Source organism: Podarcis filfolensis (genome assembly GCF_964270895.1).
Source record: "Podarcis filfolensis genome assembly, chromosome: 7".
Taxonomy (NCBI): Eukaryota; Metazoa; Chordata; class Lepidosauria; order Squamata; family Lacertidae; genus Podarcis; species Podarcis filfolensis.
In genome coordinates, this window is record NC_139603.1 from 18,933,528 (window position 1) to 19,005,616 (window position 72,089).

Here is a 72,089-nt window from a genome sequence, read left to right on the forward strand (position 1 = left end):
GGCAGAAGTTTTCTGATGTTTGGGTTATTCCTTCCAGGAAGCTGAGTACAGCTGGTTAAAACTGGTTCTGTTATCTTTTCTGTCAAGGTCATGCTGACAATAATAGTCAGGCGAGGAGGAGCCTGGGTTTCACTCACTTTCTCTTTCTAGCTCTTTGTTCTCGTGTGGTGCTCTGTATGCTATAGTGTTAAGCTTTAGTCTTATTATAAGTCATTGTTAAGTTTAAGGTTAAGTCTGCTGTACCTGGATTTCTTATGGACTGTGCTAATCTTGAATGTATTGGATTTGTGACCATTATGCTCATTTGTCTTCAGTAGCAGTAAAGCTCTGCTGGATGAAGTACAATTGTCTCTGGTCTATTTTTGAGAACTCTGCTGCAACGTGTTTAAGTTTTTCCTCCTCTGGACGACACACTCTCCCCAAGAAGGCTTGCATGATGCCCTTATTTCTCCCTCACAAGCATATACTCTTGAGACATTGGATATATATGTGCTAAATAGCTTATCTTCCACCATTTACAAGTATCTTACAAACATAGCTGTCAACTTTTCCCTTTTCTTGCAAGGAATCCTATTCGGAATAAGGGAATTTCCCTTTAAAAAAGGGAAAAGTTGAAAGCTATGCTTATAAATGCAGCGGGCCACCTGGGCACTTAGATCAAGGACAGAGAGGTGGGTCTATCATATGCTATTTGTAGCTTTTAATTTGAGATGCAAGGGATTGAGTTTGGGATCTTTTGTATCACTGAGCTATGGTACAGAAAAGGAGCTGTCCATTGTTAACAATGGGCTTGGAATATCTAACTTTAACAATGTACAGCAACTCATAAACAAGAAAGGGAGTGGGTGGCACTGTGGTCTAAACCACTGAGCCTCTTGGGCTTGCTGATTGGAAGGTTGGCGGTTTGAATCCCAGCAAAGGGGTGAGCTCCCATTGCTCTGTCCCAGCTCCTGCCAACCTAGCAGTTCAAAGACATACCAGTGCAAGTAGATAAATCGGTACCACTGTGGAGGGAAGGTAAATGGCATTTCCGTACGCTCTGGCTTCTGTCATGGTGTTCTGTTGCGCCAGAAGCTGTTTAGTCATGCTGGCCAAATGACCCAGAAAGCTGTCTGTAGACGAACGTCCGAGTCCCTCGGCCTGAAAGCAAGATGAGCGCCACAACAATGAGTGCCGACACGACCTTACAAGGGGCCGCTCGGGACTTCGTGGAAAGCATGGCCTCCATGGGGCTGTCTCTGAATAAGTTTGGCCCAACTCATAGCCACGGACATGCCTTAGACTTGGTGTTTACCTCTACGGATGTTGGTGATCTGACATTAACTAAAAGCGAAACAAAAGAAGTGCCATGGTCAGATCACTTCCTGGTGCAACTGGACTTCTCCGCGACCCTTCCCCTCTGCAGGGAGGTGGGACCGATTTGGATGGTCCGCCCCCACCACTTAATGGATCCAATTGGCTTCCAGAGAGTGGTAGGGGATGTTTTATCCCAAGTTGATGGCCTTTCAGCTGATTCCCTGGTGGCCCGCTGGAATGCGGAGTTAACCAGGGCTATTGACTGTCTGGCTCTGAAGCGCCCTCTCTGATTGCATGGAGCCCGGACAGCCCCGTGGTTTTCCCCGGAGCTGAGGGTGATGAAACAATCGTTGAGACGGCTAGAGCGCCGGTGGCGGAAAACTCATTCTGAATCAGACCGGACACGGGCTAGAGCTCAACGTCGAGCCTACCAAGTGGCAATGGCGACGGCGAAGAGGGCCTTCTTCACCGCCTCCATTGCATCTGCAGAAAACAGCAGCAGGAGACTTTTCCAGGTGGTTCACAATCTATCGGAACCACCTGCACCACCAGGGCCTGGTAGGGACCCCAAGATCTCCTGCAATGCTTTTGCAAAGTTTTTTTGCAGATAAAGTCGCTCAGATTCAGAAGGAGGTAGACTCCACCATGGGAGCAGGGCCAGGGTGGGAGAGTGCTAGAGTTCTGTCTAGTCCTGTTACATGGGATCAATTCCAATCTGTTACCTCCGAGGATGTGGACAGGCTGCTTGGACAAGTGAAACCGACCACCTGTCTCCTTGATCCTTGCCCATCCTGGCTGATAAAAGCGAGCCGGGAAGGGCTGGGTGATGGGCTCTGCGGGGTGGTGAATGCTTCCCTCTGTGAGGGAGCCTTCCCAGACCCGCTGAAAGAGGCGGTCATTAAACCGCTTCTTAAAAAAAATATCTTTAGACCCAGCCAATTTGGCCAACTATCGCCCAGTCTCAAATTTACCATTCTTTGGCAAGGTGATTAAGCGGGTGGTTGCCAAACAACTCCAAGCACACCTGGAGGATGCGGACCATTTGGATCCCTTCCAATCGGGATTCAGGCCTCACCATGGGACTGAAACTGCCTTGGTCGCGCTGGTTGATGATCTCCGGCAGGCTAGGGACAAAGGTGAGAGCTGTTTCTGCTGGATCTCTCAGCGGCCTTTGACACCATTGACCATAACATCCTTCTGGACCGTCTAGAGGGGCTGGGAGCTGGGGGCACTGTTATACGGTGGTTCCGCTCCTTTTTCCTGGGCCGTGTCCAGAAAGTGGGGGGGGATGAGTGTTCAGACCCCTGGGCTCTCACTTGTGGGGTGCCTCAGGGTTCCGTCCTCTCCCCCATGCTTTTTAATATCTATATGAAGCCGCTGGGAGAGATCATCAGGGGGTTTGGGCTGGGTGTTCATCAGTATGCAGATGACACCCAGCTCTACCTCTCCTTTAAATCAGAACCAGTGAAGGTCCTGTGTGAGTGCCTGGAGGCTGTTGGAGGACGGATGGCGACTAACAGATTGAGGTTGAATCCTGACAAGACAGAAGTACTGTTTTTGGGGGACAGGGGGCAGGCAGGTGTGGGGGATTCCCTGGTCCTGAATGGGGTAACTGTGCCCCTGAAGGAGCAGGTGCGCAGCCTGGGAGTCATTTTGGACTCACAGCTGTCCATGGAGGCACAGGTTAATTCTGTGTCCAGGGCAGCTGTCTACCAGCTCCACCTGGTACGCAGGCTAAGACCCTACCTGCCCGCGGCCTGTCTTGCCAGAGTGGTGCATGCTCTGGTTATCTCCCGCTTGGACTACTGCAACGCGCTCTACGTGGGGCTACCTTTGAAGGTGACCCAGAAACTGCAATTAATCCAGAATGCAGCAGCTAGACTGGTGACTGGGAGTGGCCGCCAGGACCACATAACACTGGTTCTGAGAGATCTGCATTGGCTCCCAGTACGTTTCCGAGCACAATTCAAAGTGTTGGTGCTGACCTTTAAAGCCCTAAACGGCCTCGGTCCTGTATACCTGAAGGAGCGTCTCCACCCCCATCGTTCAGCCCGGACACTGAGATCCAGCGGCGAGGGCCTTCTGGCGCTTCCCTCATTGTGAGAAGTAAGGTTACAGGGAACCAGGCAGAGGGCCTTCTCGGTAGTGGCGCCTGCCCTGTGGAACGCCCTCCCAGCAGATGTCAAAGCAATAAACAACTATTTTACTTTTAAAAGACAACTGAAGGCAGCCCTCTTTAGGGAAGTTTTTAATGTTTGATGCTGTACTGTTTTTAATATTCAGTTGGAAGCCGCCCAGAGTGGCTGGGGAAACCCAGCCAGATGGGCGGGGTATAAATAATAAATTATTATTATTATTATTATTATTATTATTATTATTATTATTATTATTATTACCCCATAGTCACATTTGACTGGGCTAAACTATCCAGGGGTCCTTTACCTTTTTTACCTTTAAACAAGAAATGAGCTAGTTCCAGAGGGTGGTAAAGTAAGGCATGCTCTTGGGTCCCAAGTCCAATAAAGATTCCACTGTCTCAAAAACAACACCATACTAACTTTGCAAAGAACATCTATGAAGTTCAGAGACAACATGAAGGAATTTCCAGCTTCTCTGCCTTACCTTTTCTAATTTAGAGGTGACTATCCAAGGTACAAGGGACGCGGGTGGCGCTGTGGGTTAAACCACAGAGCCTAGGACTTGTAGGTAAAGCTGAGGAAGAGTGACTGGCCATCCCATGTGCTTTATGGCTGAGGGAATATTTGAAACTTGGTCTCCCAGATCCTAATGCAGTGCTATAACCGCTACACGAACTAGGAGAGGATGTTTATTATGATGGGATTTGGGGCCCAATTGGGGTGTCCTAAGCTATTGGCGCTGTGGGTTAAACCACAGAGCCTAGGACTTGCCAGTCAGAAGGTCGGCAGTTCGAATCCCCACGACGGGGTGAGCTCCCGTTGCTTGGTCCCTGCTCCTGCCAACCTAGCAGTTTGAAAGCACGTCAAAGTGCAAGTAGATAAATAGGTATCACTCTGGCGGGAAGGTAAAAGGCGTTTCCGTGCGCTGCTCTGGTTCGCCAGAAGTGGCTTAGTCATGCTGGCCACATGACCTGGAAGCTGTACGCTGGCTCCCTTGGCCAATAAAGCGAGATGAGCACTGCAACCCCAGAGTCGGCCACGACTGGACCTAATGGTCAGGGGTCCCTTTACCTTTTATCCAAGGTACCTTGCCCAAGATGCACACCTGCATTTCTGCAGCCACATCTCTTGTTCTTGCGAAAACCTGCTTCCATTTGTGGGTCCCTCTTGCAGCATCAAGGCATTTATTTTCTACTGATCAAGGTTACGCATAGTTCTGTCTCCAGGAGTGATGTGGGGTGGAAAATGTCAACACAAGAAATAACATTTCAAATATAAGCCTTAATATGATGTTCTTTCCGAAATAAAATTTAAAGACTGGAATGATATTTTTTTTAACTTCTTGGCAAGCATCTGTGTCCAGACTTCACAAGTACATCTAAAATACCTGCTGTGATACAGGCAGTGACATTCTGATTTTAAGAAACCTTTTAAGTTTGTTTGTTTCGCTGTGTGATTTCTCAGTTTTATATGTTGTATATCACTTCTGGCTTATTCACACTAATCCTCTAGGCACACAGACAAGATTGTTAAGGTGACAGATTAGTTTGGCATAACCATGTACTAGTCAGAAAAAATGTCTTTAAAAAAATAATCAAGTTGAGAGGATCTCCTGGGATACTGTTTGAGATATTGGTTTTGCTCATTCTTCTCCCTACACCTTCCCATTACTTACACTGAGTAATGCATTCCACTCATTTTAGTGGGCAATTATGTTAAAACTATAAATCACAACTTAATAGCGTTCATTGTTCCTATGCAATAAAAATGCCTTAACTAGATTTCACAGTGTTTTAAGAAAGAAATTCTCTGTTGGCATATTTCATTTCAAGCTAGTCTGGCTCTTATGGCAACAAAAAAACTTTTCCACATAATACAATGCCTTATAAATCTTCAATGACAAACTAATTATATTAAATAAAACACTGTGCATGGAGGTTATTCAAGTGATTTCCCCACCTCCCAACTACTTCATAAATTCAAAGCTTCCAGAATATGGCCTAATAAAGAATGCAAAAATCACAAGAAACCTACGGCAATTATTAAAATTGCTCAGACCCCACCGCACCCACCAATTTGATTGAAAACATAAGATTGTAACTAAGATTAGCCATATTTTACAGCTCCCCATGAGGAAAGAACTGAAGAAACAGCTAAAGGAAAGCAGTTTAATGTGGTAACAGAATGCAATCAGAGTTTTGTTAGTTCCTACAAATACTTCACACTTGGTGGGGAGGGATGCAGAAGACCATTTATCATGGACAGATGGAAATTTACCACATTGTACATGAAACTATGGTTACTGCAAAAACTTGTCAAGTAGTGTAGGAACGTTTACCCACATGTTTTTAATTGATATATTTACTGAAATATGAACACATAAATGGGAGAAAATAGTATTTAACATATAAGCAAAAACACACATACACATCTGGTGTAATCAACATAAATAGTGAAAAAAATATTTTTAATATTATACAGAGAAAGAGAGGAATAAAAAAAGGGTGGGGGGAGAGAACAGCACACAAGTACTTCCTCGATCTCAGCTCAGTGCACAGTTTGTCTCCAGTGAAATTTCCCCGAATAGCAAGCTGGAAAACATATGTTCCAGGAGCAAGGGTCAAAGACATTACCTGCTTTAATAATTAGTCTTGGCTTTCAGCCACGGCGAGTAGGGTTTAATCAGTAGCCTGACAGACATTTCGAGAACAAGTTAATGTGATGGTCCTTCGCCTGATTGGATTGACAATCATCCATCTCCCCATGCAGCACTGGGGGGATTCAAACAGGATGACCTGCTACCAGATGTTCTCCTAGTCCTTCATATATCTCCTGTAATATGCAGAATGATGCATTTGCCACCGCTGCATAGGACCGGCAATAAGATGGATCAACTGCTGCCTTTTTGTACCGTGCTGCTCCTTGGGAAGATCCAGGCTCTCTTTTGGAAACTGGAGATGGTATCTCCATTTTCAAGGGGTTCATACTCTCAGCATCAAGTGTCTGGCAAAGTCTTCAAGTTGGAGGGCATGGGATTCTTATTGGGGGTTGCTGAGACACCTAGTCTTACAAACAATACCACTCCTGAAAAAAACATGAAAGCAGAGCCCATGAAGCTCAGTGGAGTGTGCCGAGAATTTGGGCATATCAGCTCCTTGGAGGAAAAGTCCCACAGATAAGCGTACAGTGGTACCTCGGTTACGAACTTAATCCGTTTTGGAGGTCCGTTCTTAAACCAAAGCATTCTTAAACTGAGGTGCATGCTGTCCCTAATGAGGCCTTCTGCTGATGGTGTCCAGCTTCCATTCATCTTCTGGGGCAAAGTTCGCTGGTCGGAACACCTACTTCCAGTTTTGTGGAGTTCGTTGTCCCAAGCACTTGTTAACAAGGCTTTTCGTAGACTGAGGTACCACTATAGAGTGGTACCTCGGTTACGAACTTATTTCGTTCCGGAGGTCCGTTTGTAACCCAAAACCGTTCTTAACATGAGGCGCACATTCACTAATGGTGCTGTAGGAATGATCGCTGGGTTGTGGAGCACACTCCCCCTCACAGATAAAGCCACAGCTGTCTGAACATCTTTCCCTCTAACCTTTTTGCTCAGTCCTCGTGCCGAAGTTCATTTTAATTCTCTCCATATGAAGGGGAGGCAGATGGTAACTTCAGCAACCCCTGTGCACATTCTGGTTGGTTGGAGCATGTGTTTACAGGTTGGTTGGAAAGTGTGGGCATAGCAGTGGCATAGAAAATGAATGTTTGCACAGGGCTACACTCGGATGGTTTCGCCCATTAAATACATTAAGATTCTAGGATTGGAAAACCCACCATTTAAAAGAAGAGTTAAATGCTTCTTCATGTGCTCCAAAGCATGAAAATTGTAAGACACCTGGGCTTAACTTCCATATCATGCAATCAGGAAAATCATTCTGCGGTCTCACTTACAATTTAGCCTCCGTGCATCTCTGCTTTCCCTTGGTCTTTCATCTCTATCCTCTTCTTCTGCAAATAGGAATCACTGCACATCCCCAAATGTGTTCATATCAGCGGTACTACAGTGGTACCTTGGTTCTCAAATTTAATCCATTCCGGAAGTCCATTCCAAAATCAAAGCGTTCCAAATCCAAGGTGCACTTTCCCATAGAAAGTAATGCAAAATGGATTAATCTGTTCCAGACTTTTAAAAACAACCCCAAAACAGGAATTTAACATGAATTTTACTATCTAACGAGACCACTGATCCACAAAATGAAAGCAATAATCAATGTTCTGTACTATAAAATAAAGAAGACAGTATTGTAGATGATTAAAAATTAAAATTATTATTTTTTTCTTATCTGCACTGATGATAGTCATTGTTTGGGTGGGGGCTTTTATCCATTTCCACAGTCACACAATCAATCAATCAATCATAAAACGAAAAACAAGCCACGGTCACAAAAATGAAAAAGCCAAAAACCGCAAAAAATAGCAAAAACAAAAGCACCAAATATCATCTCAGAACACTGCAATCAGAAATGGAAGGCTTTAATTACAATGGGGGGCTTAAATTAGCTGCTCAAGGGTACAAACAGGATGAAAAAAGCCTTAATTATGATGGGGGCGGGAGTTAAATTTGCTGTGCAAGGGTATAACAGAAGGAAGAAAGCCTTAATTACTATGCAGGGGACTCAAATTTGCTGCGCAACAGTAAAAACAGAAGCTCAGGAGCACATTCGGCTTCCGAGGCAAAGTTAGAAAACCAGAACACCTACTTCAAACACCGGTTTGCAGCATTTGGGTTCCAAGTTGTTCAGGAACTAAGCTGTTCGAAAATTTAGGTACCACTGCATATGTATGTCTGTGTTTGCAGGGATAAGTGCCAGGGTGTTTGTTTCGTTGAAGGAAGGACTCTCTATAGGCATAGCACAGAATATCTTTACTAATTTGTGTCCTTTCATGCCCCCATTTTTTTTAAGGATTCCACCCTCAAGCTTAAGAAAGTATTCTTTAAATAAAGTAAGACAGTGTTGGCTCAGTTTAGACAAACAGGACTAACATTTCCTGAAACATAGTTGAAAATAAAGTCACACAGCTCAGTGCATTATGTAATCTCTTCATGTTTTATACCACCATGTGTTTATCAACTGCAATTTTATTTAACAGTAGCAGCCCACCCCCCAAAAAAGAGAGAGTTTTAGATATAATACAGAGCTGACAGAAATGAAAATTTGTGTTGCGTGATCATAAAATAATGATCACAAATAAAGCCTACAGAGCTGACAGTGCGGTGGCTTAAATTACCATGTTCCAATTCACATTTCCTTTTCTGACATATTTATATTTTATTTTACAATATAAAACAATGATTCATGAGTGCAAATGCTTGGGAAATTGGGCATAGTTGACTAAGCATCACTTCACAGTCTATTTTCTGCAACAGCCACAGATTCAAAAAATGAACCTTGCAATTTACCAAATGGCTTTAAATATTTTCTTTCTTCTATTACACATTCCTTCAGTGTGAAGTTGTCATCTCTTTACTGTCGCATTTTGTCCTCTTAAAATGAGGAAAAAAATTATTAAAGCCCGACAGATGGAAATTTACTTGTCATAGAGATCTTACATTCTGCCCTTGGCACATGAGTTTCCAATCAACAAGGAAATAGATTTTTCTGGAAAATGTTAAAACTCTTTAGGTTAACACTGGAATCCTAAGCCTGATTTCTGGGATATAGGTTCTACTGAAATGTATGAGTCTAACTTATGAGTCAAAGTGTTTTACACTGAGGTGTTTATCTCAGACAGAAATGGGGGAGCTTTTTAAATCATGGTTATAGATCCATAACTCTGGTGTATTTCAGAGAAGTAATGGATCATTAAGTTCACATGGCCCCTTTAGGTTCATCTTTGAGTTATGAAGGCTTAGCATTTAAAGTTTAGGGCCAGGTTACCTGAAGGATCACCTTCTCAGGAAACCCAAGTAACAATAGCAGTATCTGACCTGTTGCATAAACACTGTGCTCAGGTAGTTGGAGTGGCATTAGCCAAGCTACCAGCTAACTAAACCTGAAGTTTAGTTAATGAAGGTCATATTTCTACATCATCCGACAGATACTGGTGTAGTTAAATTCAGGTGGTTTCAGCATCTGACTCTGTTTGTGTTCGTTCTTCCTTTCCATCTTCTTAATTTAAAAACAATAGAGCATGAAATGGCATAAATAATCCTAAATATTAGGGGCTACACATACACATTTTTTGATGAAGGCAACATCAAGTGGTGATCACTGGCATGTGTAAATGTCCATCACAGATACAAAACTGATGAAAAAACCTGTACGCACGTCAGACACAATACTTTTTCAGTATAGGTACTTCACACATTCAGTTGCCAACCAGAAAGGTACAGAAATCAAGCCATGAGACACATGTATGTGTGAACCTGCCCTTTGATACTAGGCTAAAAAGTAAACTGTTGAGAGGTTGTGTGGGTGTACTAACACCTTGCGATTTGTCACACCTCTGGTTATCATTGAGAGATCCTAATATTAATAAGAGAGAGCAGGTGGTGTTTGGTTGTGCTTGGTTTTTTTTTACCTCCTGGCAACTCTCAATAAACTCCACATTGAATATTTTTTCATGCTGTGTTAAATCACACTTTTAATGACAGACTAGGCTATGGTCTGTGCAATAACAGCAAGACATTCAGGCATCCAGAAGTGGGGAAATCCATTTTCAACAATAATGGTTTCAAGGACGAAGACTGGTGCTGATGAGAGGGAGGATGTTTGAGATATTGCAAGACGGTTCATTCAGAAACTATTGGTTCCTTTAAAGATCTGGTGTGCTAAGATATCTGACCCCAGTCCCCTAAAAAGAAGATACTGTAAGAAAAGACAGATAAAAGAAAATTTCAGAAGTTTGTAGGTCACACTCCCCTCCCCGCAAAAAAGGATTATAGGCTAGTGAGAATTGCAGCATGATTCGTTGTTGAATTCAGAGTTGTAGCAACCAAGCTATAATAGCCCCTCAACAAATAGCTCTATTTGGCATGCATTAGAGGGGGATATTTCAAGGTCTAACGGCTTATATTTCTACACTTTACTTTTTTTATTTTATATGTCTGCTAGGGTTCTCTCATCAAACCTGGATCTTTGTCACCCAGGAATTCTACTAATATTCTCTTTTGCTTTTAACCAAAATCCAAACAACATAGGAGGACAGGACCTGGTCACAGCAACACTCTCCCCACTTGTCCTCTCCAGCAAGAGAGGTCTCCAGCACTGGAGGCTGAACATAGTCTTTATGGCTAGTTTCCACTGATAGCCATATCATCCATGAATAAGGACATAGGGAGAACCCAAAGCAGATGTAGCTGTGTCTTTCCAATTCTGAGAGTGAAGGTTGACGTATGATGAGAACATACCCTCCAACATTTCTTGGTTGAAAATAGGGACGTCCCATTCCATAATGATAATTTTACTATTTATACCCCACACATCTTGCTGGGTTGCCTCGGCCACTCTAGGCAGCTTCCAACGTTTGTAAAAACATAATACAGTGGTACCTCAGGTTACAGACGCTTCAGGTTACAGACTCTGCTAACCCAGAAATAGTACCTCAAGTAAAGAACTTTGCTTCAGGATGAGAATAGAAATCGTGTAGCGGTGGCGGGGCAGCAGCAGAAGGCCCCATTAGCTAAAGTGGTACCTCAGGTTAAGAACGGATTTCTGGAATGAATTAAGTTCTTAACCCGAGGTACCACTGTAAAACATTAAACATTTTTATTAAAAAAACTTCCCAAACAGGATTGCCTTCTGATGGCTTGGGAGTCGGAGAACGCCATACCCTCCAACATTTCTCCAATGAAAACAGGGACATCCTAAGGAAAAGTAGGACATTCCAGGATCAAATCAGAAACCAGAACAGCTTGTCTAAATCAGGACTGTCCCTGGAAAATAGGGACACTTGGAGGGTATGTGAGAAGAGTTTCAGGCCTCCTTAGCAAAAGAGTAAGAGTGTCACCAAGTCATGTTTACAAACTTAGGTACATGTGGGCTCTGTAGGAATTCTAGTATTCTGCTGCATCCTTCAGAGTCTATAGCCTAGGGCACTGTCCTATTTGTTCACTCAGATTTCAGCCACAGTACATTACGTTCTCATATAGCACAGATTAAATTCTTGATCTAATAACTTCACTCATCCAAAGCAGGTTTCCCCCCCTCCAGTCTGGATCAGGAACAGGAAGCACACCAACTTCCTGCTCCAACTAATGGCAGGAATGCACTGAAAGATAGAGGGAGAAAGCAGTATTTTACTAGGCCCTGTGGTGAAATTTCAGTTATAGCCATTAAAAAATAAATAAATGTGTATAACTTTTTTAAAAAATATAGTGACACAAACAATGCATCATCGGAGGCAATGGCCCTTGTTCAATTTTCTTTCCCTCAAGGTTCCTCTCTGCCTTTTTAGCGGCTATTTTGAGCACAGTGCATCTTCAATTCAATTTAGCATTAAAGAATTCTACATGAAATCTAGCCCAAATGTTAGCATTTCTGCCAAGCCTTAAAATGAATCTCCTGCCAAAGGCATAATATTGTTTAACCAGATCAAATCATTATAATTAGATTCAATGATTCTTTGGAACTCTCCTACATTCAGCTGTATACGAACCAAATCTCATGAAAATGTGGATTTTTTACAATTAAAAAAAAATCAACAGCTGTAGAATGCTTTGGGTTCAAAACAATTAGTGTTTTCCAAATTACATTTTATATCTTCTATACCAAAGGCAAATGTATACCCTCTAAAAATTGTAGGGATTGATTTTAAAAGAGGAACATTTCTTCTTACCAGAATCAGAATTGGGTCTAAGTATGTCATACACAACACTTGGTTGGGGGAGAACTAAAAACTCGAAGAAATTCCTCTGAATAAAAACAAATGGTGAATCCCCACTTTTTTCTTCATTGCTGCTCTGCTAAATTTCCTATAAAAGTGATGAGAAGAGTGATATTGCTCTTGTTCCTTCTAAGAGGCTTTTCTTTGCTAGCTCTTCGATTACGTTTTCTCTGAGGAGAATTGCTGCCCTATCCTTAATGATGAGTTTCACTCCATTTTGCAGAATGTAGCTATACTTGGAAAAGAAGAGAGTTTATAACTTTCGGTTGAAATTCCTGCTCCAGGTAGCCATATCATTTAATGCTCAGGGGTTTTATTTCCCTCATTTTAAAGCAAACCAATATGATTTACATTCCCTGGACTTATATGCGGATTGGTATACTGTGATCCTTCAATTTGCATATTTCTACGGATCTTGTGATACAGCTCATGGCTGAAGAATCAGCATCAAATTTTATAGGAAAATGTGTATTTTTAGGTTAAAATGCATACAGACATGCAAATTTTAGGATCTTGAATTGTACTCACACCTACTTCAGTGTTACCTGTGATTTTCTTTCAGCATGCCACAGGTTACTGTTTCATTTTGGGGTGTGTTTTTTACATCTAATACATGGGTAGCATGTACTTGTCATTATACAAAAATAAATTAAGAGCTCTACCCAGTTCCTAAAATTTCCCATGTGCAAGAAGAACACTTTATTCTGGATTTGGAGAATTTGGAACCCACCAAATATATGTCATCATCCATTTATGTTGGATTTCTATGTTTTATGATGACATGCACAGACCCTTCAAGTGTCTTTATTTTCCAGGGTCAGTCCCACGTTTACAGAAGTCATCCTGGTTTCTGATTTGATCCCGGAATGCCCCACTTTTTCTTAGGACATCTTTATTCTCATCGGAGAAATGCTGGAGGGTATGGAGTTACTTGAGCCATCTGTAGGCAGTCCTGTATAGGGAATTATTTTTAATGTTTAATGTTTTATTTGGTTTTTATGTATGTTGGAAGACACCCAGAGTGGCTGTGGCAGGGTATAAATAAAATCATCATAATGGAATAGGACATCCTTAGTTGGAGGGGTATGCATGCATGATTTAGCAAGCTCAACATCAAAAAAATGAAGATCATGGCCACTGGTCCCATCACCTCCTGGCAAATAGAAGGGGAAGAAATGGAGTCAGTGAGAGATTTTACTTTCTTGGGCTCCATGATCACTGCAGATGGTGACAGCAGCCACAAAATTAAAAGACGCCTGCTTCTTGGGAGAAAAGCAATGACAAACCTAGACAGCATCTTAAAAAGCAGAGACATCACCTTGCCAACAAAGGTCCATATAGTTAAAGCTGTGGTTTTCCCAGTAATGATGTATGGAAGTGAGAGCTGGACCATAAAGAAGGCTGATCGCCAAAGAATTGATGCTTTTGAATTATGGTGCTGGAGGAGACTCTTGAGAGTCCCATGGACTGCAAGAAGATCAAACCTATCCCTTCTTAAGGAAATCAGCCCTGAGTGCTCACTGGAAGGACAGATCGTGAAGCTGAGGCTCCAATACTTTGGCCACCTCATGAGAAGAGAAGACTCCCTGGAAAAGACCCTGATGTTGGGAAAGATGGAGGGCACAAGGAGAAGGGGACGAGAGAGGACGAGATTGTTGGATAGTGTTCTCAAAGCTACCAGCATGAGTTTGACCAAACTGCGGGAGGCAGTGGAAGAAATGAGTGCCTGGCGTGCTCTGGTCCATGGGGTCACGAAGTGTCAGACACGACTAAATGACTAAACAACAAAAAGTATGTGTTTGTGGAAAGCTGAAAGTAGGGGTCAAGAGGAAGAAACACATTAATTTTTTATGCTCAATATCCCCCAACCCTAGCAGTCTACAAAAGTGGACTACGAAAGTCTGTTGGGATAGAGGGACAACTGTCATTTACTTGGCAGGTTGCATACATAACAGGTGAACTACTTTTGACTTAGTGGGTCACACCAGCCTGCACTATATAACTGTTGCATACAGACTCATAGACTAGAATTTGCATTTTAATTACATACTTAGCTTTTCAGGGCAGGAACAGTCTATTGCCTTTATATTATGTGAGCCACTTAATGATAAGTGCTGAACAAACACAGAACTAGACATGTCTTTCTCTAAAGAGATTAGAGCCTTTCACTGTGAAGTGGCATCTCCCATTCATTTCAATGACTCATGTGCCGATGCAACATTTAGCAAATGGATTGGACTTAGTCTTTTGCTTTTCCCGCAATAAATAAGTCTACCCTCTAATTATGAAGTACTGCAGATGGCCTCTGAAGTAAGTTGGGCTTACAATGACGTGATCTACATGACTGTAAGCATCCGGTGTAATACAGGATTTGTGTCTTCATCACTTGTGCATACAGAATGCCCCTGTAACATTTTGACAATTAGCATATTGGCTTTGATCACTTACAGTGCATCAATACAAATTGATTGCAAAGACCCAATAAAAGCCCTCTGCATCTTAGGAAGGATTAATGGTTTATCCAGCACTTTCTATTTTGAAAGAACAAGGGTAAATCAGCAGACTGAGATGGGCATTTTCAACCAAAGCAGATATTCTTGCGGGCAAGAGCTTTGTGGTCACAGCTCTATCTGAGCAGAGTTCCTCATCTATCATTATCAAGGCCCTTTTCTTTTCTCCATTCATCAAATTTTGTTAGATGCTCACAATATACTATGCTCACAGTAATGCACCTTGGATGAAAGGCCCATCTGTATCTTCTGCAGAAGAATCCAGCAGCCCAGATGATTTCTGACTCTCCAAGATGAAAGCTCCCCTTGCTAAGGTAATCTGCAACAGAATACAAGCCCATAGCCGAAATAGGGAGAGACCTGAACTCTGATAAGGACTCTTGCTTGCCAGGATGATTGATTCTCTTTGACTGGGTCTTTGTGCAGTTCAGCTGAGCCATTTTGTGTTCAAGTACCTGGTCTTTAGTAGCTCAGATGCTGATTCATACTAGTATATGCAGGTTATCCCAGCATATGGTACAATAGGTAGTCATCTCTACTGCCTGAGCCACAACATCCTATAAGGTTCCATCCTCTGAAAATAAAATACAGTGGTACCTTGGTTCTTGAACAGCTTAGTTGTCAAACAAATCAGCTCCCAAACACCGCAAACCCGGAAGTAAGTGTTCTGGTTTGTGGACATTTTTCAGAAGCCGGACATCTGACGCGACTTCCGCTTGAGTGCAGGAAGCTCCTGCAGCCAATCGGAAGCCACGTCTTGGTTTTCGAATGGTTTCAAGAGTTGAATGGACTCCCAGAATGGATTAAATTCAAAAACAAAGGTACCACTGTAGTTGCTATTTAAATTATAACAGTCTGATGCTATCAGATAATGGTATCAAAAAACAGCTATTCGTGCCTTTCCAGTTTGATTTTGAAACCGAAAATTTGTTGCTTTGATGGATGACCCTTACTAGTCAATGGAGGAAAATATTGCCTGGTCCCTTAGCAGCCTTTGATATTATTCACAACCATAAAAGCCAGCTCATGGTTTGGGGATATCCTCTGGCTGAGACAAGGATGAGGGAGCTAAGGTGGTATAGCCCAAGTATGCCAGGAATCTCCTTCACCAGCCTGAGATCTACTAAATGCTATCCTGCTCACCCCAGCAGATGTTGCTATAGGATTGCTTCCTAAATCTCTGCTGCTGAGCTACAACTCTTATTGGTAACTTAGGTGTCATGATTTTCCAGGGACAGCCCCGGAATTACGAAAGCCATCCTGGCTTCTGATTTGATCCTGGATGTCCCTATTTCCCTCAACGGTGCTGCCACAGCCAAGCCCAGAGAGGAGAATGAGCCAACATTTTTCCTGAGTGGCTGTTGCTGCATGAGAGGCATCCCATTGCCTCTCCATGGCTTCTCTGGGCTGCCACTGCTGACCTCCTCCCGTGGTGTAATAGCTTGGGTACCCCCCAGAGAAGTGAGACAATTCCGACAGTAATTATCTCAGATTTATTGCTCAAACTCATAAATCACTTTGGAGCTCAGTCTTCCCCCAAGTTTGATGTTGCCAAGTCTGAGCTCCACCCCTTCCTCCAACAGACAAGCCCCCACCATCTCTTCCGCTCTTTTTCATACCTCTCATGAACTTTCATAGCTCGATGAGATTTGGCAGAGATCATTTCCAGTCGCTCTGTGTCTGTTTCACTCTCTCTCTTTTTTTTAATAAATTTTTATTAATTTTCCAACATATATTAAAACACAATACAAGACAATACATAAACAAACAAACATATAAACACGTATAATTTCATAACCTCTTTTTCTTAAACCTTATTTCAACGACTTCCCCATACCTCCCTTTTCTGCATCCCTGTTTTAAACTTTTCCAGCAACCCCTAATTTCAATTACTTATAATTCACTTTCTTTAATCCTTTTTCTCTTACCCAATTATTTGTCACTGCAATTCTGTTTTACATTACCCATGACATTTTAGCACTCATTAATTTTACAACAGTTCTTAAGATAAACTTTAAATTTCTTCCAATCTTCTTCCACCGTCTCTTTTCCTTGGTCACGGATTCTGCCAGTCATCTCAGCCAGTCCCATATAGTCTATCACCTTCGTCTGCCACTCTTCCAGCGTGGGTAGTTCTTGTGTCTTCCAATACTTTGCTAAAAGAACTCTTGCTGCTGTTGTAGCATACATATAGAACGTCCTATCTTTCCTTGACACCAATTGGCCCACCATGCCCAGGAGAATGGCCTCTGGTTTCTTATGGAAGGTACACTTAAAGACCTTCTTAATTTCATTATAGATCATTTCCCAGAAGGCCTTAATCCTTGGGCACGTCCACCAAAGGTGGTAGAAAGTACCTTCAGTTTCCTTACATTTCCAGCATTTATTATTGGGCGTATGATAGATTTTTGCAAGCTTGACTGGGGTCATGTACCACCGATAAATCATTTTCATAATGTTCTCTCTTAAGGCATTACATGCCGTAAATTTTATACCGGTAGTCCACAACTGTTCCCAGTCAGCAAACATAATGTCATGACCAATGTCTTGTGCCCATTTAATCATAGCTGATTTAACCATCTCATCCTGTGTATTCCATTTCAACAGCAAGTTATACATTCTTGACAAATTCTTAGTATTGGGTTCCAACAATTCTGTTTCTAATTTTGATCTCTCCACCTGGAAGCCAATTTTCCTGTCCTGTTTGAAAACTTCATTTATCTGGTAATAATGAAGCCAGTCTCTTACTTTAGACTTCAATTTCTCATAGCTCTGCAGTTTCACTTTTCCCTCCTCTTGTTCTATAATTTCCCAGTATTTTGGCCATTTAGATTCCATATTAAGTTTTTTCACTTCCTTAGCTTCCATTGGTGACAACCACCTAGGAGTTTTGTTTTCCAACAAATCTTTATACCGAATCCAAACATTATATAGTGCTTTCCTAACAATATGGTTTTTGAAACCTTGGTGGATTTTAACCTTGTCATACCATATATATGCATGCCAGCCAAACCTATTATTGAACCCTTCCAGATCCAAAATGTCTGTGTTTTCAAGAAGCAGCCAGTTTTTCAGCCAGCAAAAAGCCGCTGATTCATAATACAATTTTAAGTCCGGCAGGGCAAACCCCCCTCTTTCTTTTGCATCAGTTAATATCTTAAATTTTATTCTGGGCTTTTTGCCCTGCCAGACTTCTGTTCTGACATGTGGGCAGCTTGTAGGAGAGCAGGCAAGGAGGAAGAGAGGCTGCTGCCATCGAGGCCCCATGTGCCATGCTGGCTTTGAAGGGAGACTGGAATGGCTTTTGTAAATCCAGGACTGTCTCTGGAAAATAGGGATACTTGGAGGGTCTGCTTTATCCTGCAGCTGGTCTAGCCTAGTGAGGATGGTCATGTCAGGAACGTGACCCCCTCCCCATAGTGTAGCAGAAAGAGCAGTCTCGCGAAGTGAACTAGAGACTGCATCTGTAGATGAGGGAGAAGGGTTAGTTTCAGGTGGAGCAACCCACAGCCCCCCCACAGAGGAGGATTTGGAGGCCGGCTAAAGTGTGGCTAGGCAACTATCAGATAAGACTGGGACAGAAAGCTCTGGGAATGAGACAGGCCAAGTTTTTAGTTGCCGTAGTAGGAGATGGGAAAAACTCTGTGCCTTGCGGAAAGGTAGGGGTGCGAAGAAAGGGTTCTGGCGTCATTCCTGCTGGAAGCAGAATTCTGAGTCAGACTAGGGCAACTAGGGTAAATGAGAGGAAACGGGAAGCCCCACTCTGGATGTGTTTTCTTGTAAATAAAAACTAACTTGGAACTAACAGAGTCTCTCACTGCTCATCAGGCTGGCTGCTTGCCAAGGATCATTATAGGTCAGGTCCCAGGGTCCTATTTGGGCAACAAAAAGAAATTGTGCCACATCGGCTGTGGTGATTAGCAAGCAGCATGGAGTTTGCGGATTGGCCAGGGTTGAAATAAAAACTAGAAGAGTTTCTGTCTTTTTCAAACCAACAGAGAAGAAACTCCTGCCTACTACAGTTCAGTTGGATCCTCAGCTTCAAACGCTAGCTGCTGACTGTGGGGATTTGGAGATGGAGAACACAGGCCAGCTCTGTTTGGTCCTTTGTATGGTCCATCACAAACTTGTCCTCATCACTGACATCATCTACCTCTTCACCTGAGCCTGAGGGTACATGCAAGGCAGGTAAGCTAGCACTAGACCACAGTCCCTCCCCACATAGGCCCTGCCCATGGCCTGAGGAGCTTGTAACTTGGCACACTGTGTGCAAAATCAGGAAGCTAACCAGATATAAAAGTTCTCCTGAAAAGCAATACCAACCTAGGTGGGAAGAAAGTGGGAGCAGAGTGGAGCACAGGGAATCTTGATTTTTTTTTTAATGCTTTGTGTAAAAGGTAAAGGTAAAGGGACCCCTGACCATTAGGTCCAGTCATGGCCGACTCTGGGGTTGCGGCGCTCATCTCGCTTTATTGGCCAACCTTTATTAGCTTCTGGGTCATGTGGCCAGCATGACTAAGCTGCTTCTGGCATGCCAGAGCAGCGCACAGAAAGGCCGTTTACCTTCCCGCCGGAGCGGTACCTATTTATCTACTTACACTTTGACGTGCTTTCGAACTGCTAGGTTGGCAGGAGCAGGGACCGAGCAATGGGAGCTCACCCGGTCACGGAGATTCGAACCACCAACCTTCTGATCGGCAAGTCCTAGGCTCTGTGGTTTAACCCACAGTGCCACCCTTTGTGTGCCTGTGTGTCTTTGTGTGCCTGTGTCTAATTTTGTCCCTTTCTAAAATTTATTTATTCCTGTATGTTTTTCTTTTTTGTAAATCTACCCCAAATTCAAATAAAACTGGGATTAAGGGGTTTTCTTAGAATGGTGGAGGGCATAAGTGGGGGTTGAGGAGGGTCAATTAGTGGGGAGTGAAAAATGTCCCTATGTTCACCTGAGGAATGTTGGAGGGTGTGTTCTTATCAACCCAGTCAGTGTGGCTAATGGCCAGGGATGAAATAAGGTGTGGTTCAGCACATCTGAAGGGCCAAATATTCCCCACACCTGCTCTAAGTGGTTGACATAAGATAGCATGCAATATTCATTAAAAATAGAAATAGACACAGACTTTTTTTAAAAAAACCCAATAGAAATAATAAAATTACCAGAAAAAGACAAAAATCAACAAGAGTTTAAAAAACAAATGTACACAATGAAATTACATGCTCAGGTTTGCTTACCTCTCCCCCTTTTTAAAAGCAGGCATGGAAATGAAGGCACTGTTGTGTTTAGTTTATCAAGTATAATTCTAGAATTTGTATAACCATTTTCATAATTGGAAGTCTCTTTGTTTGCTTTTTTTAAAAAAAAGTACTTATCAGTAGGATAGAAATAAAGATAATAAATAGCAACAAAAAGTTGCCATGGAACTTTTCACATCTCTCTAATCTATGCGTATAAAATGTTCTAAATGAGGAATAATCTGCAGTTCTTTGGCTGGGAGTGTGCAGAATGTTACGGGCTTTTTTAAGTAATCATTTTCCAAGTAGAGCCCTAATAGCACACACAAAAAAGAGGTATTATCATTGTTGGATATTTGTAGAGCTATCACTTCTAAGGGTGACATTTATTCCCAGCTCACAGTGATACGCCCGGAAACTAAATTATTTTTTCTTTAGAATGCAGCACTGTGTATTCTAGACTTCCCTTCCCCATTAGCACTTAACAGCTTTCTCCATTTGGTGACTGACAACAAGAACACAGTACCAATCACCAGGTGTTAAATTCAGCAGAGTTTTGACAAGGGGAGAAGCCTTCTACTGCTTCAGGGTAGACTGTAGAAATCTAGCTTTTTAGCACTTCTTGAAAGACCGCATTACACTTCTGCTATAAATATCTATGGATCTGCATAAGAATGGAGTGCTGCTAATATATATACAGATAAAAAGTCCTACCTTGGACTTTTAAGAACTTTGCATGATTTATTTTTATTTTATTTATTAAATGTCTATGCCACCCTTCATCTGAGGAACACAGGGTGGTTGACAATATAAAAATGCATAACATAAAAAACAAAAAACCCAAATTAATTTCTGGAATCCCCTTACAATTTTTGCATCAAAATGAAAAAGAAATGCCAGACAATTCTTGCATCATAGCTACTGGGAAATTATCCACTTTTATTTTTTTCCATCTATTTGTTGCATGCATTCCATCCTGGGTTTATTTCCATTGCCAGCAGTGTTTTAATCACTAGAGTGAAAGAATGCAGGAAGGATTGCTGGCCTAGTCAGCCTTAAACAACTTCATCCCAGTTCAAAAAGGTCAGCTCTGCCATAATGAACAGAGTGCTTGGGATGTCAAAGTTTCTGCCCCAATTTGGCACATAAAAGCACACTGGGATATTTCAAACAAAATATCTCAGTGTGTGTGTGTGTGTGTGTGTGTCTGTGTCTGTGTCTGTGTGTTTGTGTCTGGAGTATGAAACCATTTTGTATTGCTGGTTCATCCAAGATCCATTTTGGAATGCCTTTAATTGTACAGTCAAACCTTGGTTGTTGAATGTAATCTGTTCCAGAAGCCCGTTCAACTTCTGAAACATTCGACAACCGAGGCATGGCTTCCGATTGTTTGCAAGAGCTTCTTGCACTCAAGTGGAAGCCACGTCGAACATTCGGGTTCCGAAAAACGTTCGAAAACCGGAGCATTTACTTCTGGGTTTTTGGCAATCGGGAGCCAAAACGTACAATTACGGAGGTGTTTGGGAACTGAGGTTTGGCTGTTACTGCTTTATACTGTTTTAGAGTGTGTGTTTTAATGTGGATGATTGGTACCCAGGGAGTAAGAGTGCGATGTAAATCAAATGATAGATAGATAACATTATAGGACCCAGAACCAAGAAAACAAAACCTCTTTTAAGCGTTTGCATTTTGGCATAGAGAAGGAGGACATCCCCACTACAAACAGTCTGAAATTACATCACACATTACTGTGGCTCAGGCAGGCCAAGGTGTGATATTCCTGACGATTTAGCAAGTTTCATGTAGTTCCTGACACAGTTTATGCAAAACATTAGCATTTGATAAGACAATTGGGATGCCTGTCAAACATTCCCCAATGCAGAGCATCTGGGCAAACAATTACAATTAATACAGAAGGGGGTTCATAGATATAGGAGAGGAATCCCTTCAGGAACTTCGCCTGATTGCTATCTAACATACGTGTTCACAGGGAAGAGGGATTAAGGAGGCAGAGGAAATATTTAGGAGAGCCAAGATGGCTTTTGGATTGTTCTCCTGTACGTACTATTTTAGACATGTGGCTTATATACTTACGTATGTGTGTTTACGTTGTGGAATTATCAATATTTATTCTATATTTGAGATCCTTGCTAGGAGGGAAAGGAACAGAAAAATAAATATCTGCCTTGCTTTCACTGCATCTTGCCTTTATCCACTCATCTCTGACCAATAATGGGTTTAGGGGACTCAGTTGCTTGGGGAGTTGGGCAGCAAAAGCCAACCACCCCTATTTTTCTAGATAGATAGATGATAAGAGAGAGAGAGAGAGAGAGAGAGAGAGAGAGAGAGAGAGAGAGAGAGCGTGCTCTGTTTTGTCTAGAAAGTGCTGGTTTAGATGCTTCAAACAGTCAGTTCAGGTGCAAGGCAACTCTGTGTTCCTAGGAAAAGGCAGAAGAAAGATTCATTTCCTTGCCTTGTTTATTTCAAAGGAGATAGAAGGAAGCAGTTTGACAGCAGAGATGGGACACGTTTTTAATTTCATCCTGTTTCGGTCTCTCTGGCACTCAATCCCAGGTCTGTTCTGTCCCATTCTCTCACTTAGTGTGCCATTGCATCCCACTGTGTGCACTTTTTAATATAACATATGCACTTATAAATGCCTTTCAATACATTCACCAGTAAAATATGAATTGTGCATCTTTATTTGAAATGCATATTTTATGCATACAGTGGTACCTCAGGTTAAGTATTTAATTCATTCCGGAGGTCCGTTCTTAACCTGAAACTGAAGCACCACTTTAGCTAATGGGGCCTCCTCCTGCTGCCATGCCGCTGGAGCCCGATTTCTGTTCTTATCCTGAAGCAAAGTTCTTAACCTGAAGCACTATTTCTGGGTTAGCGGAGTCTGTAACCTGAAGCATATGTAACCTGAAGCATATGTAACCCAAGGTACCACTGTATATCACCCAGCCCTAACATACATCATTATTCACAACATATTGCCAGGTCAGAAAATTATGAAGCCAATACGGATTTCAAACCGGTTTTGGACAGTATGTTGATATATTTCTCAGCCCTAGTACTGATCTACAAGCAAGTTCAGGAGCTTTGGATCAGAGCAATATGCTGTGAAAAGCAGAACAAATGAATTATACACACACACCTAGTTGACAGTCCTGATATTTGGAGCTTAACATTTTGTTAAGTTGCATAGATCATGGGTGGTTTACAACATCACCCTCGAGAAGAGAGGGAAAGCACATTGGTATAAGGAGATACAGGAGACTGATGAAGCTTCAATCATTAGTAGGGAATTCTTTGGGGCTGAAAAAATCAGTTTGGGGCAGATTGTGATTTCAGTCCCCAATGAAGAAACTAGAAGAGACCTGAAAGTTTGGACAGTGGACACTAATAATAATAATAATAATAATAATAATAATAATAATAATAATAATAACCACCTCTGTATTTACCTTATTTCTTTCTGAATTCAGCTGCCCCTGTATGGGTACTAGCTGGAAAGATATAAAATGTCATATTCTTGGGTTTGGTTTGGGTTTTTTTTCCATGAAGAGATTTAGAATGCAAAGCAAAGCAATCGATGAAAATTGATGCACGCTCACAAAAATATTTACAGGAAAATCAATCTAACAACTTCACTAGAATGCACCGTTGTTTGTTATTTGCTCTTCCATGATAGAAAATAATCTGAATGGAATTAAGGCAAAAGTTCATGACTGTTAAGAATGCTGAGACATAAAATGCAGATAATGCAATAATGAGGTTGTGCACTTAAAATGCTTCCAGGAATGATGGAGGAAATAATCTGCAGATTGAATTGCAAATGGCTTCAGATATTGTATTTGACTGTAAGTTAATATTTGCTAATGACATTGTTTCATATTATGCATCTCACGTCAGAAGTATCACCCAAGGGGCCATATCAGACCTGCCTCCCACTTCCCTTCAAAGCCCCACCGTTGATCCCCAGAGAAATATGACATTTGCATAGTTGTGGCAGGGAGATATTTTGATAAACATGCAGTCCCAAGGATCCAGATCACTGTGCCTTGGGTGTACACAGTTGATTTCCAGGGTCTGTTCAGACATGCAAAAGCTTCTATGCTCTATTCTATTCTATGCAAAGTTGGAGGTGCTCTTATTAATTTGTAAGTTTCAGGCCTGACTGAAAATTGGTTCTTGCTCGCCTTTTTCCTTTGCAACCTCTTTTAGAACTACTTTAGAAAAGAAAAGAAACACTCACTTGTAAGTTGATACAGTTTTATTCTTCCAGTTGCCCCCTTCATGAAGACAGATGCAAATAATTCATTTAGCTTCTCAGCAGTAACTTTCTTCCTTGACTGCATCGCTTTCACCTTGAAAGTGCAATGGCTCTAGTAATGATCTGGCAAGCTTTCTGTTTCTAATATATTTAACATCCTCTTATTGAGGTTTCTGAACTTTTTGCTAGTCTTTCAAAGAATGTTCTTATCTTCCCTTAATGTGGGAAGATAGATTCTCTATCGTCTATTAGCTTTTCATAGTGTTTGGATTAACTTTATAGCTAGGATCTCTTCCTTAAAACAGGCAGCCATTCAGTTACATAGAAGAAACTCACTTGTTCTCAGGGATAATGCTGGAATGGGAGGGAAATTGTTTCTTCTCCTTGACACCAGACTCATTACTAGCAGATTGTGCAATCATCACAGAATCATAGCGTTTAAGGCTGGGTTCAATGCAGGAAATCTATACTTGCAAAATCCCAGATAGCTATCCTGTCCATGAAAATCACCAATGAAGGAGAGCCCACCACCCCTTCTAGGTCAGGGATAAGAAACCTTTTCTGGCTGTTGGGCAGGATTAAATCTGACAGGTGGATGGGGCCACCGACCTGTCAATCACCTGACATCATTACGAAGGCCGGCAATGTTGCACTTCGAAGTTCCGGGTTTTAGGATCTCAAAGGGCACTGTAGAATAGTAATACCGATGGTCCGATATCCATTTTTGCCGAAGCTTCAACAAAAATGAGAGATTCTTTAAAATAAATACCTTTAAAGTTACATAAAGAATAGCAAAACAAACTTACCTAGCACAATAATAATTCCCAATTATCTGACCTCCTTTGTTCTTTTCGTTTTCAGAAATGAAAATAATTGATCGAGTCATTTCTTGAAAAGATGGTAAGAAAAATGATATGTTACTGGAATGGGAAATGAGAAATTCTTGATCTTTAGGAAACTATGCTCAGTTATAAAGACCCCCAAATAATGAGTTGATTTGTAACAAGAGATAAGGATGTAAACTGTATCCACTGTGTTTTCAAAATGATAATGGATGACATCTCTCCATCCATCAATCATAAACTAGAACCCATTCTCTCCTTATCCCTGGATGCATTTTCAAAATGACCTATTTCCTTCGTTATTCTTGTTTTTCTCATGCATAAATATTCTCCCATTAATTTATTGGGAGTTTTGCATCTTTCTGACTTTACAAATCCTCTTGAGTTTTAATTAGGTTAGAATCCTAAGGCACATCAAGAAACATCTACTTGCAAAGCAGCAGGTTTTCTCAACGGGGTTGCCCAGGTCTATTAAAAACAAACCTTGTTACCAAAAGTGTAATAAAAAAATGCAGCGCTTTTCAAGGAGCAATGGTTTATTGGCAGTTCCAAGAGGATTCTGGCAGCAGAAGGAAAGCTGATCAGTGCTATCCTTTCTTCTTCTACCCCACCCCTCAAAAAAAGTTAGAGCTAAAAGTGGCAGCCTACTATTTGGTGTAAATAGTACAGCTCCCCCCAAGTATCTGAAATTAGTTAAGCTAAAAAGAGGTGCCAGAACTCGCCACGAATGCCTCCCTTGTTCTTTTATAACGGCAATGGTGCCCACCTGAGTTCTGGTGAGTTCTAGCTGGGGGGGGGGGCGAACCCTGGATTTGCCTAGAAATGAGCGAAACTGCATATAACAGCCCTTGAAATCCATTTTAGGTAGCAAATGTCCTATTTGACTCCCAGTAAGTTGGGACGTGGGTGGCGCTGTGGGTTAAACCACAGAGCATAGGACTTGCTGATCAGAACGTTGGCGGTTCGAATCCCCGCGACGGGGTGAGCTCCCGTTGCTCGGTCCCTGCTCCTACCAACCTAGCAGTTCGTAAGCACATCAAAAAGTGCAAGTAGATAAATAGGTACCACTCTGGCGGGAAGGTAAACGGCATTTCCGTGTGCTGCTCTGGTTCGCCAGAAGCGGCTTAGTCCTGCTGGCCACATGATCCGGAAGCTGTACGCTGGCTCCCTCAGCCAATAAAGCAAGATGAGCGCCACAACCCCAGAGTCGGTCACGACTGGACCTAATGGTCAGGTGTCCCTTTACCTTTACCTTTAAGTTAGCGGAAAGGTATAAGACAAGTACAAATACCTGCTGGAAATGTGGAGAGAAAGAAGTTACCTTCTATCATATGTGGTGGTCATGTAAGGTAATGAAAGCTTTCTGGGAAATGCTATATAATGAATTGAAAAAAATGTTTAATAACCAAAAACAAAAAAACAAAAAAAAACCCAGAAGCTTTTCTATTAGGAATTATAGGTACCGACATTCCAAAGGAGCAGAAAAGACTTTTTATGTGTGTGACAACAGCTGCAATGATGCTATTGGCCCAGAGATAGAAAGAAGACAAAATCCCCACAAGAGAGGTATGGCCAATTAAGATGAGGGAATACGTCGAATTGGCAAAATTGACCGGAAAGCTCAGGAACCAAGAAGACAACAACTTCAAGAAAGAATGACCTTTTAACCCCACAAGCTTATAGCTAAGGATAGGGGAGAAATTTGACTCCGTTCACATTGAAATGCAAATTTAGCAACCATATTTACTCGAATGTAATGAACACCTTTTTGGGGCCAAATTATGTTGCGAAAATTAGGATTCACATTAGATTTGATGGTGCATTTACATTCACCAGCAAATAGTTTTTGGGTTTCAAGGTTTTGAAAATTGAGGTGTGCATTCAGTTTGATGGCACATTAGATGCATGTAAATACGGTAATTTGCACTTTCTGAAACAATACACAAACTGAAACACAGCGATCCTCCTTTCATGCTTTTTAATGTTACATTTTTTGAGCTCTTTAGGATGGCAACACATCAATTATATCATTTAAATCAGTAAGTCACAGTTTATCATTTTATTCTGGCTCAGTGCCCCACCCTTGAAGCAGCACCCCAAGGAATTAAATCCTTCACTCAACTGCTATTGGGCACGCTTTTGCAAACCCTCTTGCAGTCTGGGAAGGGAGAGGCAAATTGGCATATTGTCCCCCCTTCCACCAAATGTCTGATTAGGGTTTCATAGATAACAGTTTCATAGAGTTGTAGAGTTGGAAGGGACCCTGAGTATCTTCTAGTCCAGGAAAGTCCAACAGATCAATCGCGATCCACAGGTACAGTAGATCCCGTGATGTTTTTGTAGATCACGGTTGATCTCTGGCTCCCTTTCCTCTGTGTCGGTAAATCTGACTCCTGCCCCGCCTCCTCATCCCACCCTCCATTGTTGTTTGAACTCAGGAAGGGAAGATGGAGCTCCCTCTGTGTGGCTATTTTCATCCATAGCGATGTGTTTGTGAGTGACTTAACTCCAACTTCCCTTGCCTCCCTCCCCCCCAAAAACAGAACTTCCCTCCTGTACCTTAACCCCCCAAAAATGGGGCTTTCCTCCTCCCCAAAAAAGCTCAACTTTGAGCTGAACCCCTAAAAGGGGGGGCTTTCTTCTTCCCAGAAAGCTCAACAACCTAGAGCTGAACCCCTTAAAAAAGGGGGAGGGGGTAGATCCCTGCCAGATTTTAATTCTGGAAGTAGATCACAGTCTCTTCGGAGTAAGTAATTCAGATATAGGGTAGGGTGGGTAATCCCTGGTTCAACTTTGGGTAAGGGTCCTTCATCAAGATCACAGGGCAGGGAGGCTGTCCACAGCTGTAATAAAAATCATTAGCATAGACTGCTGTTAATTGGGCAGTGGGATGGTCTATCTCTTACCAGCACAAAGTTCTCCTCGCGGAGTTTGAGGAAGGAAAAAGAATTTTGAGACTTCAGTCTCTCAAGCTTCCACACAACCCTTCCATAAAAATGTATGATAAAGGGTTAAAAAGAAAGAAATTTTAGATTTACTTTCCTGCAGGAAAAAAAAGCTCCTGCTAGGATTTTTTAAAAATATATTATTAGAATTGTTGATTTCATCTCTTCATCATTTTTGCCTGCAACAGCTTTTACTAAAGATGAGTCATAATCCCTAGGAAACATTAGAGTAATGCAATAGATATTTGGAACGGCACTCGGCATGCGATAGAACTCAACAGTGCAAGAAGCAAATTAACGGAGACGATAAAAAGAAAAAGTTTAGCCAGAAATTTATTAGGATAAAATATAATGACAGGAGGGGTTTTTTTTGTTTTGTTTTGGAACTGTAATTCTTTTCCTTTCCCTTAGTCTCTCACCCACCCACACCCTTCTTTCAATAATACTACATTACATTAAAGTTTGGTAACTGAAATGCACACGACTTTTCAGTATCAGTTATCATTCATAGAATTACCTGAGCTAATATAGAAATTAACATGTGTGCCATATATCTTGGCCCAAGTTTCTGAAACCTATGTGTCATCAAGGATTGCCTAGGTATCTAGCTGTGTGGGAAGTACGTCTGTAATGTGCAGATTAGAGGCCCCTTTGCAGATGGCATGCTGAATATGGATAAGATGATAATGACGAGGGGTCACTGCTGAAGTCCAGTTCACACCTTCTTCACATGTTTAAATTATGCAAGGAGACAATCCAAATAGAGCTAATCAGTGGTGTAGCATGAGTTACTGGTGCCCGGGGCAGGACAATTGTTATGCCCTCTAGTGGATTGGGCAGCTGGGGTGAGGGCACACACCAGGGGACATGCACAGAGTCTGCATGAAGGGTGAATGGAGCCTGCCTCCAATAGGCTCCTCGCTGGCTGCCTCCTGTCAGGATGCTCTCAGCTGCTCCCGGTTGGTTGTCCAGGAAAGTACAAAGTTTCTTACACTCCTTTTTTATTTCAGACTTTACATATAGAGGCTATAGAACCCTGCCTTTTGGCTAATGGCATTGTCCAGAGTGAATCTCCACCCCCACCATCTCCCCCACTTCCTCATTCATCATTATCATCATCTCCTCTATGGGTTGTCAGGAACGTGGGCCCCCAGGACCCAGCAGAAGGGTTAACTTCTGAAAGTGAACAAGAGGCTGGCTTTCCTGAGGAGACATAAGGGTTAAACTTCAGAGCTAGCAGTTCACAGGCTGATGATTCTGATGAGGGCTGGTTTCCAAAAGTGATACCCCACAGCCCTTTCTTCACACTCCTAGCTCAGATGAAGAGGGAGGGTTGGAAGACGGCCAAGGAGAGGACAGGCTGCCAACAGATAGGAGAGAGACTCTGTCCACTGACAGTGGAGAAGAGACAAGTCATACTCTCAGCCCTCGAACGCAGCATTAGGAATGCCTTGAAGACGAGCGAAAGGGAAGAGGCAGACATACGAGGTTCTGGCATAGATCCTGTTGGAAGCGTAAATCAAATTCAGGTTAGCGCATCTATTGTTGCTGAGAGGAGTGTAAAGCTCCACTCAGGATGTTTGTTTGTGTAATAAAAACTATCTTGAACTGACGGGAGTCTGCTTACTGCTGGGAAGCTGGCTAGTCACCAGGAATCATTATATGGGTACCACTAAGTGCCCTCTGTCTTCGAGCTCTTTGCTCTCCTACTTTTAAGGCTCGCTGGATTTTGGGACATGGAGGGTCTGGAATGCTTTCTAGTGACAAGGTGCCTGTCAGCTGCTGCTCCCGCTCTGCCTGCTCCTCCTCTCCCATGATTTCACAATTTCCCTCGTCATCTGCCTCTGAGCTGCTACCTCCCTAAGTCCCCTGTTGTAAATCTATGCTGTCTTCCTCTTCCTCCTCCCTGGAAGGGTCAGGTGGGGAGGTGGTCTCCACCACTTCTGCTCCTCCTCTGCCCAGTTCCTGACAATTAATTTTCTTTAACAGTGGAAGCAGGTTTTCAGATTATACACAGCTCTTCTTCAGGCTTTGATTATGAGAGCAAAAAATAAACATCCAATAGTCTGGATAGAAACAACTGGGTAGTCAGGCTGATGGTTACTTGGCTGCAGAGGTTTACTGGCCATTGCTGTTGGCATGGAGATAGTCTACGCTGAATACAAATATGCCATTCTGATGTCACGTGTGATGTCACAAAGAGGATATGCTTTAAGTCTTGGTAAAGCCAGAAACAGTTAACAGTCAGCCCTGTCAAGATGGATCTCCATAACAGGTGATGAATAATTTTATTTGGGGGATATATTAACTTTTACTATTGAGGGAAAGTTTTAGATTGGTTTACCAGTTTGTAACCCATCAAGTTGAGGCCAATAGATATACATTCACAACCCTGTACCCATCAAATAATCAACTTTATGGGTGACTTTGGGACTGATTCATACAGCCACATTTCCTTTCTCCACTCCATAGCAGCTTTTTCTCTGTATTTGAAAAGATAACCAAGAAGGAGAATATAATGAATAAGATCTGGATGAGGATGGTGAGGATCTAAGCTTGACAAGTGAGGAGGCTAGGAAGATGGCTTTGTGGTCCAGCATAGGAATGATGGGTGCTGCTTCATATTATTGATATCCTGTTCCACAAAGAAGTCGTCTTCGAACTCTTTACTCTTCTACTTTTAAAGCTCACCAGATTCTGGGACATGGAGGGTCTGGAATGCTTTCTAGTGACAACGTGTCAGCTGTCTTCCTCTTCCTCCTGCCTGGAAGGGTCAAGATGGGGCAGTGGTCTCCACCACTCCTCCTCCTCTGCCCACCCCTGACACCTCCATCCACCTGCCCACTAGACCAACCCAACCGCTGCCATGTATCAGCTGCCAGGCTCTGTGCCTGTTGTGGGGGCAGCTGGTTACATCTACTAAAAAATGTGTGCACAGGGCCACAGCCCCCCCTGCTGCCCCTTACTATGCCTCTGGGGCTAATGAAGAATAACAAATTTGATCTGTTCCCAAATGGTGGTCCTGGAGCTGCACTGAAAGCTGTTTAACAATCACATTTGAAACTTCCATTTAAGGGGTCCCCTTTTAACAGTGAAGGAGCCACTGAAGTGTGGCTCTTTCCTGGACTGCTTTGATACCCAAAAGACCATCTCATCCCCTGGGTACCCAACTGATCACTGCACTGCATCCCTCAAGAGATCCTGCAGATCTCATTTCATCAGGAGGTTAATTCCATGCAATGTAGGAAGCGGGTAGTTAGTGTGGCAGCACTTACCCCTTGGAATGACCTCCTCTTATATATCTGATATACTCCATCTCTATTTCCTTTCAGGAACTGTTGTAAACATTCCCTTTTCAACAAACCTTCTAAGTAGATATTGTTATCCCAGTTGTATCTTTTATGGATTTGTGGTGTATTTTATCTACATAATAGTTGCTGTTAATTGTTTTATATGTGACCAACTTTTTTAAAAGTATTTTTATATAAGGAACTTCCTTAACGGTTTTTATATATGCCATTGTTTCATATACACTTTTATTGTAGTGAAAATCACTTTGGGATGCCTTACAGGTTGTGATTAATAAATGATATTAACAGTGATTTTTTTCTAAAATGAATGTTTAGGGGTACTCTCATTTTGACTCAAGAAAATCACCATTTTATAGTTCAAATCGGAGGAAATAAATACAGTTCATGGGCAAAAGTACAAAGAACATGCATTATCTCATATTATACAACTGACAGCTCACAGTAACTACCACATTGGCATGAGGTTGTGTACACTAACATCTTCCCAATTCCTCTGCTTGCTGTTGGTGTCTGTCACCAGATGTCGTCCTTTCAAAAACAATGAATTTAGTAATTTTCCTACTCATATTGAAATACTGCCCCTCAATGAGGCCAAACCTTCATCAGAGGTAGGGCAAAACAGGGCTTACCAAAGATCTGTAGGATCATATGTAGGGATAGGTCAAACAGTCAATTTCAGTTTCTCATTTTCCAGGCTTAAATTCAGTTTTCCACATTTCCACAGCCACTTGCAATTATATCTGTCATCTGTCTAGATCAGGAAAATTCATCAGCATTTTAGCATGAATGTCTCAATAACAACAACAACAACAACAACAACAACAACAACAACAACAACAACAACCCATCCATCTGGCTGGGGTTCCCCAGGATTTTATATGTTGTTTTGACTAAAATACACATTTTTGCAATCCATTTCCCTTAACATAATGCATTTATGTGTGTTATTTCCATGAATATACTGCATACATTTTTTGCACATTTTGTCCTCATTTATGCATTCTTGTAGACATTGTATGGTTGGAGATTTGCATTGCAAAATTTGGAGAACTACACGTTTAGAAGTATGGCTGTGTTTTGGTTCATGTACTTGATCAAAAAGTACAAATTGGGTAGTTACTCATTGAAATTCAAGCAGAACCCCAGATAAGAGGCTGATCCAGGCCTCCCTGCTACAACAGCCTTGAACTGCTGACTCAACAACAGAGAAAGCCCATTTCGCTCCTCTTCTCTAGCCACTGCAAGTGGCAGGGCTTCAGATATGGTGGTGGTCCTGGTGCTCCATTCTGCCCTGATGTTCCCTGACTAGAGATAAGATTGCCCCATTGGCTATTTGCATTCCCCCCCCACCCAAAGTCTTATGTGGTTTTATACTGGCTTTCAAGACTTGCAGCAGGAAGCAGGAAAGGACCTCTACAGGCCCTGTTCCTGCCATGTCTTAACAGAGAAACAGTGAGAGGAAAATTGGAGTTGGAAGGTAGAGCTCTTTATGGGAATGGTTTTGTTGTTGTTGTCAATGGAAGGCCTGATGGGCTGGCATGTTTTTCACATTCCCTAGGGCGCTCTATCTACTGGGCAGTTTTTATGTGATTTGATAATCGGTTGACTGTGGCTGCCTGGCGAACTCCTCATGTTGATTTTTCATCATGGCCTTTTGTAAATGAAGCAACAGATGGAGGATGAAAAAAAACCCACATTAGCAGTATGGGGAGCATGAGATGGTTTCTCAGAGGACTACCTCAGCTGAAATAAGGAACGGCAGGACACTCAGAGGAAGAGACTGCTGCCTATGGCACTGGAGGTATGGTACAACAACCGTTTTTTAGACAGCTCTAGTGGGCGAACCTCCCTCAAAGCAGGCTTCCTCAACCTCGGCCCTCCAGATGTTTTTGGCCTACAACTCCCATGATCCCTAGCTAGCAGGACCAGTGGTCAGGGATGATGGGAAATGTAGTCTCAAAACATCTGGATGGCTGAGGTTGAGGAAGCCTGCTCAAAAACGTCTCTCCTCACAAAGTGAACAAATCAAGTGCAGATCCTGGGTGAATAAGCTGTGTCAGGGCACTGGCGGAGGAAGTGGTGTATGGTGGTGGCAGTCCGCTCCGGGTGTCATCCTGGAGGGGGATGACATCGCCGCCGCCCCTGGGACGCTCACTGCTTGCCGCAGATGGCCCCCCTGGGGACATCTCAGGAGGGCTTTATCCCCAGTCTTTGAATCACAAGTAGGGTTCTAACCAACTCCTGCTCATATCTGTTAACGGTATATGCGTCAAATGCCCCAAATTTTCAATGGTCAGTTCCGGAATTGCAAAAGTCATCCCATCATCTGATTTGATCCTGCCAGTGTTGCTGCTGCTGTTGAGCTCAGGAGGAAGGGTGAGCCAGAGCTTGTCTCGAGTGGAGACTGTGGCAGTGGCAGCTGTGAGTGAGCATCCTATTGCCTCTCCATTGCCTCCCTTGAGCAGCTCGTAGCAGCTTCTGGAGAATAGGCGATGAGGAGGAGAGGCTGCCACCGCCAGGGCCCAGCCCCACATGGTGCATAAGCTCTGAGGGGCAGTCAGAGGGCTGGGCTGCCCTGCATGGAAGGACAAGGTAGGCTTGCCATACATCAGGAAAATTCCTGACTTGTCCTGGTTTTCGGGTGTAAAAATGATGTGAGGAATTGGCAAAATGTCAGGGGAAACCCGGATGTATGGCAACGCAGCGGAAACAGCACCAAAAGTTTAAAATCACTATTTTTGTGGGAGGCGTCCCCAAAAAAGCTCAGCAATCTGGGTTTGTTCCCAAAAAAATAAGGCAACCCTAGGATGGGGGGAATAGAGGGGAGTGCAAGGGGTCTTGATCATTTACAAAATTCTTTGTGTGACCGTATCTAAACTTGCGCATTTCTAAAATTCATTTATTGGCGTGTGTTTTTCTTTTTGTAAATCTACCAAAGAATGAAATCAGGATTAAGGGGTTTTCTCAGGATGGGGGGGGGTTGTTCTGTGTCCCATGGGTGTTGTGGTGGTGGCAGATAGGCATAGCTGTCAACTTTTCCCTTTTCTTGCGAGGAATCCTATTTGGAAAAGGGAATTTCCCTTTTAAAAAGGAAAATGTTGACAGCTATGCAGATAGGAAATGCTCTACACAGTGGGAGGGCTAAAAATGGGGTGTGTGAGAGGAGGGTCAGTTGGTCAGTGAGAAATGTCCCTTTTTTTCATCTGAAGAAAACTGTAGGGCGTGTAACAGCTATTGTTTTATATTTTGTTAATCAAGTTGTATTCGTATGTTTAATCCCAGCTATTGCCATGATTCTCTTTATTTCTTTCCCATTGCATTTTCTCTATTCTTACATTCTTCCTCTGGCTCTGTATTCCCATGTGTGCCACCTATTCCTTGAATCAATGGGCCTCTTCCCACACAAAGCATCTGATTTCATTGGACGTGCGAAGGAGCCCTCAGGAATAGAATCGGACATATAGAACTTCCATATAAACTCAAACATGATGCATCGCAATGGAGTTATTTCACAACTTTGGCTACTGGTATCCCAGCACAGGACTGTAGCTCAGTGATACAGCATCTGATTTGCATGCAGAAGATGCCAGGTTCAGTCCTCATCAAGGATGTTTCCTATTTGAAATCCCAGAATGCTGCTGCCACTCACTGTAGGCAAAACTGAGAAGGATGAACCAATGGTCTGATTCGCTATAAGGCATTGCCTATGCTCGTCTTCCTAAATACAGTGGAAGCTTGGTTCTCAAACTTAATCCATTGTGGAAGTCTGTTCGACTCCAGAAGCCTTTCGAAAACCAAGGTGTGGCTTCCAGTTGGGTGCCGGAGATTCCTGAACTCAAGCAGAAGCCGTGTCGGACATTTGGCGTCCGAAAAATGATTGAAAACAGGGACACTTGCTTCCAGGTTTCTGGCGTTCGGGGGCCAATTTGTTCATCAACTAAGCTGTTAAAGAACCAAGGTTTCACTGTAAAGTGATATACCTGCTTTTGTGAACCAGCCCTTAGTAAATCATGTGGTCACAATCATCTGCCCACCTTGTGGAACACCCTCCCATCAGATGTCAAGGAAATAAACAACTATCTGACATCAGAAGGCAGCCTTGTATAGCAAAAAAATTTAATGTCTGATGTTTTATTGTGTTTTTAATATTCTGTTGGCAGCTGCCTAGAGTGGCTGAGGCAACCTAGTCAGATGGGCAGCATATAAAAAACATTATTATTATTATTATTATTATTATTATTATTATTATTATTTACAGGTTTCTGGAATTCTTGCTGCCTTTCAATGTGGAGGCTTATTTGACATTTAGGACAGTTGCCGAGTCACACACATCAGTTTCAGGAGAATTGCCCAAGGCTGCCGATCCTTTTTTTACCCAGAAGAATGAGGTGTAATCACCGAGACACATCACCGAAGCTGTCAACAAATGTTGGCATTCCTTCCTGGCTGCTGTTCATTGCTTATCAAATAATCACTTCTTGTAATAGGGGAGCAGAGTGTAAACATGCTCTTTGCTAATTTGCCAGTCCTTGAACATCTGATTCTAAGGCAGAATGAACAGGAAATACTCATGAGCTCCGTGACGGCCTAGTTTGGTTCCAATTAAAATTTTAATGAAACTCGAGCAGAACCCAACTGTGACTGGTGGCACAGCTTTTGATTCAGCTGTGCCCTTCTTATGTCACCTCATTTGGCGGGGTTTCTATGATCAGACATCGATACCGGGAGCTGATGAGATCGAGCCACATTAAAACTGAGGAGGGCTTGGAGCAAATTGCTCTACAGAGTTGCTCTTTCAGTTGTTGTTGGCAGATTGACAATCCAAATCACCTAGATCTCTATGTTGCTTATTTTATTTTTTAATAATAATAATAATAATAATAATATATGGATATCCCAGGAGACTAAGAAGGGAGGAAAATGATTATACTGTACACCAGCCAGTGGAGGATGCTTGTGGCTATAAGAAGAAGACTCCCCCACCCCTAAGAGAGGCTGTGGAAATAAATAACATTTCACAGGGATCCATGAGTGGATTAGCAAGTGAAAGGACTGTGAGATGAGTCCCATTGCTAGAAACAACTTCATAGCCTGAGCATGTGCTATGAGGTACCCTGGCCTTTAATTCTAAGTGCTCCCATCGTGTGGCATCATTCTCTAGCTGACTCTGATTGGCATCTTATCAGTGCACATGAATCCTCACTCCTCTTCTTCGTCTTCTTCTTCTTCTTCTTCTTCTTCTTCTTCTTCTTCTTCTTCTTCTTCTTCTTCATTGGATTTATATACCGCCCTATACCCGGGGGTCTCAGGGTGGTTCACAGAATCAAATCAAGATATAAAACCACAAAATACCTAATAAAAATAAAAACAACAACCCAATAGCCACCATCACAAAAAAAAAAAAAAACACATTTTAAAAGGGCATAGGATGTAAATCAGATCAACCAAAGGCCTGGTTAAAAAGGAATGTTTTTGCCTGGCACCTAAAGGTGTATAATGAAGGAGCCAGGCAAACTTCCCTGGGGAGAGCATTCCACAGACGGGGAGCCACTGCAGAAAAGGACTGTTCTTGTGTTGCTACCCTCTGAACCTCTCGAGGAGAAGGCACACAAAGAAGGGCCTCAGAAGATGATCTCAGGGTCTGGGTAGGCTGATATGGAAAGAGGTGGTCCTTGAGGTACTGCGGTCCTGAGCCGTTTAAGGCTTTATAGGTCAAAACCAGGACTTTAAATGGGGCCCAGAAACTATGCATTTTTATGGTAGGGGAGGTACAACAGATGCAAAGGAACTGCATGGGTTAAAAGGCAAGGAAAACTGAGTGTTCTCCATTTCAGTTATTATTATTATGAATTGATTTTCTATTATCAATTTTGGAAAATCATCTGGATAAACTGTTATTCAAATGAAATGTTAGTGTAGGTTAGCGTAGAGCGTACAAGAGTATTGATAACAGACTAAAATGGAGAAAATCTGATCCACAGAAACCATAGGGGATAAGGAAGTGAAACATTGCTGTTTTAGAGGGTAGGGAAGTCTTTGACCTTGCATCATTTTCTGACCTTGAGGACAGAGTTTACTGTGGACTTATAATGGGGAACCTCCTATTGTTTTCCCTACCTGTTTGCTCTAGTCTTCTAAGTTTCCCCAGGAGAAGCAAACAGATACATTTGAAGCAGAATTACATTGCGTCTCTGTGTGACTCCATTTGCTAGATGCTGAGAACAAGTAGGATCTTTGAGGCCAAGAGTCGACGTCCTAACCAGCCGTCCTCCATGGCTCTAATAAAAGTCAATTACTATCTCTGTGACCTTGGACAAGTCAACTCAACTTCATGGATCCTCCTGCTGCTCAGCTGTAAAATGAAGCGAGAGCTTAGAGGGAAACAGATGCTGCGTTTATGCGGCATTTTTCCAGGGTAAATAAATTATAGGATAAAATAATAATTAATTAATAGCTGGCAGTCAGTGCGTGGCAGTTAGGCCGTCAGAGCCATTAGCACTGTACCTAAACAAAATTCATTTTCATTAGGGATGCTAATGCATTCAAGAAGCTGTTGACACCCCCATGCACATTCAGACTTGCCTTCACCATTGCCAGAAATTGACTTGCCTGAGGTTGGTAAGATTTGTTCAATTGCCTGCCCAAAATTCTCATCCATGCTTGTCTCTTCTGGGGATAGCATTCTTGGCATTGCTGTAATTGTGAGATGTTGTAATCATAGCACGGTGTGTGCTGTTTCTCAACCAACGAGATTTATGTGCTATCACTGATGTGTGCTGTTATGCAACTTTGAGGCAGAGGGAGACAGCCACGTAAGGCAGAGCCAATTTTGTGTGTCATGAAAGGGCAGCACATGGTTAGATATTTAAAGGATGATGATGCTTGCCACCAACAATAATCCTTTTGGAGTTTTCTGTCTCAGGTGCCAAAGTAATTTGATCACTCTCCAATACTTTAGATGCTGGGGTGCTGTCAGCTCCTTTTGCTGCTCCAACTCAGCAAGCAAAAAGTCTGAGGTCTATTAAGCCAATGTTGGGCTATTCCATTGCACCTTTTGTTGCAGACATGGGATTGTTGCGTGTCACATGTCTGTTTACTTTCCAGCACAGATTGCTGGGTCCCGTGAGGAGAACTTCCGCTCTGTGTATTGCTTTTCTTTTGAGACTCCAAGAAGACAGCAAGGAGAGACGACATGTTTCTTTGTTCTGATTTATGTAAAACAAATCCATAGTTTTAGTATGTATCCACAGCCTCAGCCTCTTCTGTTGTGCAGTTTACACTGCTACATATAGTGTGCTCAAGTCAGCTAGCTTGAGTCTCTGATTTACATCGAAGCCAGAGGTCGATGAATCTCCGCAGCGTGAAGGCTGAGAGGGAGATGATCCAGCTGGGGGCTAGCCAGGTGGCCTTTTGACCCCCGGATGCTGACAGCCCTATGAGGAATGGTTGAAGGAGCTGGGTATGTTTAGCCTGGAGAAGAGGAGACTGAGAGGAGATAGGCTAGCCATCTTAATTATCTTAAGGGCTGTCACATGGAAGATAGAACAAGCTAGTTTTCTCCTGCTCTGGAAGGTAGGACTAGAACCAATGGCTTCAAGTTACAAGAAAGGAGATTCCGACTAAACATCAGGAAACACTTTCTGACAGCGAGAGCTGTTCGATAGTGGAATGGTCTCCCTTGGGAGGTTGTGGACTCTCCATCATTGGAGGTTTTGAAGCAGAGGTTTGATGGACATCTGCCTTGGATGCTTTAGTTGTTATTTATTTTGTGGTCTCCTGTGGCAAAGTTGCATAACTAGCGTGAGTTATGTTGTCATCCCTTTATCCCGCTCCATTAATTTCAATGCATAGGAAACACAATGCAAATGGACCAGGAAATGTAATCAATTATATATCATTTGCAGACTGAAAACAACAATGAATACCAGCTGCATCTGCTGGGTTGGTTTCTATTCCAAACATTGAATGAATAAGTGAGCATCATTAACTGCTACTCCTGTTTCCATTTTTTGTCTGAATTCTCCAACATCCCTATTGGCATGTTACCTTACTCACTGTGTAGACACGTGTGATTATATTACACACTAATATAAGGAAGTATTATACCTGTACACATCCCCAAAGGAAGCTATCTTGTGATGTTGATAGAGAGTAAAAACTGAGTGCTGTGTGGGAAAAGTGCTGTAATTGATGCACCAAAAAGCCTGAATAATAATAATAATATTTTTCACTAAAGGGGGCACTCTTGTTTCAAAAGTAGTTCTTGGCTCTGGCTTAAAAAAAAATGATATTAAGAATAAAACATGGCAAATATTCCAAATATACAAATCAATATTCCCAAGCATGCTTGGTTACTGTTTGGAAGGTGTTAAGGTTTATTTTTATAGACAACCCTGACTTTATTTTCCTCCATCCTTGCTCTCAGTTTACCTCCCACAGACCATGCAGTCCTGCTAGGAACGTGAGGCTGGCTGGAGCATAAATGCTAACTGTATCATGAGTCTCTACAACGGGAAATGTTACATGACCATTGAACACCAATGGAGAGTGATTGCGATTGATTGCCATGATGTAAAGCCTGCCTCAATGGACTTAAACCATGTGATCCGACTAACTAGATTTACACCCCATTGTTTTGTCTGGGGAGTCTGCTGATACCAAGTATTTCTTTGCTTTGGCAGAGAGGCTGATTTCCATCAACCTTTTGAAAGAGGATGATGGATGGAAATGCATTTTTCGTAAGCTCCTGAAGTACAGCGATAATAAATCAGCAAAACATGCATTAAAAGAACTTTCCCCTGATTCTGAATCAATTTCTTGCTTCAAAACCTCTGTAATCTACCCTTATTTATGTTTGTTCTTTCATTAATGCTCCTATATTCTTTGCTCAGGGACGGTGTGATTGGGAGTTTCTTGAAACACAGGCATTTCCCAACTCTATCATGTTGTTTTTTTTAAAGAAAATGGTAATTATTTTAAATCAAATTATACACATTGATATATACCCACCAATAACAAAACTGCATTTCCAAGCATTATTTCCATCCTGTACACCCAATTAATTGTAAATATTATTCCGTCTTCATAGAGCAAACAAATATAAATAATAATCCTTTTCAAATGAAAAGCAACTGGAGAATTAAACTTTGGTGCCTTTTCATGAATACCTATTTCCACTGGTTATCTCAGGTTAATTGTAACATTATCTTAAATTGAGGGCAGGGACTGCCTTACCTCTGAACAACCTTTTTTTGTTTTTTGGCTGAAGAGTGAGATAAAAAGTTTAATAATAATAATATCATCTTTCCCATACAGTGCTCCTGCTCTACTATACAGTTAATGCCTGTTTTCTAGAGATGACCTCAATAAGAAGAGTATCTCTGTATCCATTCCTTGAAGAAGCTTAAAGCAGCAAACAAAAGACATAGATAAAGATAAAATGATTCTAAGATCCATCCAGGGAGCTTCATGGTTGAGCAGGGAGCTAAGCACCCACTACTGTACTTCAAGCTCAACACTTTCACTGCTATGTCAACTTGCCTTGATCAAAAGTGGGAAAGAGAAGTTTCTCCAGTAGTGTTTGCGTAGCCAAGACACTTGTAGAACTGGAACAATTGTTTTAATGAGGGATTTCAGCAATAATTCCATGTGGGCTCCTTTAGAAACTATCCAAGAGATTGTATCATTTTGTGCATTTATGTCACCCCTATGTTCTGTCTCTCTTGCATTTTGCAACTCAAAGTAGTGTTCGTGTGGTTCCTACGTAGATGGTCTCCCATCCAGACACTGACCAGGCCCAGACCAGCTACAAAAGCTGAGGCTGCTGAACAGACTCTTCAATAAAACAGTGAACAGGGTGGCTATGTTTACAATTATGTAGATATTTTCATGTTGTAAGACACTTTGAATATGGTATACAATGAGGTGATGCTTCTGCTGCTGATGTTGATGTTGATGATTATGATGTTGATGTTTAGCTTCAAGAAGTTGATGGTTTCATGTCCATTCACACCATAGCCTGTATGGAGAAGCTCTTTCTTCACCAAATCATGTAGTTACCTGTCTATGAGCCTTCCTCCATCCACCTCCTTCCTTCCACTCCAGAAGAAGGATAGGGGAAAAGGTCGATTGGGTTCTGCTGGTGACTCTTGGGATGATTTGCAGTAGATCTGCAACGGTAATTGTTGAACAAAAGCCATAAAACCAGCTACCCACCACCTCCCAAAGTTGGCTGCTAGTCCTGAAAACAAACTTCTGGGCTGAGCATGTGTTCAGAGGCATTCCAGACCCTCCAAGTGTCCCTATTTTCCAGGGACAGTCCCAGATTTACAGAAGCCTTCCTGGCTTCTGATTTGATACTGGTATGTCCTGCTTTTCCTTGGGACATCCCCATTTTCACTGGAAAAATGTTGGAGGGTATGGCATCCTGATTCATCATTCTAAATATACAGAATATCTCCTCTGATGCAATTTTCCAGCTGTCTCTGGTTGGTGAATCTTGACATCCCAGTGAAAACTAAGTTTCAATCTGCCCATTTAGAGCTCTAGAGTAAGGATGGATGGAGGAAAGGGAGGAAGGCCAATTCTGACCAGGCAACCGGGTGAATAACAGAGCTCCCCTTTTTCATCCACTGTATAGTGTTTTAGGGAATGCATCTTGCCAAGACATGAACCTGGAGTTTTATAGGCATTCTTCCTCACCCCTTAACCTTCCCGGAAACTGGGGAACCTAATGGAAAGTTTTGTTGGGTGGGTAGATGGGTTTGTGTGAATGCACAGGCCGCCATTTTGATCTGACCATTATTCGCGAGAAAAGTTTTGCCCACTACCCAACCCTAACAAATATTCTGTTAAGAAGGCACCTCTCCCTGTTTCTCTGTCTCTCCCCGCCCCCTCCAGCTTTGCTTCCTATTTGTTAGTATCTTAAATGTCTGCTGTTTCAATTAAAAGTATTCCTTTCGATGCCACGGATCGATTCTTTCTGGCTGCCGCAGCTCACTTGCATTAACGATAAGGGAAATATGGCTTAAGTGGTCATCGGACAAAAGCTTGCTAGAATCACAGGGCTCAAGTGTAGGATTAGTTCCCTCAAAGCAGCTTAATCGTTTGTCTGTAATTGTAAAATGCACTTGGACAAAAACCTTGCATCCACTTTTGCACTTTTCGGCTGCTAATTCTAATGGAGCTGTTTAAAAAACACTCAGGAGTTACAAAGGGTGCAATCAGCCAATGCAACCGCCGCCTCCCCGCTTTGTTTCAGCGGGGCTTTTGTAAGGGCAAAGCTTAGCCGAATGTGCTTCAAACAGCATATGTCAGCAGTTGGCTGCAGTTCTGTAGAATCTTACACTTATAAATATATGTTCCTGGTGGATAAGGTTGTGTACTCAGCTTGGCCTCTTGTAACAGTAGAAATAATCCATTGTTGCTTGTTTGGGTTCTTGCCAAACCGAGAAGACAGGTAAGTCAGTTGCAATTATGCTTATAGGGATGTTGTCTATCTAAACTTTCTATGTTAACCTGGGTGAAGACTTGATGTTTCCATCCCCCCAAAAGTTTTTGATTTGAGTTTCCATTGAAATGAGGCTGTATTTTAATATTTTAATGTTTTATTTTAATCTTGTTTTTAACTTGTATTTCAATCAATTTGTTTTTATATCGGGTGTTAGCTGCCCAGTCTTGGCTGGGGAGGGTGGGGTATAAATAAACATCATTATTATTATTATTATTATTATTATTATTATTATTATTATGTGTCATGGAAAGCTGAGAGAAGGCAGGTAAAGGGACAAAGATCTCTGCTGCCAGATGGAGTATTCTGCTGAATGCTGGGTGCTGGTAAGCTCAGGTGAGGAGAGTCCTACTCAAGGTCCTACTTGCAGCTTTCCCATGGTCATCTAGTGGGCTACTGTAAGAAAAGCAGACCCTCCAAGTCTCCTTATTTTCCAGGGATAGTCTTGAATTTATAGAAGCCATTCCAGTTTCTGATTTGATCCTGCAATGCCCCACTTTTCCTTAGGGTGTCCCCATTTTCATCAGAGAAATGTTGGAGGGAATAATAATAATAATAATAATAATAATAATAATAATAATTTATTACTTATACCCCACCCATCTGGCCAGGCCTCCCCAGCCACTCTGTGTGGCTCCCAACAGAATATTAAAAACACAATAAAGCATCAAACATAAAAAACTTCCCTGAACAGTGCTGCCTTCAGATGTTTTCTAAAAGTCAGATAGTTGTTTATTTCCTTGACATCTGATGGGAGGGCGTTCCACAAGGTGGGTGCCACTACAGAGAAGGCCCTCTGCCTGGTTCCCTGCAACCTCACTTCTCACAGTGAGGGAACTGCAAGAAGGCCCTTGGAGCTAGACCTCAGTGTCTGGGCTGAACAATGGGGGTAGAGACGCTCCTTCAGGTATACTGGGCTGAGGCCATTTAGGGCTTTAAAGGTCAGTACCAACACTTTGAACACATTAATTTTACAGTTATAAATATTATTTTTTGCATTGTGCTGATCCCCAGTCTTTTAAGATTAGGTGCCCCATGTTCTGCCACTCTTCAGAAACTCCAGTCCCTTTTTCTTTTTAGCCCATTTGTTTAATCTGTTTTCAATTCAAAGGTGAAATTGACGTCTGCAGGGAATTTCCGAAAGGCAGCTCTTTTGTGTTTTTGTTTTAGACCACCCGTCTGGAGGGTCTGGAGGGACCCTGATACCACTTACTACACACTGAAGACAAACTATATTATCAATATGACCAACAAATTAGGACAACCTTCTTCAATGGGCATCAAAAGCTTGAAATTATCTTTAAATGAACCTTAATGGCATTGGATGGTTGGTGGTTACTAGCTTTTGGAGACATCCCATCACTTCAAGTGGAAGCAGAAAGAAAATCTGAGTGCATCAACAAAGAAGCCTGATTTGTTCAGCTGACTGGCTGGATAAAAACAACAACCATGCTTGGGTGGTGGGAGTATTAATGCACACTGCTTGCCTTTGGGGAACTGATATTGCTTTAGGGACTGGTAATGCCTGCTTAGCTGTTTGCCTGTTCCCCCATGTTCAGTTTCTTTCTAAACAAACAGGCATCTGAATGAAGTCTCCAGAGCTGTCTTCTTGAAAGGAAACAGGATGTATAAAAGGCAGCTCCTAAAACTCCCTATTGCTCAGGAAATGGGGAGAGAAAAAGAATGCAATAGTTCAGCAATAAAAAAAAACGATGACTTCGAAAATGTTCCTTGCAGGTATGATTGTTCACATCACATGAAACTCCTTGTAAATTTGGGAGACAGAAATCCTTACTCCGCTTTCCTGGGAGTAAGTCTCATGGAATTTGATAAGACTTTGTTTTGAGCAGACATTGTTAGGAATGCAACTTAAGGAAGCAATCCTATCCGAAAGAAACTGGCATAAAGCAAGTTCGTGTAAGTTAAACTGGTGCAAAGTTTCACTGCTCAAGCATCATCCTCTGGAAACTATCATCCAAGTAGGACCAGAACTCCTACAAAGTGATGTCACCCCCCCCCCCCAGCTGAGACAGTTGCTCCAGAAAGGGTGTCATAGTCGATGGTATCAAAAGCCACTGAGAGGTCAAGGAGAATTAACAGGGAGGCATTTTCCCCTTATCTCTTCCCTGGCAACCAAAGCAGTTTCTCTGCCAAAACTGGGCCTAAACCCTGATTGAAATGGATCTAGAATGTCAGTTTCCTTCAAGAGTCCCTGGATCAGGTCTATGACCACCTGATCAAGAACCTTTCCCAAGAAGGGGAGATTGGCAACTGGCTGATTATTACTCAGATTTTCCAAATCCAGGGAGAATTTAAGGAGTGGTCTTACCACTGCCTCCTCCAAGCAGGCAGGAACCACCCACTCTTGCAATGAGACATTAATCTCCTTCCTGGCCCAGGCAGCTGTCCCTTTCCTGCTAGTTTTTGTTAGCCAAGATAGGCAAGAGTCCAGATCACAAGTAGTCACCCCGACCAACCCAAATACCTTCCAACACGTCAGGATTAGAGAGTACTCTGGACACTCAGTGAAAGTCATCTGCTGTAACAGTGGAGTCAAGACCACAGTAGACACAAGCAATTTTATCCTCAAAATGTTTCACGAATGAATGACAGTGGGCAGCCATCAGTTTTTCGAACTCCTTCAGGTCAGATTGTAAAAGGACCCACACTACCTGGAAAAGTTCTGTCAGACGGTGCAATAAGGATGCAATGGGCGCAGCAAAGTATGTCTTCTTTGCTGCCTCCACTGCCACTAGATAGGCTTGATGAAGAGCCATCATCAGTTTTCAATTTCATTCATTAGAGCCTTCCTCCACTCATGTTCAGACATCTCCCAGCTTATTTCCTCCCATGAATTGAGAGAGGGTGCTCAAGAGCAATCGTGCCAATGGCCCAAGCCATCAAGATATTCCATAAGTTGGCCAAGGCTTCAACAGGTACTCATCCACCAGAAAATCCCTGAGGGCTTTCTGGAAACCAATTGGATCCATCTGCCTCCAATGGCAGATCATCTTCAGAGGCCCCCCATTGAGCACAGGTCTTCAGCTGAGCTGGAGTTGGGGACTTAACACCAGGTAAGCCTGTGAATCAGCTAGCTGAGCCAGAGACATGCTGCATCCTAAGCGGATGCTTTCCCTTTAAATTTTAATTTCGTATCATTGCTTTGGGTACCCAACATAACTTCTTTTCTTTTCTTATACAGTCTGTGTAAGAATGACTCAGAAATATAGTAGCACTTAATTTGAGAATCATTTCAGGGGTGGGGGATATTTGAACCATAGAAGTTACAATTGAACATACCTTGATGAATTTGTAAATCAATGAGCATGGAAAGATTAAATTAATCCTAATATGGCAGGTGGGGAAAATCAATGATTATGTTATTAACCGAAATTAAAGTTCTGCTTAATTACTAGAAGGAAACGTGGTACTATAGGCAGATCAATTAATTAATTCTGTGTTTAAAAATCTATAGTATGAGAACATGCTGACCCGTCAAAACATTACTATTATGTTCACTTATCAAATAGCTTTGACTCTTTCAAGAGAGACAGAACAGAAAGAGCGTAGTCTGTGAGAGAGAACCTAGTAAAACTGATTTTAAAGGAGTTTGGCAGACTGGGATAGAACCAGAATTAAATTTGGTAAGCTCTCTCTCTCTCACACACACACAGAGAGAGAGAGAGAAAGAGAGAGAGAGAGAGAGAGATCCAAATGTGATGTGAACATAACAGTTTATGGATAAAGTCAGGGATGATTTAGGTTTCACTGGCTTTTCAGATCTGTGCCAAAATCTGTCCCCCAGTTTCTCAGAGGTTTTCACCCCCAAGAAAAAAGCTTCAATTTTTGTGCCTCATTCTCAGGACACTAGAATTTCTTTTGAATTTAAGTGGGTGTGGAGCTTGAGCTTACTTTAGTACTTGAAAGTAGGGATGGAAGAGAAACTGGAATCAATTTTTAAACTTTTTTAAACTATTTGTGATAAAAAAATATGTCTTACACAAATAGTTGAAGACAAATCATTTTACTTGTCAGGTTGGTAACAGTTGAGCAACAAGTATTTTCAAACTCCTCTTGACAGTGTCTGCATGAAGTTCCCCAACATCTCACCTTTGCAGTCAAGATAGAACTAACAGAATAACCAATCAACTGCCAGTTCCCAACTGTCAACTACCATTTGCCAACTGCCACCTCCTTCCCCCAATACCATTTATTCTTGTGAAATTACATTACAAATACTAGCACATTTCACTAGCCAAGTAATGTGTACAAACAATCAAGGCTAAAATATTTGTTAAAATGCATACATTGGTGAAAAGAACATACAAAATTGTGTTATAATGCATTATAAAATGCATTACTTTGTTAAAATGTGCATATTAGGGGGAAACTGCACACAAACATGTATATTTGGAGAAATACATTGATAAATTTTCATGAGCACTTAAAAAAAAAAAATGTCCAGAAACTGATGTGGAAATGTGGAGTAAGGACTTTAAGACTGGAAAAATGCAAAACTTAGAAAAAACGAAATGGACAGATCTGCTTATCTGTATCGTGAGGTGGCTGAGGGTAGTGTGTGTGAATTTTTCTTTCCAGCATATTTTTCAGCACTCTGGACAGTTACAAATACCCTTTAGCCACCTCAAAAGTGAAAGCTCTATACCTCACAGCTGAGAATTTTCACTGATTTTCTCTCTCTCTCCTTTGAAAATTTCCAAAACCAACATTTTTCTCATTAATTGACAGGGAAGGGGGGAGGGTTTGGAGAAATGTTCAGCCCAGAACTATTTCAGTTCCTAGTACTGACTATGTGAGAGAACGTTATTAATAGATCAGTGCAATACTGGCTAGTTGACAACATTGCTTGTGACACCTGCCACTTATAGCTAGCTCTATTTTTTTCCTAAGCAACCTGTAATTCCATCCTAAATCAAAAGACAGTCTCTTTGTCTGTGGAGAAAAGTCTTGGGTCAAAAGAGAATCGCTTTAGACATAAAGTCCTCTTCAGGTGTCCCCACATTTCTACAGAACATGAATATGTAGTGGTGGCAGCCTTTGCCTCTGCCAAGTATGTATTCTTTGGTGCATAGAACCATTGCTCGTCAACCTGTAACCCTTGAAAGGAAAATTCCTTATCTTGTGCAGAAGCAGTGCCTGCTGTCATGATACCATATCCCTCTGTATGTGTGTTCATTCAACGTAGAAGAGAGCCCAAGCATCTCTATAAAGAGTTAAGATAAATGGGGGGCTTCAATCAGACTTTGATAGCCATATCCTCAATGAATTTGTCTAAACCATTTTTTTTTTTTTTATCAGCCAGATCTCTTATTTCTCTGCTACTTGTTGCTACCAGTATTGTTGTTCTTGTATTGTTGCTGGGGGGGAGTTGCCAATTTTTGTCAGCATGTCTTAATAATATGTTTGATGATTACCATAGGTGCCAACTTCCTGGGGTGCTGGGTGCCTGAGCACCCACAAAATTCCCCATGAAGGGTTCAGGCACCCACAAATTTAAGTGCCAGGGCCATGCATGTTGCATGGCACCCACAACCCCAGGCACCCACAATCGCGAGGCCAAGTTGGCATTCCTGATGATTACTCTACTCCAGTTTTGAGGCTGTCCACTCCCCTATGCAGAGGTTGCACAATTTAGCTTAAAATGTGGGCAGAAACCAAACACACTTTAAAGTAGTCTGTCATTTGAAGAGTTACCCACTGTCATTTGTAATACATCAAGAGCAGGTAAACCTTTGTGTAATCCATTTAAAGCTCTCCACCAGCTAAATTGTGTTGACTTGCTGGGTCATTACCTACCAAATCTTAATCTCCATTATAGTGACTGCTTTCGAAGCTGTTTATCCTCTTATAATGGCTCCGTCATTTTCATTAATCAATGAGCTCACTTAAACATGCATCCAGTCCTTAACTGCTCAACAGATGTGAGTGTTATTCAAGGTCCACTTAGCCCAGACTGGAAAATTTAAAAAGAGGAGGAATTGAGATGTTATATCTTTGGATGGATAGCTCATGGTTCACACTATAAGTTTGTGAGGGTGCTTGAGTGATCATCTTAGCTACATCGGCTGTTGAGGAAGATAAAAATAATAGGGCACAATCCAGCCACCACTAGACACTGCAAATCCCTACAGATTTTACAAGCAGTGCATTAATAAAAATCTTAAGTTTTTAAATTGAAATCAATGGGACTTTTATAAATTAAAGCTATTGATGGCATGTGAAGACCACACAAGTTAAAGTAAATTTCATTGTCCTGCTGTTAAAAGCACGATGGCAGATTAATCCATTTTTGTTGTTGTTCCTAGTAATTTTCAGTCTTACTAGGAGCAGGTTCATAGAGTGGTGTCCTTGTCCCTTTTCTTTCCTAGCTTCTTTGCAAGGGACAGGTGATGTTACCTGGTCACTGTGTTGAGGGAGGGGTCAGTTCACTGTGGTTACTGTGCTCAGGGAGGGGGCATTAAAGAAACATCCTAATCAAGTCTATCCAACACTGGCTTGGCCTGCAGTTATTTTTGCACAGATCTTCTGCAGAAAAGGCCCCTTGTTCATCTACTTTTTTGTGGTTTTGTTGCTGTTGTTTCTAGGGAAATGGCAGCAGGAGATTCTAATAAGGCAATTACCTACTGTTGGTTTCTGGAAAATATTGACTACAATTCCTCCTGAGTTGAAAATGTTCCTTCCCATTCCGTTCCCTTCAGATTCATGCATGTCATTAGACATCCTGTTATCACCTGGATGCTTTTATTAACATTAGCTTTATGTTCACCTTATGGCATCCTGAGTTATGTAGCAATTAGATGCAGACAGCCATCAAATACTCTTATAAAAGAGCCACTCTTTTGCATCTAGATGAGCCAACATTTTGCTCCTTTAGCACAGGGCGTGCCAATGTGGGGGCTATGGGTGTCAATGCACCCAATAGTACCTTTTATGGTGCCTGAGGAAAGTCACAATAAATACCTCCTAAAATATCCAATTGGTCAGCCTCTCCTATATTGGCCACAGTCCTTGAAGCATGCCCATGTCTCATTTATTCCCTTGAAAGAAAGCTGACCACAGTGGGCAGCAGAGAGCTTTTTTTTTCAGCCAGAACTCACTGGAACTCACTTTCAGCACCTCTCAGGTGGGCGCCACTGCTATTATAAGAGAACAAGGGAGGTGTTCCTGGTGAGTTCTGGTACCTCTTGTTTCTAGAAAAATAGCACTGCTACTGAGTTCCAGGAGAAAAAGCCCTAGTCCAGGGGTCCCCAACCTGCAGCCCATGGGCTGGAAGCAGCCCACGGAGGCCATTTAACTGGTCCACAAGCCGCCCCCGAGCCAAGCAGCCCGCTTGGCGAGTCCCCCCATGCTGCGCTAAATCGGTGCAGTGCGGCGTGGGGACTCTCTTTTGCGGCTCTGGAAATCTCTTCTGTGCATGCCCAGATGCCGGAAATCGCATCTGCGCCTGTTTGCGGTGCCAGAAATCGCTTTTTCACATGCCCAAACGCCAAAAATCACTTCTACGCAGGCGCGATTTCTGGTGTCTGGGCATGCACAGAAGCGATTTCTGGCACCGCAGACATGCGCAGACGTTATTTCCAGCATTGCTTTGCGCTGGTCCAGCCCACAGAGCATCTCTGCGGGAGTGATCCGGCCCCTGCCGGGTAAGCCTTGCAGACCCCTGCCCTAGTACTTCTCAGGGGAAATCCACTAATTTCCTGGTGGCTTTTGAGGGAAAATATGCATTTTGTAAGGACAAATTTTCCAATGTACATTTTCCAGGTTTCCTTCGTGTGCTTGTGATGAGTGTACCAGAGAGGAAAGATGTCTGAACTTCCTTGCCCCTTTTGTACTTATAGGACAGCCACCACTACAGCTGCCACTCCTCAGCTCATGAGTCGTAAGGGGTTTGGTGGCTGGCTGGTTTTAGGGGAAGAGCTTGCCCATCTCCACCTTAAACATACCTGTGCCATCAATTTCCTATTAATGCAGGTGTGGCAGTATTTCAATGACAGTTCATGTACAAACCCAAGATCAGCAAAACTGCTACTCACTTTTGAATTTGACTGATTAAAATCAGAGGACCCTCCAAATTCATTTGGGTTTTGGATCAAATAGTTTTGCTAAGAACACATACTGAAGAACTGTCCTGGTTCTTTATTTCATTTTAGACAAAACGAAGTCTTTACAACTGCAGAAGTTTTCCTTTAATCGTTTTTCCAGGGTCAGCAGAAAAGGGATTTTTGAACAATAGAATTTGCTCATTTCATGTTGTTTCTTACAAAGCAATCTCAAGTAAGATTTCTAAATGGACCAACTTTTCATTGTTTCACAGCAATTACTCGTCCTCCTCGCAAAATGAATCACAGCCAACTCTGTATTGTAAGGAGCTTTCTATTAATCAGTTCAGCACTTGCTATACCAATATGTCTGGCTCTGCTGAAGGCATCAAGAGAGTTGTTTGTTTTAAATTACTGTATCATTTCATTTGTGGCTTCTTCAGTACTAACTCTAGTGCTATCTAGATATTCCTTACATGTCTTTATCTGCCCAAGCATACATACAGAACTTAGGAAATTTCACAAATCATATTCAGAGTATTGTAACTTAACCTTGAAAGTCTTACAAATATTTCACCAGAATAGGACTCAACAACTCATTTGTCTATCACCACTCCAGCTAGACAACTATTAACAGGTAAGTTCTGTTAGCTCTGCTAATTAAGTCATTGAATAGCTTATAAAGGTAAAGGGACCCCTGACCATTAGGTCTAGTCATGGCCAACTCTGGGACTGCGGCACTCGTCTCGTTTTATTGGCCAAGGGAGCCAGCGTACAGCTTCCAGGTCATGTGGCCAGCATGACTAAGCCACTTCTGGCGAACCAGAGCAGCGCACGGAAACGCCTTTTACCTTCCCGCCGGAGCGATACCTATTTATCTACTTGCACTTTGACGTGCTTTCAAACTGCTAGGTTGGCAGGAGCAGGGACCAAGCAACGGGAGCTCACCCCGTCGTGGGGATTCAAACTGCCGACCTTCTGACTGGCAAGTCCTAGGCTCTGTGGTTTAACCCACAGCACCAATAGCTTAGGACACCCCAATTGGGCCCCAAATCCCATCATAATAAACATCCTCTCCTAGTTCGTGTAGCGGTTATAGCACTGCATTAGGATCTGGGAGACCAAGTTTCAAATATTCCCTCAGCCATAAAGCACATGGGATGGCCAGTCACTCTTCCTCAGCTTTACCTACATAACAAGGTTTGTCTGAGGATAAAATGGCAACGGAAAGAACTGTGTATGCCACCTTCAGCCCCTTGGAGGAAAGGTGGGAAATAAATAAGACACTGTACCTGAAGCATCCTCAACAGATGTCTGTTATCACCAGCTAGACCACACCCACTCCTCTTTGAAAGGATACTCTTTGATTTTTTCTAGTTGCAATGCAATATATTCTGGTTAGAGATTATGATAGGATCTCATATAGAACCCCAACATTGGCAGAAGTAGGGAGAAACAGGGGGAGGGGCCAAAACCACCCAGTGAGGACTGAGCATGCTCAGTGGACATGGAACAGATGATATGGGGAAGGCCCATAGCTCTGTGTTAGAGCATCTGCTTTGCAAAAGGTCCTAGGTTCCATCTCTGGCATCTCCAGGTAAGGCTAGGAATGACTCCTTGGTCAGTGTAGACTTTACTAAGTGAGATAGACTAGTGGTCTGACTTGGAAGGTGTAAGGCAGTTTCCTATATCTAAACCCTGGCGAGCTGTTGCTGGTCGGTGTAAACAACGCTGAACTGGATACACCAATGTTCTGGTTGAGTATTACGCAGCTTTTTGTATTTCTCTTATCTTGGGCAAGGGCTGTACTGTAGCTCAGTGGAAAAGTAGTTGCTTTTGCACACAGAAGGTCCCAGGTTCAATCTGTGAACTGCCCTGAGACCCCGGGTATAGGGCGGTATATAAATTCAATAAATAAAAATAATTTGGTAGCTCATTTCTAATGGAGTGAGGAAGGAGTTCATTATTCTAGTGCCAAATGATGTTACACTTCTTGACTCAGATAAAAGCACTGCTAAACTTACATTGTGGCCCCACGAGCATTTGCTCAGAAGCAAATCCCACTGTGTTCAATGAGTTTTTTCACAGGTTTGCAGGATTTCCATGTCAATTTTAACTTTGACAGCAAACACGGTCTAAAACTGTGACTTGCTTTAAAGTACACACACACACACACACACACACACACACACTGCATACACTGACCCACAAATTAGCCTAAAACTCAGCTATGCTCATAAATGTGAGTGTTACCTTGATACTGTGTGGAGGAAGCCATACTGTAGCAAAGGCTGCCAAAATACAAACCTCGCTCCATCCTGTGATGGATGTGGTGAGCTTTCTTTGAAAACTCTGAGTCTCTATTAAGCCAAGATGTTCACCAGGGACATGGCATTTATTGCTGCAGTTTAGCACTGATGATGTTTGTTGTGAACCAATAATACACTTCTATCACTGTCTCCTTAAACATTGGCTGGCCATAATTTATGGGTAGCAAGTGAACAATTCATCCTTAGGCTTAAGGATTTGATACGTGCCTGTTAAATGTTTCTTAGCAACCTCTACAGAACATTTTCATGGTCTTAAATCATGGTCGTTGCTAAGCCTTCATTAAAAGGCTCTACAGCATGAACCTTCCTTTCAATCAATACATCACCATCTACAACTGGTCATACAGAGAGGGACTGAGTTATTTATAGCTTTGGGGATTCTCTCCCTCCCCCTCCCCCAAGTTCTTTACAGCCTAGCATAGAAAGCAATGAATATTTGAAGTCAGAACTGTATATTTTGTAACATAGTTCAGACTGGACAGAATTTTTTTTTAAAAACCATGATTGACTCAAGGCACAATTTAGAGATGGAGGGGGGCCATGCTACACCTAAATCCTGCTCCTGGTGCTTGGCATACATTATTTATGTATTTACATTATTGGTGCTAACAAAAACAGAGTCACAATAAAAGAAAATATTAATTAATTAAAAATGAAACAAAAACGGGCATTTTTAAAACCAGAGGAGATGGCATGAAAGCAGTAGGAAGCAATAATAAAATACCTATTGGAATAAAAAAAGGTATCAGCATCTGTCTAAAAAACAAGATCTGGTCATACAGAGATATATCATGGCATACCGGTCATGAACAAGAATTCCACAACTACAGTGCTGTCACCGAAAAGCCCTTGGTCAGATTCAGCACCCCTCACCCATGCATCTTGTTTGCTTAGCTAAAATTGACCCAATCCCTCTGCTTTAAGAGAGTTGTTTTTAATGTCAGACCTATTCAGATAAGACTCGTTGAAATTTATGGACAAAACAAACAGATACATTAATTTCAATGGGTCTGCTCTGGGTAAAATTCAGTTAGATACAACCTTATATTATTTGGGTGGGACAGTCTCAATCAAAGATATGCTTGTTTCAGCCCACATTCCCAGCATGTTTGCACTGCTATCTCAGTGACATCTACACTGGAATGGTGACGCCCACAGAATGGAAGATGGCAGGATGTCCAAGGATCCTTTTTGGGGAGCTGGTTTCAGGCACCAGGCCTGTTGGCAGATCAACTCTGTGTTACAAAGATGCCTGCAAAGGTGACATTAACCCTGCCATGCGGGTGTCGCTTAAAGACAACCACAACACCTGGAGACCATCAGTCAGGTTGTATATCCATAGCAAAGAACAGAGAAGGAATGACTGCAGGGAGGAGCACAGAAAGAATAAATGAAATGGTACACCTGAATCAGCACAAGGTGACACCTAAATCTGCCCCAGCCGCAACAAAACATGTCTCTCCCATATTGACCTCTACAGCCACAGCAGGTGCTGTAAGTCTCCAACCATTTGATATGACCTCCAATGGCACACTCTTCCTTTGTTTCCCGAGATACGTGGATGCCAGCTGGCAACTGGTGTACATTTATTTATGCATCTATTACACTTATATCATACCTCCCACCTCAGTAGCTGAAGCCAAAGGACTTAATTCTTCCCCCCACTTTTTATCCACACAAAAATCCAGTCAAGCTGGTTACGATAACCAAAGCTGTAGAAAAAGCTTCCTAGATGAGTATCTACCTGACACAGCAGCAGACAGGGAGGACAGTGCCTCCTGGCCATATCCCAGGATTCTACAGGGGTGGGATATGACACTGGCAAGGTAAGGGTTCTTAAGTATAATTGTTTCATTGACAATGAAATGGAGAATGCCTGTATCTGTATTGCTAACACTGGGGATTCTCCATGGCAGCATACTGAGAGCTCTCTGAGCTTTAACTAGTTGATAATTAACTGTGATGTTCTCTGCTCTTATACTGAGTCGAAACATAATTTTTAAAAAACCCCAACCCTAACCCTAACCCTAACCCTAACCCTAACCCTTACATTCTCACATACTCCCCCCTTGCATTCTCACTGGCCAATCGCATCACACCCATTTTAACCCTTTCCTTGACCCATCCTAGGAGGCAAACACCACACCTGTTTTGAAGCAGTAAAATTAGTAAAATTTAGTAAAAGTTAGTAAAATTTTGAATCAATACTTATGAATCTGGACAATGTTTTATTCCAAAAGGAATCAGTTTTTATGCATTCAATTGCTTCAAGCTGCACAATATTAATATCTGCAATAAGGGTGGGAGAACTGGCATATGCAATGTAGCATGCTCTGCAATTCAATCAAACTAATCTGACCTAACTACCAACCTAGTATGTGGCAGGGGCACCACTGCTGGGAGGCCAAGTCTGCAGTGATGCTCTTTCCCAGCAGCTACTCCTGGAACTTAGGCTATCCCAAATGTAGTCAAGTCAATACACCACACTGACATTTGACATGTGGAGGAAACTTTCTTCCACTCTCATTACTTCAGTACTCCCTGAACATTTTCTTCTGGATTTCTGCCCCAGTAGTAAAAGAGCACAGGAGAACTCAGGCTGTTGAGTGTTCCTTCCACCCTCTGTGAAAGAGAACTCATTGAAATTTATTGCATATTGAGCATAAGTTGTTTTAGCACAGGCTATTTTCTTTCAATGTCATTTTTTTTTTAAAAAAAGCAGTTTGTAATAGAGAGGAAAAACCAAATATTTACTGATGCTCTCCTATATAGATATATATAATAGAAACCCATGTCACCTAATGCACAAATTGTATATTGCCTTTTTTCTGGACCAATCTGAGAGCTGTTCTTTCCTGCTGAAGCATATTGGTTACTCCAAAAAGAAGAAAAATGGAATCCAGGTCAAGGAGTTTCCATTATCAGTTGTTTTGCACTGGAAAGCATGTTTTTGTCACAAATTGTTTCACATTGACTTCCCCTGCATGGCTACAAAGGCTGCTTGTATTTTATTGCAGGAGCGATTAGATTCCTCAAAAAGAAATTGTTCCTTCTCATCCTTATCACTCCTCTGCCACTGAGAATGTGAAAAGAAATCTCTTTGATTATTTGATCCAAGCTATCTTTAGCAGACAGATAGAATTTCTCATTGGCAAATTAGGCACATTAAAATGCTGGTGATGGTGGTGTAGTCACCATTAGAAGGAGATATCCATCTAGAGATGTGTGAGAGAGGTTATAAATCAGCCTTCCCCAGACATGTTATGGACTAGGGCTATGTTGGCTGGGGTCTGAGGGAATTGTGGTCAAAAACATCATGAGGGCATCCAGTTGGTGAAAGCTCTGCAGCATACAGAGCCACCTGGAGGTCAGAGACCCTCAAGAGTTTGTAATTAGTCCAGTAGCTTTGAAGGGGTGAGGAAGAAGACAATGGCCTGCACAGAATTTTATTTTGCTTTAGGGTCAATGTAGCAGAGCTGACCCACCAGTGAGGCCGGCTGAGGCAGCTGCTTCAGGTGGAACAACCGCTAATACTATGCTTCCATGGGCGCCCCACCAGCTCCAGCCCCTCCACCACTGGTAAAGAAGCAGTGGCAGCTGCAGTAGCTTCTGGCAAGATCTCAGAAATCAAGAGTAACACGCGGGCAGGAAAGGGGTGGAAAAGCCACAGATCACATGCAGGCCTCAGCATAATTTCAAACAGGAGGAGAACCCTGAGTGAGGGAAGTTGGGCAGAGGGGGAGAAATGGGAGGGGGAGCTGCAATAAAGTGATTGAAGCAGTGGCATAGTGCGGGTTGCCAGTGCCTAGGACCACACGGAGGTGGGGTTGGTTGGAGAGGAGGGAAACTGGTGGAGTATGCATGCACATTCATTTGCCTAAGGGCATCCACGCCACCCAGGAGACAGCAGCCGCAGAGATAATAAAAGAAGAGTCATTCTGTTGTCTGGAGAGTTCACTTCCTGGTTCCTGTTTTCAATGGAGCCCAGTGACGGAAGCATGCAGCTGTATTGAGGCAGCACCAGGAGTTGAAATTATGGACGACCTAACAATTTTGTGCTTGGAACAACTCCTCTGCAGCACCCTCACACTACTCCACAGGATGGAAGAAGAAAGAGAAGAAGAGAAGCCCTCTGAAAGAAATCAGTTCAGACCCCTAACAAGACAGAATTCTCCTTTTCGTGGCAACCCACTGGGTTTGAGGACGAGAGAGAGAGAAGTCCCACTTTACTGCTGGATCTCCCCTCGCCCAAAATTACCCACTTGACACAAATATTTTCCTCCTTGCTGCTGTATATGATAAGCCTCTCCAAGTAATGGCTGCCCATTTTTGGAATACTCTCTCTGTTGTGGTCTGCCAGGGACATTTGCTGACATCTTTTGATGCCAGGTGAAGACTTGTTCCTACCACCCAGATTAGCTGAGTTTTTTCTGACGTTAGTGTGCTGCCAAAGCACACTTCGTGGGGGCAGTTGTTTTTATTTGTCTGTGATTGCAGGTGTTTGAGAATGTTAATGGTTTATATTTTTTAAAATGATATAATGTGTTTATGTTTATGTTTTAAAATGTAAGTTATTTGGAGATCTTTTAGGTAACAAGCAACTGGTAAGTCAAAAAAATAGTATAACTTTCTACCTCTCCGTCATATGAACTGACAGATGAACTACCACCCCACCTGGGAATAGACCCCTGACCCAGATGTATCCTTTTTTAAAAAAGTTTGAAATTGATTTTAACTAATCCCAAATCATACTTACAATAATCCTAGATGGAGATTAATAATGTCATGCATAGCACTTTATAGCAAGCACAGAGGGGAAACATACACAAATCTTTTGGCAACATTAATAACTAACAGCAGATAATTTCCACAAATACATTTGATTTGGCTCAAGCCAGTGTGGTGTAGTGGTTAAGAGCGGTAGACTCGTAATCTGGGGAACCGGGTTCGCGTCTCCGCTCCTCCACATGCAGCTTCTGGGTGACCTTGGGCTAGTCACACTTCTTTGAAGTCTCTCAGCTCCACTCACCTCACAGAGTGTTTGTTGTGGGGGAGGAAGGGAAAGGAGAATGTTAGCGACTTTGAGACTTCTTTGAGTAGTGATAAAGCGGGATATCAAATCCAAACTCTTATTCTTTTTCTTAACCGACCCAGATTTTCTTTTACTCCAATTATCATTAAAAGAGACACTTTAAGGGGACAAATGGACACTTTTAAAATTGCTTCGCTTGTGGGTTCTATCTGCTTTGCACATATGCTGTTAATTTAATTAATCTGTGCATCATTGCGCATTGAACCTTTCTGTTATCAAAAGGGTGATCTCTCCTCATTTCCATTTAGAAGCAAGATCTTTGTGTTAAAAGCATAGTCCCAAATGTTGGCTGTTTTGACATTTGTACATGATCTTTAATACTACCGAGAAATATGATTTCAGGATCTAGACAAATTACATAACTAGATAGATCTTCCATTTCTTTTAACAGCATCGTTCCATTAAACTTTGGTCTGAGTGGTGTAGATTAGGTCAGTTCATAGTGGAACTCACAGAGACTGAATTCCTCAAATAGATGTTATTCAAATAGACTTCCTCTAATAGAAATCATGGGAGGTGGTGAATTCTTGCCAGCAGTTGGATAAGGGATAGTAAGCTTAAGCTCTGTCCTGATAAGATAGAGTTGTTGATTTTGGGGGTCCTTGTTGATATGGGGAGTAGGACCAACCTGTTCTTTATGGGATCACAATCTCCTTCAGGAATAGTCCCACAATCTATGTCAGGGGTATGTAACCTGTGGCTGTCCGGATGTTATCACACTGCAACCCACACTACCCCTGACCATTGGCTATGTTGGCTAAGGCTGATGGGATATAGGGTTTGACAGCATCTGGAGGGCCATAGTTAGCTACTCTTGGTCTAGAGATTCACCTGAACCCAACATAGCTGCTTGAACATCAGTATGGAACACTGGGGCAGAAAGAAGCCTTAGTGGTTTTGTCCAGTTTGCCAACTATGTCTGTTGCTAGGACAGAGATGGTGAATCTGTTCCTCTTGAGGTAACAACTCGAATCATCCCTGACCATTGGCCATGCTAGAGGGACACAGGTTCTTCTGATATTGGAGGGTGGACATCTGGCCACTATAATATATGCCTTGTTAGTTTCCATCTTGGACCACTGTAATGCAATCTGCATAGGACTGCCTTTGAAAAGTATACACACATTCCAGCAGTTGTTGTTTAGTTGTGTCCGTCTCTTCGTGACCCCATGGATCAGAGCACGCCAGGCACTCCTGTCTTCCACTGCCTCCCGCAGTTTGGTCAAACTCATACTAGTAGCTTCAAGAACACTGTCCAACCAGCTCGTCCTCTGTTGTCCCCTTCTCCTTGTGCCCTCAGTATTTCCCAAAGTCAGGGTCTTTTCCAGGGAGTCTTCTCTTCTCATGAGGTGGCCAAAGGACTGGAGCTTAAGCTTCAGGATCGGTCCTTCCAGTGAGCACTCTGGGCTGATTTCCTTCAGAATGGATAGGTTTGATCTTCTTGCAGTCTATGGGACTCTCAAGAGTCTCCTCCAGCACCATAATTCAAAAGCATCAATTCTTCGGAAGTAGGTTGTTGTTTTATTTGTAGCCCACCCATCTGACTGGGTTGCCCCAGCCAACTCTGGGCAGCTTTCAACAGAACATAAAAACACAATGTGACATCAAACATTCATTCTACAGGGCTGCCTTCAGATGTCTTCTAAAAGTTGTGTAGTTGTTTATCTCCTTGACATCTGATGGGAGGACGTTCCACTATCAAGAAGGTCCTCTACCTGGTTCCCTGTAACTTATCACATTGAGGGAGCTGGTAGAAGACCCTCAGAGCTGGATCTCGGTGTCAGCGCTGAACGATGGGGATGGAGATGCTCCTTCAGGTACACAGGGCCAAGGCTTTAAAGGTCAGCACCAACATAATGTGGTGGCCATGACCCTGTACCAGAGCATGGGTGAGCATGGAACTGCACTGGCTTTCAGTTATATTTGCAGGACCAATTCATACTGAAAGTGTTTCCCTGCAGAATCCAAGTGAGGTTCCTCAAAGGAAGCTTTCTCCCCATGTGCATTGAGGTCTTGGACTTCACTGATCAAAATCAGGTCAAACTTAAACTTTTCCACAGTAACACCTTCTGTGTAGCATTTGTCAGCAAATGAGGCACATCAGGCCAGCATGCGTACCATTTTTTAGGAGGCTGTTTACAACCAGGCTTTGAGATAAAATGGAAAAAAAGTTGATAGTTAATAGCTTTGGTTTCTTTTTTTAATTGTTGACTCATTCCAAATTGTTTCCTGTTGGCTTTATTGCACGTAGACCTCTCTTGACAGGTCAAAAGTAGGACATATATTTATTTTATTTTATTTTAAAAAAGGAAACAAATAGACCCATGGAAAATTGAATGTCACTGCTTGTCTGGGACTAAATCAACCAATCTGGTGCCCTCTGGATGTTTTCTCTCATTAACCCCAGGCCACATGGCAGTCATGCTGGCTTGGGCTGATGAGAGATGTAGTCTAAAGTATCTGGAGTGCAACAGGTTGACAAAGGCTGGCATAAAGAAATCAATGCACAGTGAGAGCAATTAGCTTGCTCAAGGTTATGCTTCTTGCCACTTAAAGAGAACCAGGGAGGGAAATTCAGACCTGTTCCTTTCTAGGACGAGTATATCTGATCCACTTGAACTGCTTTTTGTCCCTGAAATCAGCAGAGCTGATTCAGCAGAGTCCTGATGCATTGCCACGCTAAATCAAACCAGCCGTTTATCTAGCCCAATATCCTATCTCTGACAGTATCCAGTGCTAGCAACTTCAAAGAATAAAATCCTACTGAAAACTGTTCGAGGATAACTTCCCCTCTGGGTCTATTTAACCTGCATTAGGAGGTTCTCTCATATCACGAAGAGAAAGGATTTATGTCCCCTTTAAAATTATATCTGCCATTTTTCATAACTCCTTTTCGTAATAAACCTATATAAGGTCCCTCATCTACATAAGCACACAGTTTTTTAAGGAAGAACCTCATTTTGTGTTTTTTGATGCAACAAAAATTGTTTAGTATATGTGATGGCCCTTATTTCAATTCTGGTTCTGCATGATATATCATTTAGTCCAAACTGAAGGAGAACTGGAAGCAATGCAGGAGCTGATAAATCTGATATGTACTTACCTAGTTGTTGATTTTTATAGTGTTTATAGACCAGCTAGAATCAAGTTCTCAGGGTGTCTCACAGCAAGATTTTATTTCTTAAAAAATCAGGAATGGTGAAAAACCAATAAAATATAAATATGCAGCTTAAAAACTCAGGGGCGAGATTAAAAGCAGCAGGACTTACTTCTCATATAGGATTGCATTGTTAGTGAATTTGGTACAGCATCATAATTGATTGGCACAAAATGTGTTAGGGAACAGCCACAACACTACCATTCCTAGAAGCTGATGTTTTACCCTGTCGCCTGAGTCCTTCATGAACAACCAATTTAAATTATTATAACTGAATGTGTTATTAACATTCTGTCACTTGGATCAATTTTAATTAAGGCATTTGGGATAAGAAAATAAGAGGGTATACTTTAAATGAAAATCACAATGCAGAACCTGGAATTATAAAATGAACTTTATGAGAAATATTATTCACCCAGTCTTCTTCACATCCCACTCAATAAAATTAGACTCTGGTGTCATCATGGCCTGCATTATATCTACAGGAATCAATTAACAAACTGTCATAAGAACTAATCCTGCCCTCCTCTAGTTGAAAAATTTCACATTATTAATTGACTCATGTACAGTTGGAGATACACATAATCTTCAATGGACTTGAGTGCCGGTTCTTCTGAAAGCTCAACCTTAAGCAATCTAATGGCCCTCGCAGCACTAGCACATAATTAAATTGTTTCCTTCTTTGGAATGTAGCCAGAAGGAAATATTTGAGAACATACCATTTTCACAATAAGGAGCAAGGCCATCTGGTCATGGAGGATGGATATTGAATTTCACATCTCGTATGTAGGTTCTCTCAGAGTTGCAGAGCCATGTGGAAGCATTAGGAAATTAGTCATTGGAATACATCCATGAAAAGCATATAGTCCCCTTTTGAAGAGAGGTCAAAGCATAGAATGGTGATGGATTTGTGAAATAGAAATGGGAAGATCATACGAATTGGTTTGTTGACTCACATCGAAAGATTGTCAAATCCAGCACTCTGTCTCCAATGGCAGAAAGTTGGGTGCCTCTAGGAAACTTACAGAGTTTTTTTTAGGGAATGCATATGAAGGTTGTAGACATGTAAGAATTCTGTTGCTCCTGATCAATTTTATTGGACAACACTGATTTCTAGTGCTGTGTGTATGAGAAAATAGCTAGTGTATATTCTTCATTGTCTCTGCTTTCCTCATCAGACTCATTTATCAGTTTCAGATCAAGGCATAAAAGTTGATGCGCAGGTCTAAGTCCAGGCAGTGCCTAGGGAGGATATGTTTTCTAGCAAATATACTGTAAGGTAAAGGTAAAGGTAAAGGGTCTCTGGATGGTTAAGTCCAGTCAAAGGTGACCATGGGGTTGCAGCACTCATCTCACTTTCAGGTCAAGGGAGCCGGCATTTGTCCACAGGCAGCTTTCCGGGTCATGTGGCCTGCATGACTAAACCGCTTCTGGTGCAACACAAAACTGTGATAGAAACCAGAGTGCATGGAAACGCCGTTTACCTTCCTGCTACAGTGATACCCATTTATCTACTTGCACTGGCATGCTTTCGAGCCACTAGGTTGGCAGGAGCTGGGACAGAGCAACGGGAGCTCACTCCATCAGGGGGATTCGAACCACCAACCTTCCAATCAGCAAGCCCAAGAGGCTCAGTGGTTTAGACCATAGTGCCACCCTCGTCCCTACAAATATACTGTATGCTACTTTGAAGCCCCTAAAGGAAATATAGATGCAATATATAGTATATGACCTGCCTTTCACTAAATTAGCAATCGTACCAATATTATTGCCCTGCCCACAGTCTTATTATTATTATTATTAGTCTTCAGGCTACTGGTGATTTTAGAAGATATTAATCTAAGCCCAAAATGACTATCATCTTTCCACAAACAAGTGCAGCTATTTCAACTGCAAAGCAGTTTTCAGGTTTCAAAAATATTGAAAGTTGAAACCGCACGTGCAGTCCATGGATGTACATTGCTATTATTTTCCAAAGTCTTTTGACTACTGTGGGTCTCTGAATTTTTACATATGGCCCACACTGACTTAACGACGGCTTCATTGGTTATTATCATAGTGCCAGAAATGTACCTGGGGAATTCTTTGTACTGCTTCATGATGTGGAGTGGATTCCTGTTGAAAGAGTAGCAGTATGCATATATGAAGGGAAGAAATAAACCTCTCTTTCTACCTCCTAATGAAACCTTAGCCCAGCCTCTTTAGAGACAATAGTATCTTTATTATTATTTTTAAATGGGGCTGTAACTGTCTGATGTGACCCAAAGGTAATACACAGTAGCGAAAAAGCAACCTGCTTCTGTGGTTGCATCTCTGCACTTTATTCAGCAGAGCACTCTCGTATCCTATTTTTGCCTGCCTGCCTTTCCCCACTCTCTCATATCCTTGCTCTTATGAAGAAAGGCACATTTCCTGCAGGCTCAAGCAATCTGCAGGAGGGAAGCTTTTATTTGGACCCTGTGGCTGGTGGAAAGAGATAAGAAGTAGTTGCAAGTCAACTGAAGTGGTTTTAGAGGTTGGAAGCAGAAACTGACAGCAGCCATGCAGAGCCCTTGAAACAGGGGGTAGCGAAAGTTCACAGTGCAACATCCAGACACTATTAATCGTGCATCATTTGTAGAGTTCTGTTCCAAAAGTTAAAATTGGAATCCATGTTTAATCCCATGGGAATCACTTTTAAGTGTGTTTTTTTAATAATAATAATAATAATAATAATTATTATTATTATTATTATTATTATTATTATTATTATTATTATATTTAAAAATGCTTTGTTTTCAATTTTCAGAGAAAAGCAAGGATGTAGTAAAAAGGAAAGAAAGAAAAATCATCAAAATTTGTACAACACATGCAGTCCTTAGCCTTTTCAGAACTGGGAGACACCTTTAGCCCAGACATGCCCTTGGGGACCCACATTTTATATTTACACAACATATTTGTTGAGTGGTAGTGACCCCCATCCCCTTATACACCTTAAGTTCCCAATGTACCAGTTGAAGACCAATATCTTAGCTGATACATTAAGACAAGTGACCATTAGTTAACCCATAAATTCTTCCAGATTGTTTCAGTATTGGGGAAAAGTGTGTTCTCTGTATAAAGCAGTGCCATTTTCTCCTTTCACATCTCAAAGGACCCATTACTCTCTCTGATATTTAAATCTGCCAACTACTTCCATTCCATCTGGTCAACAGAATGTCATTTCCCAGTTCTTACTATTGCCTGCCCAGTGGAAACAATAACAATGCCTTACAAAGCAAATCTTTATTATCCTTTTCAAAAACCAATGCATAAACCAAGAACATATACACACTGACCACTAATAATGAAACAAGTTGCAGATACTTTCCCACCTTTATTATGCTATTTTTGTGATATACAAATGACGCGAGAAAACTTGGTATACTTGTTTGTATAACATTATTCTTGTTTATAAAACCCAATTTAAAAAATGCATTTTAAAAAAATCAGCTGAGGTCTATAGTGTACAGTCTGTCCCAAAATCTTTCCACATTTTGCAAAAAGCTACCTTTCAATTTTTATTTTTATTTTTAAAAAAATATGAACCAGGTGTGATAAAATGCACTAATTTAACCACATATTCTCCGACACTTTTCATCTCCATCTCCCTCTTTCTATTTTACCTACTTTTATAATAACCTTTTCTGCCCTGAAATAAAATTAACAGAATAACAAAAAAATGTCTGCCACCAAAGTTGAATTACATTATCTCTCTTCTGAAAACTAATGCACATTCTGGAGGTGGGCTGTGCAGAGTTCCATTAACATTTTGGGGAAAGCATTTCACTGCAGAGGTCAACAATGTATCTACTCATGATGACATGCTGGCTATGAAACATGAAAACTCTGTTAATCAGCTCATTAAGTGATTGTTGTTACTAGCAATATTTGAGGAATTTGACTGTTTATATTCCACAGTGAACTGACCTGATCTACAGCTCTTGGACTGATGTGTGGATGGGAACACAATTTTTCTTTGGATTTCAAACTAATCTGAATTTTGCAATGCAGAACTGCTGCACAGAATAAAGATGAGTGTCCCCATGGGCTACTACCTGTAAAAGAAGACTGGGAAACTGTATAAAGAGTCATACCCTGGATGACCACATAATACAGTATTACATTGGTACCTCGGGTTAAGAACTTAATTCATTCCAGAGGTCGGTTCTTAACCTGAAACTGTTCTTAATCTGAGGTACCACTTTAGCTAATGGGGCATTCTGCTGCCACCACACGATTTCTGTTCCCATCCTGAAGCAAAGTTCTTAAACTGAGGTACTATATCTGGGTTAGCGGAGTGTGTAACCTGAAGCATCTGTAACCTGAAGCATCTGTAACCCGAGGTACCACTGTATTTAAATATCATTTTTTGTGTGTGTGGGTGTGTCATGAACAAAAATAAAGAAATTGGATGGAACAAACTTAGAAATGAACACATCCAAAACTGAAATAGACCAAAAATAATCTCATTAGTCAATACCTGCTTGTGACAATACCCTCCCCCCCAAAAAAACATACAAATATAAAGGTAAAAAGAAGGTAAGGGACCACTGGATGGTTAAGTCCAGTCAAACTTGACTATGGGGTACAGCGCTCATCTCGCTTTCAGGCCGAGGGAGCCAGCATTTGTCCACAGACAGCTTTCCGGGTCATGTGGCCAGCATGACTAAACTGCTTCTGGTGCAACAGGACACAGTGACGAAAACCAGAGTGCACACAAATGCCATTTACCTTCCCACCCCAGTGGTACCTATTTATCTACTTGCACTGGCATGCTTTTGAACGGCTAGGTTGGCAGGAGCTGGGACAGAGCAATGGGAGCTCACCCCATCATGGGGATTCGAAGCAGATTTTTTTAAAAAAAAATGTAAATAGCCGTGCTGGGGGTGTGGCACAGAATGTGATGTCAGGGAAGATGGAGAAGGAAGAAGGGATTTAACCCTTTACTTTTGCCATGGCAGAAATACACAACTACTGTATGAATTGGGACAAATGTACCCTATCCAGATCAGGACTCCAGCAGGGGCAAATGGTTAAATTACTAATGTGGGGGGTGGGAGAAGAGATTAATACTTCGGTTTTGGCACTAAGATGCAAATCAATTCAGATGTTATAGGAGTTCCAATAAAATAGATTAAATGCATGGGCATGCGGTTCTTTGAGGTTGCAAACTTTTGGTTAAGAATGGCCACTCACCGCACTCCCGGGGGCAACATTTGCTCTGGCCTCAATCCACACTGCTAAGCCTCAAATGCTTAACAGGCATTGTGGGGAATCAGCCTGTGGCCTTGGAGCCACTGAGCTGATTCCTGTCAAAAAGGACCATTCAAATTGGCCAATAGGACCATTCAAACCAGCGCTACGAGGGTGGTGCCTTGCTGGATGGCTTGTCATTGGATGTTGCTCCTGCCTGGCCGGTCAGCAACACCTTAAAAGGCCAACCACATAGTGGGCCTCTGTAGCATGGTCAGGTCCACTTTTGTTTAAGAAATAGCTTTCTTTCAGATAAATAGCATCTGGCAAAACAGTACATAGAAGCAATGGCACACACTCCAATGCAATCTACACTGGGACTATTTATTGTGACTTTATTGCCAGATTTGGTTAAACTGTTTTTCAAAATCATGCACATATGCAATACTTGGGGGTATTCTGCTAACTTGTGTTTCCTCATGAAGAAATACTGTTTGCAGTTTAATTACATTTTTTTTCCAGGACTATTTCTTTCACTGAGAAGCTAATTCTTCTCCCATATGGCTTGTAAGACTTAACCTAATTTAACTTTTTAAGACCTTGTATCTCTTTAATTTCCCACTACTGGATAAACAGAAAGTGTTTATCTTTTTTTAATTCCATATCTTTCCAAACAAAACTTTCTTCTTTTGTTGTGGGAAAATATTCCCTTCGAAATCACTTATCACAGCAGAGACAAACATTATGGTTGGCAGTGGATTTTATCATTTCTCTGGAACTCTCCACCAAACCAAAATAAACTTAGCTTTCACATACTGCTATAGATATTATCAGTAATCTTCAATTTATAGCAAGAGCTTCCTCCAAGGTCTTTATGACCTATTTATTGGGTCACTTGTGTCATAGTTGACTCATACCTATTTACTGTTGAAGTCCCAAGCAAATTTCCAACAAACAACACAAATAAGTTGCCCTTGCTTTTAAGTTAAGCACAGGCAGCACAGTTTTGGAGGAAGACAGATATGAGGTCAAGATATTTTACAAAAAGGCCACAATATTTAAGTCTAATTCTAAGTCAGCATTGACCAACCAGATACCTCTGGAAGCTAAGGTTGCTAGGTTTGTTAGAAAATGGAGGCACTCTAGCTAAATAAAATAAAAAAGCAAAGAAAATAGCAAAGCAAATGGTGCAAATCTAGGGCTTATTTCTGGAAAATGCAATGCTTGCTTGTTGTAAGCTTCTAACAGTTGCATCTCCTAGTTGCAGGCAATGACAGGTGGAGGTAAAAGGTAAAGGACCCCTGGATGGTTAAGTCCAGTCAAAGGCGACTATGGTGTTGTGGCACTCATCTTGCTTTCAGGCCAAGGGAGCTGGCGTTTGTCCACAGACAGCTTTCCGGGTCATGTGGCCAGCATGACTAAACTGCTTCTGGCACAATGGAACACCATGACGGAAGCTAGAGTGCACAGAAACGCCATTTACCTTCCCACTGCAATGGTACCTATTTATCTCCTTGCACTGGTGTACTTTTGAACTGCTAGGTTGGCAGGAGCTGGGACAGAGCAACGGGAGTTCATGGGGATTCGAACTGCTGACCTTCTGATCAGCAAGCCCAAGAGGCTCAGTGGTTTAGACCACAGCACCACTCATGTACCACATGGTAACAGATGAGTTTTGTGGTTAAGCCATGTGTTAAGTATGTAAATGCTGGTGAGGTAAGTGTTAGCACTAAGTAGATTGCGCTGATAGCAAGTCAGAAGCATAAAGGAAGAAGAAGAAGAAGAAGAAGAAGAAGAAGAAGAAGAAGAAGAAGAAGAAGAAGAAGTAGGAGTTTGGATTTGATATCCCGCCTTTCACTCCCTTTAAAGAGTCTCAAAGCGGCCAACAGTCCCCTTTCCCTTCCTCCCCCACAACAAACACTCTGTGAGGTGAGTGGGGCTGAGAGACTTCAAAGAAGTGTGACTGGCCCAAGGTCACCCAGCAGCTGCATGTGGAGGAGCGGAGACACAAACCCGGTTCCCCAGATTACGAGACTACCACTCTTAACCACTATACCACAGTTGCGTGGTGGGAAGTTGGGAAGGGTTAGGTGGGGGCAGAGAGGTACAGTGGAAATCTCCCGAATGTGTAATTAAGGTTGCTTATAACTACCGCATGAAGGTGGGACAAGTGGGGGCAGTTAAAATCAGTGATACATGTATCAGGCTGCTTGTGGAGATTTGTAAAAGTATGTATGTAACCTGTATGCAGAGTCTATTTTCTTAGACACCATTCTTGCACAAGAAGTCCTTCTTGCTTCACTACTTGTTGCTTGGTTATTAGTCTCTGCTAGACTATGAACCTCAATGTGGAGAGTTCCACAACACAGATCAGGAGTACCCCAGACCTTGCTATTTCAAGGCCCAAACCTGGAACATTCAGGTGGATCCTAGTGACATGATGGAGCAGGCCTCCATGATGTCATTAACAGTGACAAATTAAGCATTAGCTGCAATCACTGGGAGCATATCATTCAGGTAAAAACCAGAAACTTAACATAGGAGCAAATATGTCACTGGTTGGATAATAGCATTAGCAGAAGAGGGTGTTCCCAGTTCCAGGATCATTATAGGGGGAAGCAGGGTGTGTTGTGGTCATTTCTTCCTGAAATAATTCATCTAGTCTCTACCTCACTTCAAATGAAAATAAATACCTCCTCCAGTTCAGACTCTCCAGTCTCCACTCTAGTTTCTCAGCTGTCCACATGTTCTGCATGCTTCTGAACAAACACACACACACATTTTTAAAGGTGCTTTCATCCACCTGGAGATTCAACCCCTCCATCTGCCACCTGGGGAGAACCAGGCAAACCTCCAGGTCAGACCTGGAGACTTGGCAACCCTACTGGAAGCTTGCAAGTGCTGTGATCCACAGTGATATCTGCAATGAAGAGTCCAAGGTGGGGATCCAAGGAAAGTGGAGGCCAGTAGACTCAAGGTTCTGGAAGAGAAGGCCAGGCCAAGCTGTTGGAGAATGACCGAGGTGCCAGCTGTCTGGTACTGCTGGTGGACAACAAAAGTTCAAAGAATCTCTCTAGGCAAATCTAAAAAAACACTATATACACCGACAACTGGGAAACACTTGTCTGCAAGTGCTCCAATTGGAGAACAGCCTTTACCAAAGGTGTCATGGGTTTTGAAGACACTTGAACTCAGGATGAAAGGGAGAAATGTGCTAAGAGGAAGGCACGTTTGGGAAACCCTCACCATGATCAATTCTCATGCAAAAACCTATGTCCCCATTGTGGAAGGACGTCTGGATCCAGAATTGCCCTCCACAGTCACTTACGGACTCACTGTTAAAACCATGTTTATGGAGGGCAATCTTACTCAGCTATGAGTAATCGCCAATGAAGAAAGATTGGTTAGAATGCTCCTGCTGCTTTCATTGGCCTGAAACTGACTCAATCCTTCTGAAGGAAGAGAATAAACTGCCAAAGGGTACTTTGTCCAGGGTGGTCTTGAACCTGAAACTGGCCCTATTCAGTTTGGTGGGGTCACAAGTTGTGTGGGCTTGCATTAAGCAGCTTATCTGACAGCATGGCAACATCCAGCCCCTAATTCCACAGTGTATACCCAAAGATGCTGAAAAGTTAGCAGTTTCGTCTGTCGGTACTTAGGGGCATGTTCTTTTCCCCTCCCAAGAACAACCTCATTGTCTTTGCTTTCAAAAGTGCAGGGTCAGGTAGTACAACAAAATATTCCACTGAGGGAATAATCTTGCTTTCTGAAGTGTTGAGTATTCCACTTGAATTCCTTATCTATTAAGCCTGGGAAGCACCTTCTGATCTCAAAGGTGCTCTAAGACTTGCCATGTCTTTGAAAGATTTATCAGGCTCTGGGCCTTAAAAGCACAGATGTAAACCACAGGTGGTGATAACAAAATCGATACAAGCAAGCTGGAAAAGTTGAGCATGGGCAGTGGCCAATAAAAGGTTGCCGTTTGCTTTTTTATTGTTGCACATCTGTTCTCATTCAGCAGGGGGTGGGGAAATCTATACAGTGAGCTAGTGCACTCCAGTGGTATGAATTTAAGTGCATTACAAATTTATAACACTTTTATGCATAGTGGCATGGCTTCCTCCCAAAGAAGCTTGGCAATTGCAGTTTGTCCAGTGAGGTCACTGAGAGTGCTCTGCTAGAAATTCACAGACAGCTACACAGAACTACAATTCCCAGGGAAAGAGAGAGACTGACCATTAATCATGTTCAAAATTGATAATATTGCAGTGTCCTTTGATAAGTCTATTCCAGCTAGTGCCCTTCAGATGTTTACAACTCAATAGGACCATTGAACTCTGCAAGACTAACTTCTGAATATGCATGAAGCAGCTATACTCTGGGAGTTGTATATTTTCAAACATACAAATCTCTCTCTTCCGGAGCAGTTGCTTTGAAATTAACTCATGTACTGTGCAGTCCTTTAACTCTCTTTTGTGTGTGAAATCATTTTTATTTGTTTTTACAAATGCAAAGTTATAAAAAAGAACCCAAATGTATATCCATTTACAGAGATTCCTCTGAATCTCAGGACTTCCCCCCACCCCCTCCATGGGATCCCATTTTAGACATTTAATACTACATATTCTTTGATACTTCAACTTCTATATCAATCCATATTATCCATGGCAATTGTTACACTACAAGTGAAATCAAAATCCTGCTAATGTTTCCATCTGCTTTCAGTGTTCTCCTAAATAGCTTATATCTCTCCCCCCCCCCATTCTTTTATAAAGTTTTTGTCCTCTTGGTTTCTGAGTTTTCTAGTCAGTTTTGCCATCTTGGCATAGTCCATCAGCTTAGCAAAGTCCTCTCTGGTAGGGACTTTTTTTTATATATAAGATATTTATTAAAGTTTTTTTTAAAAAAAAGTACAAAAAGCAACATCAAAAAAACAAAACAAAACATCTTTTTAAACAAAACAAGATGAAATACAAAAAAGAAAAAAGAAAGATCAAAAAGGAAAAAAAAGAATTAATATCCATTTAAACAAAGCTCTCTGGTAGGGACTTTGTCTTCTTTCCATTTCTGGGCTAGTAGCATCTGTGCAGCTGTTGTCCCATACATGAAAAGTCTTTTCTGTTCCTTTGGGATGTTGGTACCTGTAATTCCTAATAGAAAAGCTTTTGGTTTCTTAACAAAAGTTATTTTCAGCATTATTATTTTTTTCATTTCATTATATATCATCTCCCAGAAAGCTTTTATGTGCAGTCCTTTAACTCTTATCCCACAATCCTATTGGGGCCCTTTCAACAACT

The 72,089-nt window shown here is 42.0% G+C and overlaps 1 long non-coding RNA gene across 4 annotated transcripts; it reads left to right on the top strand.

Annotated features, from left to right (window-relative positions):
• Window positions 1-30,363: 30,363 nt before the first annotated feature.
• Window positions 30,364-42,818, top strand: LOC310767209. 4 transcript variants are annotated; one of them, XR_014550736.1, is made up of 4 exons: window positions 30,364-30,394; window positions 32,989-33,231; window positions 37,643-37,845; window positions 40,746-42,818. It is a non-coding gene; the product is annotated as an uncharacterized lncRNA (long non-coding RNA). The 4 variants fall into 4 exon arrangements; XR_014550737.1 differs by lacking the exon at window positions 37,643-37,845; XR_014550738.1 differs by lacking the exons at window positions 37,643-37,845; window positions 40,746-42,818 and adding an exon at window positions 39,870-40,101.
• Window positions 42,819-72,089: the final 29,271 nt, after the last annotated feature.